Raw genomic sequence first — 57,500 nt, forward strand, 5'->3', positions numbered from 1 at the left:
TTCTTCTTCTTCTTCTTCTTCTTCTTCTTCTTCTTCTTCTTCTTCTTCTTCTTCTCTCTCTCTCTCTCTCCCCCTCTCTCTTTCTCTTTCATCCTCTCATCTACCCTTGAACTATTTCCCTCACAAGATTGTTGTGAAAAAAACACTGTAAATCTTAAAGCATTATATGAATTCCAGTTATTTTTCATTCTCTGCTCTTGAGAAGCACTTGTAAGAAAAGTTAAATTAAAAAGGAAATCAGGACTGAGGTGGTTATTTAGGTTGAGAGAAGAGATTGAGGAAATGAAAGTGTTTGATATTTAAAACAGAATATAGAAAGATGATGAAATTTTATATGACTTTGTATTATACAAAATACTGTGTGTGATTAGTATGTTTCTGTGAATTTAACACTTTAAGTAGGCTGAGGTGCCTTGTATTGATAATATCCACTTTCAGTATGATAAGATTAAGTTTTGAGTTGTTTTAAAAAAAAGTTTGGCCTGTTTCCAGGCACTTCATGCATGTTCGAAGTGGAAAAATATCGAATGCAGTTCTCCACATCGGGTATATATGACACATGTTTGAGATTAATCAAATTGTAGTCACTTCTAATTAACAGCAGAGAATAATTTCCAAATGGGGCAGAGCCAGATGACAAAGCATAGTTGTGTGTACTTAAGACACACTTTCTGAACCAAAACACATGCCAAATGTAACATTTCTAACTTTTTCAAAAAAGGATAAAGCTGTCCTTGCTTTTTGAAGGAGCAACATTTTAAAGAAGTGCAGGCAAATGCTGTATTTAAACAACAAGCACCATAAAAAGTCATTGTTCCAATTGGGTTATTACACACATCCCTTGTGATAGAGTTTTGAAAGCCACAAGCAGATATTTTGTATATAAACTGTTGGTTTTGTAGAGAGGCCTCGTATTTCATACGGAGAATTAACAACATATCAACAAGGTAACCCAATCCCAGTGCAAAATAATTTTTATAGCTTTATGGTTATAAATAATACCCAGAAAATGATATATTTCTGACTTCTAAAAAGCAGTCCATGTATATGTAAATTATTTTGACTTTACCTGGCTTTACTGAGCTTTATCTAAAAATGTTAAGTCATCTATTTATAGCTCCTTATTTTTCTCTCCCAGTGTTGACCCCTGAATATGAGGAATTCTTGCCTTGCTGTCTACTCAGCCTTTCATTCATGGAGCTCTTACGCAGAAAATGGAATCGTAGCAATGAACAACACATCTTTACTTTAAGAACCAGTAAGGAAAATGTCCTGCCTCAGCATACTTCACATTTTAGTGAAAGGAGAATCTGAGGCAATCTCAATTTCTGCTTTGGTTTAGAGAACAATGCCATCTCTCCATCTGGCAAGGATATAATTGACCAAGAATAGACTGCGTAACCTCCTTTACTGAAAAGCAATGATCAGAAAGCAGTTTAGAAGGAGATTGTGAAAAGCAAAGTATTTCTTGAACAAACATTGATTGATTTGTGATCTATCTATAGAAGATAAACTATGCAATGAGAGAAATTTAAAATATACAAGATTCTTCTTAAGGATCTTATTAATAGATCTAGAAGTGCAAGGGAGACTAGAGGCCACTTATTCTAACACATCCCTTCTCAGTTTTACAGAGGAGTCCAAGATATGCCCACATTCACAGGTGAGTGAAAATCCTGTTATTAGATCAAGTTCGAATTCAAAATGATTTATAAATTTGTATTGGAAGTCAATAAGGATGGTAACAAGATTTAGCATTAACACAAAAATTACAAGCCAACTGTAAAGACCCTGAGAAAGGCACAAAGAATATCTTTAAATGAACTTTTTGTCCAATTTTTTTCAATATGTTGATATTTTGCTTAGTTTTGTTATAGGTATAATAAATGTTATATATTCTATATTTCACCTTTTGCCTCATTTTTATAAAGCATCAAAGGACATTTGTACTATTACTGGGAGCTATTAAATGAGTATGGGCCTCTAGAATTGGAAATAATCTATCTATAGACATTTCTTGTCCTTTCACTCTTTTGCATTCTTCTGTACTACTTTCTGGTCATTGCTTTCCAGTAAAGGAGGTTACTCAGATTATTCTTGGTCAGTTTACATCCTTACTAGACAGAGAGAGAAGGCATTGTTCTCTAAACCAAAGCAGAAACTGAGATCCCCTCAGATTGTTCTTTCACTATTTTCTCTAATTTATTCAAATACTGAGAACTGCAAGAGGTCAAACATTTCACATACATACCTGGGAAGATACTAAGAAAAATATATGGAAAATTTAGGTTAACAAAAGAGACCAACATAATTTTGTTCTAAATTAATCTTCATCTAAGGATGAAACGGTCAGCTCTGTATATTCTATGCCTAGTTTAACCACAAATAATAATGATCAATATTTCTATATTGCTTCAAGGTTTATAAAGGATCTTCCTCACAACAACCCTGTGAGTAAGTAGTGGAAGTATCTTTACTCTAATTTTACAGATAATGAAATAGAGAAAACAAGGTAAAATATTACTAAATTTATTGGGCAAAACAAAGTGGCATTTTGTTTTGAGAGGGTTGAGGAAAAGTAGATCACATGGAGCCAGAAAGGATTATAGTGGATTTCATGGAGAAATGGGATATGAATTGTGCTATGAAGGAAGAGAAGGAGATTAATAGATAGGGATCTTGGGCTGTCCATCATCAGACTAGGAAATGATGTGAGCTGATCAATGGGAGAGGTAGAAGTCTGGAAAAATTAGTAATAAAGAGCTGAATTGTACAATACACGAAGATATGTAACGAGAAGCTAGAAAGACAAATTGAAATGAGGTTGTGGGTCCTATCCAATGGCTAGGTAAGAACTATTTTTTTTTCATCGTGCAGACAATTTTGAGAGCCACTGAAGTCTTTAGAAAAAGAATATGATATTGTCATACCAATAAATGTCCTAACCATGTAGCACTTGGGTTATTGGGTTCAGTTTTTGGAGGAACATTTTAAGAAGAGTATTGACTCCTCATGAAGGGCAGTGTTACGTAATAGATAGGGAGACAGTTTCCAAGCCAGGAAGTGCTGAATTCAAATCTTGCCTCTGATACATTCTCAGGGTCAAGTAACTTAATCTCTCAGTGCTGTTGGTCACACTACTACTACTACTACTACTACTACTACTACTACTTCTTGCTACCATTCATATAGCACCTACTATGTGCCAAACACTGTGGTAAGCATTTTTTTCAAATATTATCTCATTTTATCCTCACAACAACCCTGAAAGGTAGGTGCTATTGCTTTCCCCATTTTATAGTTGAGAAAACTGAGGCACAGACAGATTAGGTGACTTACCCTAGGTCAGACAGGTTGGATTTGAAAGCAGGCACTCTTAACTCTAGACCCAGTGATCTATGCACTGAACCAGCTAGCTCCCTGGCAGTAAATTATGAAGAATATGCATGCCTTTGGTGGTAGAAGGAGCTTCCTTATCTGGAAGTTTATCATAACCAATGGAATAATAAGTCTATCTTCAGTGATGGATTTGAAAGCATCTACAAGGAGGTAACCAGTATAGTGAAGGGTATAGCCTTAGAAATGTTCTTTTAAACTTTTCCCTGCCACAAGTATTGCTGTACTTTAGCCTTTAGGTCTGGTGGCATGTTTTAAAAAGATCACAGATAAACTTGAATGGAGTGAAAAAAAGGGAAGATACTAGGATCTGAGACAACTGGAGAATATTGCACAGTAGATAGATTTAAGAAATTGGAGCAATTTCACTTGAAAAAGAGGATATTGTAGTGAGCAGGACATAGTAGCTTTCTTCAAGCAATTGAAGGGTGGTCAAGTGATTAGACTTGTTCTTTTGGCAGAAATAATGACAGAATTAGGATTAATGGGAAGAAATTACATAAAAGAAAATTTAGGCTTGATACAAGGAAAAAAAAACTGATGATTAATATCCCCAAATTGCATGAGCTGCCTTGGGAAGGACCAAATTCTCCATTATTAGAGGTCAGGTATCCAGAGGAGAAGATTCTTTTTCAGATGTAGTTCAAATATATCACCTCTGAAGTCCCTTCTAACTCCCAAAATTCTGTGCATTAGGAAAATCTCTTTGACAGCAGGGTAAAAGATGGATTGGGCAGGTAAGGAAGACTTTACAATAGTCTAGGCAAGAGGTGATGATGACCTGAATTCAGAGTACTGGGAATGAGAGTCGAACAGGGGAGGCACATAGTAGATACTTAATAAGTGTTAATTTACTGACTAATAGATGTGATAGGTATGTCAGATGTAGAATAAATAGGATTTACTTGGTTACTAACTGAATAATGGAAGAGGAGTGAGAGAGGGAACAAGTAAGAAAATATCTCCACAATTTCAAGACTGAGTGGTTGGTAACATGAGCAAGAGAAGAAGTAGAGGAGGTAGAGGAAAGAACAGAGCTTGGATGATAAATTGATATCAGATGATCAATTTATATCAGACATTTTGAGTTTGGCACACTACACAGTCAGCCAGGCGGAGGTGTTTAGCAAGTAGTTGGAAATGTATGACTGGGGCTCAGGGGAGAGGTCTAGCTGGCAAGATAGCTAAAGTATAACCAGCAGAAAATCCTTAATGGCCAAGGACAAACCCAGAAGTGGAAACCATAAGAACTTTAAAGTTTCTCAGTGTGTTAAGTAACCTAGGATTATATAGATTAACTTACATTCTTTATCAAGCTATGCCAAACTCTAGGAAATATAGACATATTTATTGCCTAATTGAGGCAAAGCAAGTTGTTGGATAAGACTGAGAGAACTTTGTATCAAAGGAGACTGACTATCATGAAAATAATCAAACATAGATTATGAAGAAAACAGTGTATCATAGGCATAAAAGATTTGGGCACTCCATGAAGAATTTCAGTAGGTAAAATTAATATCTATGGGTGTGTCAGCAGGTAAATATGTTACTAAAGTCATTCTAGTCATTACTTCTCAAGCATGATTTAATTCAAGAATTATCGCAATACTATAGATACAAACTAAATCATAATTAACTGCTTAGAGTTGTGCTAGGACAAAACTCTGATGTAAGACTCACAAATTCTGACCAATAGATTGGCTAGTCTACTTTTTGAAGAAGCATAAATGCAATTGACTTTATTTTGTAGAGATGTTTCACTTACTAAGAAATACTGTTTTAAAATGTGCAACACAGAAAATTAGTAAAATAACTGAAAAAGAAACTCAAGCACTTTTGGAAACTGAATAGTGTAGAGATAATGGCAATGACTTCAGTCACTGAAATAGTTTTACATGAACTTGTTCATTGCTCTCACTTCAGTGATGCCCATCCTTGGATTTGACACCCTCCAGGGTTTAAAAAAAAACTTAAAGAAGTATATTCATATGTCTAATAGTGTTTTTTTAGTATGTGCAAGGGACATATGAGATAATTGGGGAGGACTAGCACCTCTGGTGTGAGGACTCCCAAGCCTTTTCCAGGACTGCTCATCTACCTCTGGTGTCTACCTGGCACTCAACTCTTACCTGTGGCTCCAAGAAACTGTAGCATGCACAGTGGCCACACTGTGGTAAAATTGTCTTGGCAGACAGGCTAAACCAGGTTGAGGGCAACTGACAGGCCTCAGATCCATTAGTGAGTTAGGGGGATGTCCACCCCAAGCATACGCAGACTTCCCCAATGGAATGGGCAGATGAGAGCAAGTAGTCCCAATGGCCATTGAAGGTAGCTGAAGTAGGCATCATGGAATGCTTAGAGCTTGGTCACACAATGAAGATGCCAAGGTCATCCACTGCATCAATGTCCATCACCAATCATCCTGACTTTTTGTCTTGTCACTGGACTTTGATGACTCTGGAAGAGAGAGAAAGTGAGACTGAAGACTTTGTGCAACTATGCCTCACTTAAATCCAATTCACACACAAGTCAAACATCACCCCTCGATATTATAGGTTCTCTTCATAAATGAAGGATGAATAAAAACAAACACAGCCACATGTATAAATATATATGTATAAAGTTTAATACATACATATATATGTATTTTTGAATGGATCTGTGATTTCCTGGTTACAGGGAGCTTGCAATGAAGAAACCCCTCTATTAATGCAGACCAGTACCTACTCTGCAACTTAGGGGCCCTAATAGTTTCTGTAACATGACCAAGGTCACATAGTTAGCATGTATCAGAGGCAGAACACATGCTCAGGTCTTCCTGGCTAAGATGCCAGTTTCTTACCGACGACAATATAGTGCCTATTCCGGCCTCCTCTATCCCCTTATCTGTTCCCTCTTCTCTACTTACTTGACCCCTCTCTTTTCCTCACTTCTCTTCAACTCCCCTCTCCTCCTTTCCCTTTTCCTCTCATCTCTTCTCATTCCTCTGTGTCTCTCCACTTCTTGCTATTTGTTATACCACCAGGAATTTTCTATTCCAACAATAGATTATTGTAATATACTTGGCCAAGAGTTGCATTGTTGCAATGAAATTGCACCATATTCATCTGTTAGAAAAATGAAATGGGGGCAGCTAGGTGGCACAGTGGATGGAGCGCCGGCCCTGGAGTCAGGAGGACCTGAGTTCAAATTCGGCTTCAGACACTTAACACTTACTAGCTGTGTGGCAAGTCACTTAACCCCGTTGCTAGCCAAAAAAAAAAAAAAATTTAAAAAAAGAAAAAGAAAATGATAATTCTGATAATAACCAGTCCCAGGAGAATTATTTAACCCTGAGTGTATCACAAGATGATGTTACAATGTTGAATCTATATGTTCTCCATTTTGTGTAGCAACGATTTATGTGCAGGAAAACTTGCACAAAACTCAAATATAGACACAGCTTCAGGCAGTAGAGAGCTAAGACTTGGGCAGGGAGAGAATGTTCATGATGGGTGACAAACATTCTTTTTGGTTCTCACTATACCTTATGCTCAGAAGGATGCAACTCCATTTAAATAGTCTGAAACCATGTAAAGAGAATTTGAGCAATGAATGGCTTGCCTATGGTGTACCTCAACATTGTACAAAATGGAATGGGAAGGGGGTGGTATGAGATGAATTTCATGCTGTCACATTGCCCAAAGTTGCCACCTAACAACACTACTGTTTTTATCAAGGAAGGGGAAAGAAGACTGCTTCTGGGGGTAATAATGAATAATAAGGAATTTAGGATTTTCTGGAAAAATAGTATAAGAACCCATCTATTTCCCCACATTTGGTTAAAATGAGAGCTGGGAGGTAATCTTTTTTTTATCTTCAAATTGAGGGCACATATTGTTGCCCCTTTTTTTTGAACTTAAGAAATATGTATAGGTTCTTTTTCTTTTTTTTTTAAACCTAGTGAAATAAAGAAAAAAAAAACCTTTGATATTCAGCAAACAGTGTTAAGTAATCTTTTTAGTTCTGTGAGATTATTGTTGCCATCTTTTAAAATCCCAGAAGAGTGTATTTAATCATTACTATAATCAAGTACTTTGGGAAATAAGAAATACAGGAAATGGGGTATAGAAATCTATCCTGCCCTATAGAAAAAATAGAAGGGGAAGGAGATGAGAGAAGAGGGGGAGAGATAGAAGGGAGGGCAGATTAGGGGAAGGGGTATTCAGAATGCATGCCATCTTGGGGTGGGGGAGGTATGAGATGGGGAGAAAATTTGGAACTCAAAATCTTGTGGAAATGAATGTTGAAAACTAAAAAATAAATTTTTAAAAATAAAATAAAATAGAGCAAAAAAAAATCAAGTACTTCTCTGTCTCTTTCACTTTCCTTCTCTCCCTCCCCTACCCCTCTTATGTATTATCAGACACAATATCAGAGGTAAAAGAGATCTTAGAGGTAATTCACTTCACAAATGGTACAGATAGTATAAATGCACAAAGGTACAGAAAAGTTAAGTGATTTACCCGAAGTCACATAGACAGTAAGTATCACAAAAAGGATTAAATCTAGGTTTCTTAGCTACTTATTAGTGCTATTTACAATATGGCAGCTCAAAAATGCATATTAAGCAATTTAAAGAGATTATATTGATGACTTTTGTTTTAACACTACATTCATTTTTTTAAAAAAATTAATAATGCACAATCAATAAAATTATTCTTTAAGTTTTTAAATGAATTTTCTTGCTTTTGAAATCTTTGGAGATTTTATCTTTTTTCCTCCTTATTTTCCACTGTCACTCACCCATAAAAGGGTGAGGGCAACTCTTCACCCTTTGATGAAATATATTCCCTCTGAGTAAATTAACTTTTCATTTGCCTTATCCCCTTCCCCAAGGATCTTCTGGTGGTATAGGATGGACCCCAGATGGACTCCTGTCTCCTCTTCTTAACGCTCAATGCAGCCATGCAGACTGGCCCCCTGCTCCTGTTTCATCTGTTCTTTAGTTATTTGGATGGACTGAACCTGTGTGCACCATGTTTTTTTCAGGAGATGAGTGAGGTGGATGTTAAAATTTTTGCAATCTTGGGATTCCCTATCATAGGCTTCTTTCAACAAAGTTTTCCCATCTTTTATCACATCCCCCCACACATACCTCTTCATGTGTCTGGACAGATAGATACTTTCTTGTTTGTTCCAATAGGATTATGATGGAAGTGTACCCCAGCAGAATATCTGAAGCAGCAGGAAAATGCCTGAATCTGTTGGTTGATTTGCATGCTTTATGGTGCAAGGAGGCTAGTGGGAAAGCATACCAAATGAGTTCCCTTAAGATTGATTTCTATACTGTTAATTCATTTCATAAAGTTCTTATCTTCTTGAGTTTCTTGAATTCTTATCTTGTAGAAAAATATCTCTGTAGATAATGCAGACAAATATAGAAATGTCTTTACCTCTTGATAATAATTCCTTTTTTGAGAATTTTAAAATTATTGGGAATAGAAAATTAGCAGGTCTCCATCAATTGGAAGCATAAATAATTGTATATAAATGTAAAGGGATGTTCTTACATGTAAGAAATGATAAAATAGATGATTTCAAAGAAATCTCAGAAGATTGTGAAATGATGCAGAGGGAACATAGCAGATGCAAGACAAGAATTTATACAATAAAATATTGTGAAAACAACTTTGAAAGATGAGGACTCTGATAAATGCAATAATGAATCATAATTCTAGGGGAAACATGATTCATGCTATCTATGACTTGACAGGCAGAGAATTGATTCAAAACATAGAAGGAGACATATCTTTGGACATGAAAAATGTGGGCTTTTGTTTGGCTTGACTATGCACAATTATTATAAGAGTTGTATTTTTCTTTTCCATTTTTAATTGTGGGAGAAATAAAAATAAATGTTAACTGAAGACATAAAAATAAAATTTAGAAAGGAGAGTAAGGACTATAGAAAACATCTAGTCCCCCAAATTATTGGTCTTATGATCTGGAAATCATAATGAACATTTTTTTTTACTTAAAAGATCACATTTACATTTTTAATACTTATCTTCCTTTATTATCTCTCTCTCTCTATATATATAATATGTATTTACAGATGAATAGAATAGTCTTTATATATAATAGAAACCTATGAAATTTATGTGGCCTACTCTAGATCACATAATTGGTTCATGGTAGAATTGACATTAGATCCAACATTTCATTATTTTCTCAGTGTTCTAAAATTTAGACAATCTAGAAAGTGAAAATAAAAAAATAAAGTATTTATGAAGACTTCCATACCTTAGTATTATTGCTAAATTCATTTATTTTAGCAGCAAGAAAGTAAAATCATGAAAGTACCTACTCTAAAATGAATTTTTAGCTAGCATAGAAATCAAGAATCTCAGTATGTTGGTACTACCAATATCCTCTTGTTCAACTCACACCTGAGCAGGAATCTCCCCCACATCTTAATCTTGAGGTTGAAATATTTTTTGTTCAATTCAGCAAATGTTCATCTAGTAAGCTATTGCTTTTCATTTTCATTTATAATATTTCAACACAATGTTTATTGAGTTCATAATAAGGGAATTTGATAAATCCAAAATTTTAAATCATATGATAAAGTTATAAAAGTGGTGAACATATTTATCTGGAGAAATAAATATGCTTCTGAGATGAACACTTGGGCTGAATTGTGTACCATATAGTAATCTTTTTTCCTCTCATTTTAAGCTCAAAGGCCATGAAAAGTATCCAACAAATCTCAAAATAGAAATTGGTTCAGCTTAGATGCATTAGCACCTTACTCAAGACTAGCTTTTACATGACAAGGCTTGACATTCTTCAGTTAAATTTGGCTACAGCAGAAAAAGAAGGGAAAAAAGGATTGAAAAGTAAGGGTAACATGGAGTGATAAAATGAACTAGGACAATATGTTTATTAGTAACATTGAAACTATTATCAAAGTATTTTCCTCTGGAGTAAGAGAGATGCTTTATGAATAATATTTAAGTACAATGAATCTAGGGTCTCATAAGTGTAGGGAAAACTTTCATACCTTTTTGACCTGTGAGTCTGTATTCCATGGACTCCCATCTATGCTCTAAAATATTATGTACCACATGCTGGGGGAAAACCCACTGATGTAGCCTTCAGGCTATTCTTCTAATAGTTCTTGTTCTTGAGACATGAATGCTTCATCTCTGTTCCAATAAAGTATCCTTTTAATAATATCTTTTCACTACTTTCTGTGTCCAGTTCTTATTCCAGCACCTATTCCCAGTGTGAGTCTCTCCATTGCCTTTTTGCTAAATCAAAATTTAAAATTTTTGGAGACTGTGGCATTGTAATATTCAAATTTTAACAAAATTCGGCTTAGTAAAACAACTACAAGTGTTTATAGTGAATAAATGACTTTTTTCATCAAAACAATGGTGTGTTAGTCTGATTAAATGGTCATTAGTCAATCACAGGATCAAAGAGGTGGAGCTAAAAGGGACTACAGGTGCTGCTATTTTGTCCAACAGATGAAAAAAATTGAGTGATTTATACATTGTCACACAGAGAGCAATTATCAGAAATGAAATTTGAATACAGATCCTCTGACTTCCGAGCCAGTGTTTGTTCCACTGTACTATACTGACACAAAAATAATTTTTAACCACCTTCTATTTGCCAGCCACCATTCTAGGGTCTTAGGATATAAAGACAAATATGAAACAACTCTTGTTCTCAAGAAATTTGCCTTATGTAATAGAAAACAGCATGTGCACATATAAATTCAGGTAGTTGCAAAAATCTTATAATAGTTTTAATCTATTTAACGTATTTACAACTTAAAACAGCACTGACTTTTACATCATCCTGTATACATAGAAAATAAAGCTATTTTTTTTTTCAAGAACAGGAACTAGAAGCTGAGGGAGGAAAGATCAGGAAGGCTCTCATAAAGGAGGGGGTATTTGAGCTGTCTTGGGGGAAATCAGGCATTCTAACATGTAGAAAGAAGATGGAAATGCATTACAGGCATGAGGGATAGTTCATGCACAGAATGGAGACAGAAGATTGAATACCATGTGTGAGAATTAACAAGAAGGCCATGCTAGTTGGACCAAAGAGTGAGTGTGAAAGGGAGTAATGTATAATATGCCTTGAAAGGTAACTTAGAGACAGTTTGTCAAGCAAAGGAGTTTGTATTTTGTCCTCGAGGTGATAGGGAATCATTGGAATTTGGTGAGAGGGGTAATGGTTTGGTCAGGCCTGTGCTTAAGGAATATCATTGTGGAAGCAGTGTGAAGGATGGATTATAAAGTAGAAGTATAGACCTGAAGGGGTAGACCAAGTGGAAAGTTATTGCCATAATATAGGCTGAGCAATTTGTGTAATATGAATATAATGTAATATAGTGATATAAAAAATGAAGAAAAAGGACAATTTCAGAGACATGGAAAAACTTATATGAATGGATGCATAGAGAAGTGAGCAGAACCAAAAGAAAAATTTATATTATAACTTCATTACTATAAAAATGAACAATCAACTTAATGATCAACTATGGTTCAAGAGGTCTGATAAAGAACATGCCTACCTGATGACAGAGTGACCAATATGCAGAATAATAAATACATTTTTGATTTATCAATGTGGGAATGTTTTGCTTGATTGTGCTTATGTGATAAAAGGGTTCTGTATAACTTAGTAATAATATTTTAATAGATAACATTTATATAGTTCTTACTATGAACCAGATACTGTATTAAGTACTTTTCAATTATCTCATTTAATCTTCACAACACCTGGGAGGTAGGTGTTCTTATTAGTCCCATTTTAGAGATGAGGAAACTGGGGCAAAAAGAGTAAGTGACTTACTCAGAGTCATACAGCTGGTAAGAGTCTGTGGCTGGGTTTTGAACTCAGATCTTCCTGACTCCAGGACCTGTGCTCTATCCACTGTACCATCTATCTATACCTAAATAACTGGATATGTGAGGAGAGGAAAAGTGAGGAGTTGATGGCACTGAGTTTATTCCAAGAATGATGTTACCTTTGATATAAATGGGGAAAATTAGAAGAGGAATGAAATTAGGGATAAATATAATAAATTTTGAGCATGTTGAATTTGAGATGTCTTTGGACATCTAGTACAATATCCATGTGTTGGTAATTGGAGAAATGTATCACATTTGAACACCAACAGTTGTTAAAGTTTATAGATGGTCCAAGCCCTGTGTGAATCATAACAACTCCTGCCTTTTCCTTCTCCTTACCTCACATCTACCATTCTGCTTGCATCATAGCTGAAACAAAGAGGTTCTATAGGACTGAGAGTGATTTTATAACTTTCATTTTTAATGGGTTGTTATGACCAAATTGATTTCTGATCTCAGAATGCAGGCATGGCCATTTACCAGGACAATACTTAAAATTGTTCTAGCCTGATAGAACTTCCCTAAGTGTGAATTCTACTGGCATTGTGTTCAAGAACCCAGGATTACCTTTATAGTACAATAGGGAACTGGATTATAAATTTGAGGGACAAAATAATATTTAGGTGAATGAAAATATGCAGAACTAAATTTTATGTCCTCAACTTTGTTAGTCTGCATTTTATTATCTCTAAATATAACAGAAATAATAATTAAAATGTGTTAATATTGTTAATTACATGCCATCTTTACAGTTTTCCTTATTTTAAGCTACATACCCTATAGATTTTTAGTTCTTCATATTTATGCTTTTGGAATCTGGTCTGCAAGTAAGACTGTGTACTTTTTGGTTTTGCTCAGAAGGCTTATTGGAAATATGGTTCTACTTACCCTCTCATCACCTTGTAGTCCATTGATTCATTGATTTCTATTAGTTATAAAGCTGCTCTCTAAATCACTGACCTAAGGGTGTGCAAGAAAGTACATTGAAATTGTTGCTAAAATATGTAGTTATTATTTTACTTGATATTTAAATGTTATGTCATGCTTTAAGAAAATCAAACATTTTTGTAAAATATAATTTGCACTGGGAAACGATTTTTTCAGATAGGTAAGAATTATTATTTCTGTGAATTGTGCCATGAATGAATGATTTAAAAGGAATTTATTAAGTACTTACTATGCGCAAAGTCCTTGGCTAAGCATTAGCTATATACATTTATATGTATGTATGCATATATATGGTAGTCCTAGATGTGGTTGAGTTCATATTCAAATAGGAAGAGACAACTTAAATAGAGAGCTGCTATCACTGAAGACCAATAGAATTGTATTGGCCAATATTTCTTACTATTCTTTTATTCTCAGTACCCTTTTGTATATAAAAATTATTGAAGAGTGTCCCCCAAAGAGCTTTCATTCCTATGAGTAATCTCTACTGACATTTACCACATTAGAAATTAAAATATCTTAGTATTATTATAATAATAGTTTTGACATCATTGTCCTCATGAAAGAATTTCAGAACAGCCCAGAGGAGCCTAGAACACAATTAACCACCATTCTAAACATAGCATTTTAAGTTTGGATTACTCCCTTAAAGATTGACACTAGGTAATGTGTTTTATATATTTTTCCCCAGGAAATGTAGATAAGACAGGATGAACCATAAAACAATTTCTTTTTACAAAAATAAATAAAATCAAAAATAAAAAAAAAAGCCTACCCCATGTCAAATAGAAATTTGGTCTGGGTTGAGTTGGTCCTGCATGGGAAATGATAGTTCAAAATATAGATGAATTTGAAAGACTAGTACAGTATTGGCTGGGTAACACTATAGAAATGACTCACAGAAGGGCTGAATCACCTCTCAGTCTATGGGCTAGATTTGCAAAAAATTCCTGCCAATACTCCTCTTTATAGGGAAATCTACTATAGCAATTACAATTCATTGGAAAACCAACAAATGGAAGGAGTAGTTCATCAGAGAGCAAGCACATAGCAGAGCAGTAGAGAAAAAAGCTTAGTCAATTACCTCAGCATTTCAATACTAAGTGGACAAAACAGACAAGCAGATGACAGCAGATTTTGAGAGAAGAATCAAGTAGCAGTTCAGGAGGCAAAAAATAATTTAACACTAAAGTAGTGAATTGTCTAGGCTACTTGTAACCCCCTTGCCACAAGTTGTATGATAATATATGGGATACTGTTCTCCCTTTGTGTGTTTGCATGCATGCCTGTTTATAAGGGAATATGACTTCATAGTTACTTTGCTATTCTGTTTACTTAAATGACTATCTTGAGTTAATGTGTTCTCTGATTTGGTCCAGTAAGAGAGATACATTAGTAATGGGGCTGATGAGGTGTGATTTTGAATTGGCACTTAACAAAAGTGTTACTTTAACCTGGTTACAGTTTTCATGTTTAGGAGAAAGAGAGATGGAGGCCATGGGTCTAGTGTACATGCTTCAATTGTTCAAATGCATTTTAAGAAGCTTTAGGTATCACAAATATGCCATTCACAGTCACACACCTTAAGCTCTAGATCCCTTTATTTTCCCTTAGTTCAGATTTCCTTTACTTTTTTTTAAACAGAAGAGCTCAGAAAGTCCCCTGTTCAGATATGTACTGAGACCAAATATAATTATCTCTCTCTCTCATCACTGTACTTCTGTTAATATATATGATATGTATAAACATGTGTAAGTATCTGTAGGATACTAGGACCTAGACCTCTTTACATAGTCTTGATTGGATCAAGGTTCAATGTAAAGTTTGACCTTGCATTCAGCATCTCACCCAATCAGCCATTCCAACTAATTTACACTCTGAATCTACTGTCTCCCTATCCATTATTCCCTTGATTACTGGCTCAAAATGTATAATGAAACTCTGAGTTATGTTGAATTCACTTAATTAAACTATGGCTCTTTTCTTTGTACCCTGGCTAGGCCACTCTGAATACAAACACTCTCTGTCAAATCATTGCTTCCCTCTTCACCACAATTAACTGACTCTTAAAAACCAGTGACATCCCTGAAGCTAATTCTAATCATCTAAATGCTCTTTGGATATAACTGAAAGTGAGGTGACCCTGAAGCTTTGGGCATTCCTGCTACTTTTTTTTTTTTAGCATTATCAACCTGTGATATTAAGGGCATCTCAACCCTAGTGATATATAACCTTTTCTCTTCCCCTTTGGTAAGGTTTTTATGTTCCAAAATGTGCTTGACTTTTGTAAAAAGTTGTATGTACAGCTGCCAAGCATATAAATTCCTTTCTATTCCCATTCAGTAGACAAAAGAAATTTAAAAACTAATTTTAGAATTCCTATCCTTATTCTTATTTTTTGTTTGTATTTATCTAGTCTAATAGGGGACTAGTGAGTTCCTCCACTACTAGAGTTTTATTATCCATTTCAGCCTTTAATTGGATTAACAATACATTTATTTTTTAAATTTCTCTTATTTTATCTTATATTTTCTCAATTACACATTAAAATTTAAAAATTAATTATTTAAAAATTTTGAATTCTGAATTTCTTCCCTTATCCTTTTCTTCTACCCTCATTGAGAAGGCAGGCAATTTGATATAGATTATACATGATTATATATGTGAAATATTGCAAATATACATTTGATTATTAGCCATGTTGCAAAAGAAAAAAAGACAAAAAAAACAAGAAAAATTTAAAAAGTGAAAAAAAAGTATCAATCTGCATTCAGATTCCATTAGTTCTTATCAGGGACGTGGGTAGCATTTTCATCATAAATCATTCAGAATTGTCTTCAATCATTGAATTGTTTAGAATAGCAGTCATTCACAGTTGATCATCATCCAATATTGCTATTACTATATACAATATTCTCCTGGTTCTGCTCACTGCATTATGTATAATTTCATGTAAGTCTTCCCAGGTTTTTCCTAAATCATCCTGCTCATCCTTTCTTATGGGACCATAGCATTCCATCACAATCATATAACACAACTTGTTCATCCATTCCTTGATTGATGGGTAACCCCTAATTGTTCCAATTCTTTAACAAAAAAGAACTGTTATAAATATTTTTGTTAGTTTATATAGCATTTACTATGTGCTGAGTATTGTGCTAAGTGCTTTACAATTATTACCTCATTTGATCTTACCAACAATCCTGGGAGATAAATGCTATTTTTTCTTCAGTTTCACACATTAAGAAAGTAAGGGAAAGTCAGATTAAGTTATTTACTCAGGGTCATGCAATAATTACCTGAGTCTGGATTTTAACACAGGTATTCCTGACTCTAAGCCCGGTCCTCTATTCACAGCACCACCTAGCCAAAGCTCCCCAGCCCCCCCCCCCCCAAAAAGAGCTAAAATATGTTTTAAAATCAAAATGAGAACTAGAGGGGAAAATGTGGAAAGTAATGGAAGCTATAGAAGGAGAAAATAGAAAGAGAATTAATAACTTGGAATAAGAAGTGCAAAATCTTAACCAAGGTGTGTACGGAGAATTCTCCAAAAAAATTTATAATGGAACAAAAGAAAGCTATTGACTTCACAAGAAAACAAGAAATAATAAAACAAACTCAAATAACTGGAAAAACTAGAAGAGTAAATGATGGGGAGTAAGTGTGAAAAAAAAACTAGAAAAGTAAGAATGAACTAGGTTATGAAGGGCTTTGAATATTAAACAGAGAATTTTGAGAGAAATAATATGGAGATGAGTATCATCACTCTTAGGCTGTGAGTTTGAAGGACTGGGATGATGGGGTTGACCTCTACAGTAACAGGGAAGATAAAAGGAGTAGAGTAATTAGAGGGAAAGAACAAATCACTAAAAAACAACAACAACAACAACAACAAAAATCTCATTAAAGATAATGGCATCAATGAGATGATATAAATAAAACTAAAAACAAAAATTAAGTGATGCAAAAAAACAGTAATTAGGAGAAAATTTAAATTTCCAAACAATTTCATCAACAAAATAAAGACTAGATCAATATGTTACATATGCAGCCAAAAAATCTGGAAAACAAACAATTTTAAAATCCCTAATTAAACAACAAAATTAATTAAAATCTTGAAAATAAAAGTAGAAATTAATTTTTTTTTGGCTAGGCAATGGGGTCAAGTGACTTGCCCAGAGTCACGCAGCTAGTAAGTGTCAAGTGTCTGAGGCCAGATTTGAACTCAGGTCCTCCTGATTCCAGGACCAATGATCTATCCACTGTGCCACCTAGCTGCCCCTTAGAAATTAAATTTTTGAAAGCAAAAGAAATGAAATAAAATTGTCAAGCTTCTTTTACAAGAAAACAATAAAATATATGAACAATTACTTAAGTTCCTTTTTTTAAAAGAATAAAAGCTGATGACTATTATAAAAATAAAAGTAGATTCACAACAAATGAAAAATCTATTACATGAATTATTAGGAAATATTTTGCCTCATATGCCAAGAAAATTGACAATTTAGATGAAATGGATAATATTTTAAAATATATGAAGTACTTTGACTAACATAATAGAAAATAGATGACTTAAATAACCTAATCTTAGAGAAGGAAATTGAGGAAATCAGAAATGAACTCTTAAAGGGATAAAAAGGACCATATAAATTTTAAAATAGATTATATAAAACATGTAAGGAACAATATATTCAAATATATTAACTGTTTCAAAATAGGAAAAGAAGGAATCCTAATAAATTCCTTTCATCATACACAGATAGTATTAATACCTAAATCGGGGAAAGTCAAAACAGAGAATTACAGAATATTGATGCAAAAAATTAAATAAAATATAAGCATGGAGATCATAGCAACATGATATGAAGATTATACACCAGTGGTGTAAAACTCAAATAGAAATGGAGGACTCTAAAATGTACTTCATGATCACTGTGGGTCACATATTGACTTAGAAAACTACACACTAATAGTATCTAAGTTCTATTTATTTTAATTTATTTTGTTAAATACTTTCCAAATATACTTTATTCTTATTCAAGATACATTTGGGATTGTTGGGAACAAAATACAGCCTGTGAGCCCTGTATTTTATTCTTCTGATATATGCTGTGTCCAGGCAAGATCTATACCAGGAATACAGAACTGATTTAATATTAGAAAATTAAAAACTTGATCTTCCACATCAATAGAAAGAAAAACAAAAAATCATGTTATCATATTAGTGGATGTAGAAAAAACTCTTAAATTAATGCAACTCCCCTTCCTGTTTAATTAAAAAAAATGGAAAGCTTAGAAATTAATAGAACTTTTCTTAAAATGATAGTTTCTAAAGCCAAGAGGAGGCATTATTTGTGATGCCAATAAATTAAAGGTTTTACCAATAAGATGAGGGATAAAGCAAGGCTGTCCTTAGTAACTATTATTATTTAATATATTTCTAAAAATTCTAGCTACAACAATAAGACAAGAAAAAGAAAGAGGTAATAAGCATAGTCAAAGAAGAAACAATTACCACTTTATGCAGATAATATGATAGTTTACTTAGAGAACCCCAGAGAGACAACTAAAAAACTAATTGAAACAATAAATAACTTTGGTAAAGTTGCAGCATATATAATAAAACCCATTAATTTTAAATCCAGAAAGAAGAAAAAAAAGAAATTCAATTTAAAATTACTGCAAAAAGTATAAAATACTTGGAAATCTACCTGCTAATATGCACATACACACAGGAACTATATGAACACCATCAGAAAACAGTCTTACACAAATAAAGACAGATTTAAATCATTGAAGAAATAATAATTGTTCATGGGTAAGCTGAGCAAATATAATAAAAATTATAATATTTTAAAATATTCTTTGCCTTGCTTGTCAAACTATTGAAAGATCATTTTTATGCAGCTAGAAAAAGTATTAATAAAATTCATTTAGATGGAAAAAAAGATCAATTATCAAGAGAAATTCTCAAAAAAAAGTGGGAATATGGGTACCATATAAACTACATTACAAAATAGTAATCACAAAGCAATTTGGTGCTGGTTAAGAAATAAGGAGGGATAAAGCTACTATGTTTAACTGAACATAGTAGATACATAAGATACAGAAGTAAATTTACATGGGTGTTTAGTGTTTGATAAACCCAAAGATTTGCTAAGGGAAGAACCCATTATTTGAAAATAAAAATGACAACAGCAAAAAAAAAATCTATTGAGAAAGCTGAGAAGCAATCTGGCACAAACTAGACATAGACCAACATCTCATATTAAATATCAAGCTAAGCACCAAATTGGCATGAAACTTAGATATAAATGGTATTATCATAAACAAATTACAGGAAAAAAGGAGGAATTATTTATCCAATTTAAAAATAGAGGAAGAGTCCATAATGAGGGGGAGAAAGAGAGAGAGAGAGAATGACTAAAGACAGTCTCTACCCTCAAGGAGCTCACAATCTATTTTAGAGGAGCTGAGAGACATAATCAAAAATATGATCTCTCTGTCTCTGTCTCTCTGTCTGTCTCTCATATGTACATATATAGACATATACATATAATTTCCTATGAATCATTCATATATATTATATATTATTCATATGTATTACATATAAATACATATATATCTCACACACAAATATACATATGCATATAATTTCTTATGAATCATTCTTATATAGTATTCTTATATATTCATATTATTCATATGTATTATATATGAATGATTTATAGGAAATAATTAACAGAGAGAAAGCATTACAATCAAGAGGGGTTGGAAAAGACTTCCTGTAGAAGATGGGATTTTAATTGAGACTTAAAGGAAGCCAGAGAATTCAGTGGTCAGAGATGTCTAAGAGCATTCCAGGCAAGAACTGCCAGAGAAATTCATGGAGCTGAGAGAGTGTCTTGTTCATGGAACATAAAGGAGGCCAGTGTTACTGGATTGAAGAGTATGTGTTGGGGAGTAATATGTAAGAAAACCGGAAGCATTAGAGGAGTTAGGTGTTGAAGGACTTTGAATGCCAAGCAGAGGGTTTTGTATTTGATTCTGGAAGCAATAGGAAGTCACTGAAGTTTACTGAATAGGAAAGTGAAATTGTCAGAGCTGTACTTTAGGAAAATCACTTTGATTGCTGAATGAAGGACGGATTGGAGTGAGGCGACATTGAGACCCAACAGCAGGCTATTGCAATTGTCCAGAAATAAGGTAATGAGGGTATGAACTAAACTATTGACAATGTCAGAGATAAAAAGGGGATGTATTAGAGAAATGTGGCAAAGGTAAAGTCGATAGGCCTTGGCATCAGAATTGATATGGTGGGGGGATAATGAGCGAGAGTGAAGGGTTGAGGATGACTCCTAGGTTGTGAGCCTGAGGAACTAAGAGGATTATGTTGTTTTGGAAATATTGAGTTTAAAATATCTAGTAGACCTCCAGTTTAAGACTGTGAAAGGCAGTGAGAGATGTGAGATTAGAGGTCAGGTGAGAGGCTGAGGCAGGATAGGAACATTTGACATTCATCAACATAGAAAGAATAATTAAATCCATGGGAGCTGATGAGAATACCAAGAGATATAGTATAGAGAGAGAAGAGAAGATGACCCAGGATTGAATCTATGGTTACATTGTGTGATCAGAAGGAGAATTTACTAAGTGACAGTCAAATAGGAAATAGGAGAACCAGGTCAAAGTGATATCCCAAAAACCTAGAGAGAAGAAAGTATCAAGAATGAGAGAATGATCATCAATGTCAAAGGCTGCGGATAGATGGAGGGGAATTAGGACTGAGAAAAGGTCATTGGATTTGGTCTTTAGGAGATCATGGTAGTGTTGAAGAGAGCAGTGTTGGTAGAATGAGAAAGTCAGAAGTCAGATTGTAAGCAGTTAAGAAGAGAGTGAAAAGAGAGAAAGGATTGTCCACCTGCATTCAGCAGCACAGTGTGTAGGAGTGAACATGATGGCAAATGGTGGGAATGATCCAAGGCTGAGGCTTGGCAGGGTGAAATCTACAAAATATTAAGGGACCTAGGGATTCAACAGAGGAGGAGAGTGTAGAGGTGAGTTTGTTTACCAAAGAATCAAAATAGGGATAAAAGAAAAAAGTGGCTAGTGCCAGGGAGATGGCCTTAGGAAAAAAAAAATGAGGAATCAAGAGATTGGAAGTCACAGAGCAGATAAAGAGTTGTTTTTTTTTTCTTTTTTTAAGAGGCAACACAGCTAGTAAATGTCATGGAGCTTTATCCACTGTGCCACCTAGCTGCCCCAAGAGTTGGGTTTTTAAAGAAAAAAACAGGAGAGATGAAAAGCCAATAAATGATAATGGGAAAGGGGGATTTCAAAATTCTTGAACCCAGAGGTGTTATATTTGTAAGTGATGGCAAGACTGAGGATATGACCATCTTTTTTGTGTGGCTGAGGTGGGGTTGAAATGTAGATCATTGGAAGTGAGTAGATTGAGTAGTTGAGTGGTTAGGGTACAAATTTTTATATATATATATATATATATATATATTGAAATCCCCTAGTATGAGGGCAGGAGTTGAGGTGGAGAGAAAATCTGTCAACTATGTGCTAAATTAATTCAAGAAGGAAGAGGAGTGAATGTGGTACACAACATGTACCAGGATTTTGATCAGGTGGTAGATATGAATAGCAAGAACCTCAAAGGAGGAGAAGTTATATCTTGAGTGATGGAGGTAGGGGCAGAACCTTAAAGTGGCAATGGGTATTAAGAAGCATTTTAACTCTTCTATTTTAACCAATGAGTAGAGGAGAATGAGTAAAAGTGCAGCCAGAATTGAAAAGCACTTTCTAGGGAGACTGTATCATCTTGTGGGGGCTAGGTTTCAGTAATAACTAGTAAGTTGAAGGAGTGGAAGGGTAAAAGAGTAGGATGAAAGGAAATTTGTTGCCAATGGAACAGGCATTTTAGAGGGTACACTGGAAGGGTTAGGTGGTATTTGGTTGAAACTTGGGGTGGGAGGTTGGAGGGGAGTAGGAATAACAAATTAGGAGATGGGGTGTTGACAATGGGCTTTGAATGATGGCCTATAAAGTTTCAGAATTACTGATGCATTCAATCCACTTCCTAAAAGAGTCAGGAGATTGTGAGTTAGAGGTAAGAGCAGTATGAAATAATGGGTGTACGGGCCAGATGACCAGATGAGAGGTCTCTTTTCTACCCAAAGGGTGGACATTAGGTGAGAAAGAGTACAGCAGGAAATGGAGGGCAAGCCTATACACCAATAAAAAGAAGTCTTATTCCCTACCAACTTCCCTCTTCTTTCTTCAAAGGATAGGTATAGTAGTAGTAGATGGAAGGCCTGAAATAAAATGTAAGGTTGCTCCTTGTAGCACTGGATGGAAGACAGCCTCTTGGTGCTTTTGTTATTTTCTGTCAAAGAACATAATGTTCCCAGTGGGAGATAGCAGGTATAAGGGGAGTGCAAGGGAATGATTGATTCTTCTTATCACCTGAAGATGCTGGAAATTAGGCAGCAGCAGGAAATAGTAGATTCCCTGCACAGGGAGAAGATGCATTAGGGTAGATGGAAAACATCTCACTTGACACTTGTGTCAAACATCTCACTTTGACACAAGTGTCAAACTCTACAATTGAATGGTATTGGTAGGTACTCATGTCCTGAGTACTTGAGGAGAATGCTGATCTCTACCTGAATGCTCAATTTTTTTTTCAAAGGATTTTGGGACCTTTAACTATTGTAGATTTCACCCAAGGTCTTTCCATCTTATTGGGGATTCAGGGCTTGTTCCTCCACTGAGCTTCCATCACAGAATTCAGGGGATACTTGAGTTGGATTTTTGCCTATGGCTCTTCTTCCACCCTTTGACCCGGACTACATATGCCCTTCTATATTCTTTTTTAAAAAAATATTATTATTTAATATTATCTAAATACTATTATATTTAAAAATTATCATTTTATTATAATTATTATAGTTTATGATAATTATTTTAAAAATAATATTTTATTTTATCTTCCTCAGTTACATGTCAAGAAAAAAATTTAGCATTCTTTTTTATAAGATTTTGAGTTCCAAATTTTTCTCCCTTCTTCCCTCCCCTCCCCTCTTCTGAAATTGGTAGATAGTTTGATATAGTTTATACATGTGTTATCATGTAAAATATTTCCATGTTAGTCACAGTTATGAAAGAAGAAAAAGATCAGAACAGATCAATAAAGTAAAAAAAAAAAAAGCTTCAATCTGCATTCAGAGTCCATCAGTTCTTTGTCTGGTTATGGATAACATTTTCCTTCATGAGTCCTTTGTCCTTGTCTTGGATTATTATGTTGCTGAGAAGAGCTGAGTTATTCATAGTTGATCATCACACAATATTGCTGATCTTGTGTACAACATTTTCCTGGTTCTGCTCCTTTCATTTTGTATCAGTTTGTACAAATTTTTCCAGGTTTTTCTGAAATCTGCCTGCTTATAGCAGGCTATATTTCTTATAGCACAATAGTACTCCATTGCATTCATATACCACAGCTTATTCAGCCATTCCCCAACTGATGGGTATCCCCTCAATTTCCAATTTTTCGCCACCACAAAAAGGGCTGCTACAAATATTTTTGCATATGTAGGTCCTTTTTCTTTTCTTTTTTTGTGATCTCTTTGGGATACAGACCTAGTAGTGGTATTGCTGGATCAAACGATATGCACAGTTCTATAGTCCTTTGGGCATAGTTAGAAATTGCTCCTCAGAATGGTTGGATCAATTCACAATTCCACCAACAGTACATTAGTGCCCTGATCTTCCCCATGTTCTCCAGCATTTATCATTTTCCTTTTCTGTCGTATTAGCTGATCAGATAGGTGTGAGATGGTGCTTCAAAGTTGTTTTAATTTGCATTTCTCTAATCAAAGGTGATTTAGGGCACTTCTTCATATGCCCATAGATAGCTTTGATTTTTTCATCTGAAAACTGCCTGTTCATATCCTTTGACCGATTATTAATTAGGAAATAGTTTGTATACTTGTAAATTTGAGTTAGTTTTCTATATATTTGAAAAATAAGGCCTTTATTAGAGACACTTGCTATAAAGATTGTTTCCCAGCTTTCTGCTTTATTTCTAATCTTGGTTGCATTGGTTTTGTTTGTATAAAAGCTTTTTAATTTAATATAAACAAAATTATCTATTTTGCATTTTATAATGCTCTCTATCTCTTGTTTAATTATGAATTCTTTCCCTCCCCATAGATCTGACAGGAAGGCTATTCCTTGCTTTTCTAATTTGTTTATGGTATCACCCTTTATGTCTAAATCATGCCACAAGTTTGTCATATCTAACTTTTCTCATATTCTATTTACCTCCTTAGTTTCTTTCTTTTTTTTTTTTTTGGTTGGATTTATTGAGTTCTGATAGGGAACTGTTGAGGTCCCCCACTAGTATAGTTTTGCTTTCTATTTCTTCCTGCAACTTACTTAATTTCTCCTTTAAAAGTTTGGAAGCTATACCACTTGGTGCATATATATTTAGTATTGATATTGCTTCATTGCCCATGGTACCTTTTAGCAAGATGTAGTTTCTTTCCTTATCTCTTTTAATTAGGTCTATTTTTGGTTTTAATTTGTCTGAGATCAGGATTGCTACCCTTCCTTTTTTTTTTTTTTAGTTCAGCTGAAGCATAATAGATTCTGCTATATCCCCTTACCTTTACTCTGTGTGTGTCTCTCTGCTTCAAGTGTGTTCCTTGTAAACAACATTGTAGGATTCTGGTTTTTGATTTACTCTGAGATCCACTTCCATTTTATGGGAAAATTCATCTGATTGACATTCCACTAATGATTACTGCCTAAGTATTTCCCCCCATCCTATTCTTCCTCTTGTCTGTCCTCTCCTTTTACCCTTTCCCTCTTCACCAGTGTTTTGTTTCTTTCTACCACCTCCCTTGATCTGCTCTCCCTTCTGTCAACCCCCTCCTCTCTCCCGCTTTACTTGATCTCCTTCCTTCCTACTTCATTGTTGGTTAAGAAAGATTTTCATATTCAACTGATTGTGTATGTGATTCCCTTTTTGAGTCAAATACTGACAAGAGTAAGGTTCAAGAGATGCTCATTGCCTACCCTCTCATCTTCCCTTCCACTGTAATAGGTCTTTGGTGCCTCTTCATCTGAAATTATTTAGCCCTTTCTACCTCTCCCTTCCTTCTGCACCCATTGTACTCTTCTTTCTCATCCCTTAATTTTTTTATGTCATTCTGTCAAATTCACCTTATGCCCATACCCTCTGTCTATGTACTATTGTACATAGTACTATGTACTATTGTACATAGTACTATGTACTGTCTAGCTGTACTATTAATGATACAATTCTTTCTAAAGAATTACTAGTCTCATTTTCCCATGTAGAAATGTAAATAGTTTAGCTCTATTGAATCCTTTCTGTTTTCTTTTCTCTTTTTATATGTTTATGCTTCTCTTGGGTCTTGATCTTGAGGTCAAATGTTTGGTTTAGGTCTGGTCTTTTCCGTATGAAAGTATGAAGTAATTTTATTTCATTGAATGACCATTTTTCCCCTTGATGTATTATACTTAAATTTGCTGGGTAAGTGATTCTTAGTTGTATTCCTAGCTCCTTTGTCTTTTGGAATATCATGTTCTATGACCTCTGATCCTTTAATGCTGAAACTGCCAAGTCCTGTGTAATCCTGACTGTAACTCCCCCATATTTGAATTGTTTCTTTCTGACCACTTGTAGTATTTTTTTTCCTTGACCTGATAGTTCTGAACTTTGGTTATAATGTTCCTTGGAGTTTTTATTTTAGTATCTCCTTCTTGAGGTGATCAGTGGATTCTTTCAATGCCTATTTTGCCCTCTCATTCCAGGACATCATGTCAGTTTTCATGAAAGATTCTGTCCAGGTCGTGCTTTTGATTATGGCTTTCAGGTGATTCAATGATTCTGCTGTTGTCTCCCTTGGATCTATTTTCCAGGTTGGTTGTTTATCCCATGAGGAATTTTACATTTTCTTTCATTTTTTCATTCTTTTGAATTTGATTGATTATTGATGTCTCATAGAGTCATGAGCTTCCATTTGCCCAGTTCTAAATTTTAAACTGCTGTTTTCCTTAATTAGCCTCTGTGCTTTCTTTTCCATTCCATCAATTGTACTCTTTAAGGGGTTGTTTTGTTCAGTGGATTTTTGTATCTCCTTTTCCATTTGGCCAATTCTACAAGCAGTTTTCCAAGCTGTTGACTATTTTTTTCATAATTCTCTTGGATTACTCTCATTTCTTTTACCATTTTTTCTTCTACCTCTCTTATATGATTTTTAAGCCCCTTTTTGAGCTCTTCCATGAGTTCTTTCCGGGCTTGAGACCATTTCACATTTTTCTTTGGGGTTTTTCCTGTAGGTGTTTTGACATTGTTGTCCTCTTCTGAGTTTGTCTTGGTCTTCCCTGTCACCATAATAACTTTGTAGAGTCAGATTATTTTTTTTGGTTATTATTTGCTCCTCTTTTTTGGAGGGGGGTTTTCCTTTTTTTTTAAATTTGAGCTCTGTGCCAGGGGTGGAAGAGGCACTGTCTCAGGCTCCTTGTGCTAGTGGCTACCAACCCTGGCTGTTTAATTGGTGCTGCATTGATGTTGCCCTGAGGCCCTTGAAGGACCCTCATTTCTGGTGATGTGCTGAGGGAGTAGAATGGGGGTTGCCTGGAGCTTCTGGAGACTGTAGGGATCTGGTTCTTTACCTGGTGTTGAGATGCAGTCCTAGTGGTAGTATCTGGTGTGTGCTGAGGGTGTTTATGCATTTCCCTGGGGCTACACTGAAATACATGAAAGTCTAGCTGCTGGACCATCCTGTTTGCCAGGGGCTATGCTGAAGCATGTGGAGGTCTGATCTCTGGGGGAGATTCCTTTAGGATTGCTAGACCCAGTTGGGCCTGAGCACTTCAGAGATCAGGCAGGAAGCCACCCCACAAAAGTTCCAGGGGCAGCTGCCTTAAAAATCTCTCTTGCTATAGAAAACTTAAGTGTTTTCAAGTCAACACTCATAATCACATATTTACCATGCTCTAGGTCCCTAATATTTCCTTACCCCCTGACTCCCTTTCCCAAATGGAAGAGCTAAGAAAGTGCCTTATTCATATGAGAGTAAATCGAAATGACTGAACAAGAATAATGAAACACTGTAAATAGTGATAATTCAGAAATTTCCCCTCCAAAGATAAGGCAAATCAAGATAGAGAATCCCTTGGGAGGCTTATAAAGTAAGCCCTGGAAATGGATACTTGCTTAGGATAACCTTAACTAACTAGGACCACCCATCCCTTTTCCTTATTTAATTCCCCAGCACCTTCATTAAGATAAATTCCATCAATAGTTTACATGTTGTGTGTATGTGTGCATATGTGTATTTTTCTATGAATTTAATTTTGGAATATCTAACACTGTTAAAGTCTAATAATGAACTGGTTCCATTTTATTCCGGGAATCACTGGAAATAGATTCTTAATTTGTTTTATATGTTTTGATTGTCTCTGGAAATAATAAAATAGGTGTCTTTCTTCATTAGTCTTTGCCATTCTTTGCAGGTACTGAAACTCATAAATAATGTAAAGAAATGATTCTTTAAACCACATACATTCTCACAGCCCAGGCTAGTTTCCCCTCACAAGGTATCTATTATGTCCAATTCTCAGGACAAAGTGGATGGAAGAAGAAGAGGTCATTGGTTCTACCTCCAGGCTTTCTGATTCTCTTTCATTTTTAGGAGTCAGACTTTTGAAGTCTACACTAGGAAATGCGTTAGCAAGTGGCCTTCCCAAAGGAAACATTGATAGCAACTGAATTTTTGCTGTAAGCAATGACTTCCTTTATTTTTCTTTTTTCTTTTAGCTCAAAGGTTGAATTTATGAAAAATATTAATAAAATTGCAGGAGGACAGAGCTAAATTAAGAATGGGGTGCATTGGATACCTTAACTCTATAGAAAATATAATTCATAAGTCAAAATCAGAAAAAAAAGATTTAGTGGAAGAAAATTTCATAGAGACAGTAGATAAGGTAAGCATCTCCATTTCAAAATACTTTCAATATATTTTATAATGGGTGAAACTCTCTATCTCATATATCACTAAGAATGATTTCATTTTCTGGAATTTATTTGTCCCTGTCTATACATTAGAGATTTTGTATTTTTATGATATCTATGTTACATTTTTATTATATCTAATATATTAGAGATGTTATATTTATATTATAATATAATGCATTTAGAAGATAAGTCACTTAACCTCTCAATGCCATGGGTAATTTCTCAGGATTTAACTATTTAGTCAAAGACATGTTGCATCTATAGTTGTAGAGGGATGCCTCACATAGATAATTCCATAGAGGGGCAGATTATTTTACATATACAGCTGTCAGCTATATACTACTCTAATATTTAACTTCTGAAAGAATGAGCTCCTTTCTCACACTGGCCCTGAATATGCAAGTGAAAGTAAACTCCACATTAAAGATCACTGAAATATTATTTCAGAGCTTCTCTTGTGCAGCTGTTTTCAGCGATACTTCTAGGGACCCGAAAATTTTCAGTTCTTCCAAGGTGCTATGATAAGGGGTGAGGTGTTTTCTCTCCACCACCACAAGAATCTTCACCACACCAGCATTTCTCCTTGCCCCATGACCGCCCCTCAGAACTGTGACCCAGATCCAAGCACCGGTAAAGCAAGAGATTCCTGCCTCAGTGCTGGCAAAGAGATCCCTGCAATCCCCCTCTGATCAGCCACTTGATTTCTCCTCAGTCTGTGGACCAGAAGCTCAGGAAACAGCCACTGCCCCGGGCCGCGCTTGAGAATTGTGGCTGAGACCTAGCTCCTTCTCTCACCGCAGTCACAGACTTTTCCCACTGACCTTCCAAGTTGTCTTTGGTGTTCAGGGGTTAAGAAGTCTGGAAACCACCACAGCTGCCCACAATTCAGTCCTCTGAGGCCTGCTACAGCATCGCTGCGGCCTGTGTGCCCCTGCCAAACTGCGCTTCTCTCCTAGCTTGGCGCAATATACCTTTCTGATCAACCATCCAGGCTGTCTTGGGCTGGAAATTTGTTTCACTCTGTCTTTTTGTGGGTTCTGCTGCTTTAGAATTTGTTTAGAGCCATTTTTCTAGGTATTTGGAGTGGTTTGGGGGGGAGAGCTTAAACAAGTCACTGCTTTCCCTCCACCATCTTGGCTTCTCCCAAAACTTCTCTTGTGCCAAGCTACTCACACTCCTCGCTCTTTGGAGCTGCTGAACTCAATAGTTCCCTATATTGGCCTGACAAGCTGAAACTATTCAAGATACCTGAAAAAGTATAGCACACAGAGGAGGAAATGGATACCTTTGCCCTACAATCAAAGATTGCCCAAAGATTGCCTTGATTATCAATATTTTTCGTTCAAAAAAGGAAATCTTCCTTCAAGTGATAATTTCCAATGCCTCTTATTCTCTGGATAAGATCCACTATGAAAGTTTGACAGATCTCTCAAACTGGGATGTGATGAGGATTTGAATATTTACATCATCCTGAACCCTCAGTAGTATACCCTGACTTTAATAGACACTGACATTAGAATAATAAAGACTAACCATTGCCAAGTCTGACACCAAGACTTCCATGAAGACTTTGCAGACTGGAATTATCATCTCCATGATTGGTCAATTTGGTGTAGCTTTCTATTCTGCTTACCTAGGTGCATTGAAAATGCCAAGGTCATTCACTGTATCACAGGCAATCATCAGTCATCCTGACTTTTGTCTTGCCACTGGACTTCAATGCCTCTTGAAGAGAAAGTGAGGCAGAGGACTCTTTGCAACTCTACCTCACTGAAATTCAATTCCCATGAAAGTCAAGACATCAGGATCCTCTTTGAAAATGAAGGATGAACAACAAAACAACAGTAACAACCTAGTGGAAGAGGAGGTAGTTGTCATCACTAAGATTAATTATGATGAAGAGCATGCCTGAGAATCTTTTATTGGTAGCTCCTTCACAGTCTGAGTTGACCATGGTAAGTCTATTGATAGGGACACCAAGGTGGTCTTACATCTAAAATAAGACCAGGAAAAATAAAAGGATGTAGAGGGTATGTGGACCAAAGAAGTTGTAAAGAAGTTCATTGGCTACCCCCATCACACTTTATTTGAAGAAATAATGAGAAATAGAAATGAGTGATGATGAAACAGAGAAAGACAAAGAGAAAAGGGGAAATACAGTTAAAGATAAGAAAAACCCCAAGATTGAAGATGTAAGATCAGATGAGGTACATGAAGGAAAGGACAACAAGAAGAAAACCAAAAAGCTCAAGAAGCAATATGTTGATCAAGAAGTGCAGAATAAACCTAAGCCAATCTGGATACGTAAACCTGATGATATTAGCCAGGAGGGTTAGGGACTCTGCCAGTCATCTTGACTTTTGTCTTGCCATTGGACTCTTAAGACTCTGGAGGAGAGAATGAGGCTGATGACTTTGCACAGCTCTGCCTCACTTAAGTCCAACTCATGCCCAAGTCAAGACATCAGCCTGGTGATGTCATTGTTTCTGTTTGAGAATGAAGGACAAACAACAACAACAACAGCCAGGTGGGGTATAGCATGTTTTAAAAGAACCTTATTAATGATCAGGAAGATCATTTGGCAGTAAAGCACTTCTTATAGGAGGGTCATCTGGGATTCAGAGCTCAGTTCCCCTTGACCTCATTGAAAACAAAAAGAAAAAGACCATTAAGCTGTATAATGGAGCATGAGTCCCTTATGGACAGTTGTGATGAGCTTTCTCCTGATAATTATAATTTTATCTGTAGTGTGCTGGACTCTGAGGACTTACTTCAATATTTGAAGACAGATGCTGTGGCAGAGTAAGACCCTAAAGGTTCACCATAAGAATATTGTCAAAAAGTGTCTAGAGCTTTTATTTGAAATGGCAGGAAACAAAAATAATGCAAAAAATACTGAGGTCTTAAAAAACAACCAAACCCCCAAACTTAAAATCCAAGAGAACTCAACCAACAGTCATTGTTTATTTGGGCTATTATTCATCACACACCTCCATCAAATGATGAGATGACTTCCTTGTCTGAATATCTATCAGGAATGATGGAAAACTGAAAGTTTATCTACATGTCACTGGTGAGATCAAAGAGTCATTGTCTACTTTTTGTAGTAGCAAAGAATTGAAACAATGCCTATCTCCTGGGGAATAGCTGAACAAAATGTGTTACATGAATACAATGAAACAATAATAATGAATATAGGGAAACATGAGTAGAAATGGAAAGTGAAATTTGCAGTACCAAGAAAACAAAACACACAATGATTATTACAATTTGATTAGGAAATAATAGCAAAACAATTGGTACTCAAAGCTACTCAAATTTAATGACCAAACTCAAAAATCTCAAAAGATATTAAAAGATCCTTCCACATACACCCTCACTGTTGTTTTTTGTTTGTTTGGTTTGGTTTGGTTTTTGCAAAAGTTGGGAGGAGGAAATAGGTGTGAGATACTGCATATAAAACCAAACTTTGTCAATATGTTGGTTAGTTTTACTCAGAAGTGTGCTGGTAAACATTTAACAATTGGATCTCTGGAAAAAAAATAAATTAGGCAAGACACAATTTATGTTTAATATACGATGTTGATATTTTCTCCTTTACTTTCTTAAATCTGAACAATAAAAATAATAATTCAAGACCTTAATTGTAGCATTTGTTGATTTCCTAGGTGTTAATGCTCACTATAAAATTGTTTAATGGTCCTCAGAAATTGATAAGAGTTTTACTGAAGTTTTCTTTTTAAACTCTGTTATGAGAGATGGCTGTCTATGAAGGGCAAAGAAGTCTATAATGAGAAATATAGGTGACATAAATGCAAAATATATCAATAATATGTATTTTTAAAAAGTATATGAGGTGGAAGCAATGATTACAAGAGCAATGTCCTAAAAGATAGGAAGCTAGAACATTTGTAGTAAACATTTGAGGGTTGGGAGCTTAAGAAAATAATGTTTCTCTGGGGGATTATACAGTAAATAAAAGTAGGCTAGGTGGCAGAGTGAATAAAGTGCTGAGCCTGGAGTCAGGAAGACTCATCTTTCTGAGTTAAAATCTGGCCTCAGACACTTACAAACTGCGAGACCCTGGACAAGTCATTTAATCCTGTTTACCTTTGTTTCCTCATCTGTAAAATGAGCTGGTATTTTTGCCAAGAAAACCCCAAATGGGGTCACAAAGAGTCATACACAACTCAAAAAAATTGAGCAACAAATAAAAGTAGAATGTAATGATGACTAAGAAATAGTGAGGGCCAGCTAAGATCGTGTACCTAAAATTCTAGTAGGTTAATCAGCTTAATTTCATAACAGTTTGGTATGTTTGGTAGTTCAGTGGTATGATAAAGCAGAGAAATCAGATGGTGGGTCTTATACTCCTTAAAAAGGGTAAAAAAGATTCACTTCGGGGTTAGGCTCAAATAGTTAAGAAATTAATGCACGGATACTGAATAACTTATTTTTAATCATCATTTGATTGTGGAAAATTAGTGCCTGAATTTCTGTATGATTTTGGCCTATTAGGTAATAATATCAACCATTATAATATTTGTACAGATATTAAATATTTGTTTTTCCATAATTATGTAATATTTCCACATATAATACATATTAATTTTGAGGGGAGGGTACTGTACAGATCTGTGATTTTGTTAGTGTAGATTACTTCTCGTATGGAATCTCCCTTTACTGTTGCAGATCATCTACTTGTCTTCTACTACTGTCAGGGCATTGCCTGAAGCTCAGATAGGGACCTACCCATGGTGACAAAACCATTAAGTATCAGAACTGGAACTTGAGCAGTTGAACCCAGATCTTGACTCCTGTTTTCTTTTTCTCTTTCTCTGTGTGTCCCCATGTCTCTTTTTCTCTCTCTGTCTCTCTCTCCATATATGTACACACACACACACACACACACACACATTTGTATGTCTATACACAGACATATTTCTATATAAATATTCACATATATAGATACATGATAGATAAAAGGTAAAATAGCAAAGTTATATTATTGATTTCAATAGATTTCTTCTTCCTAATCTCTCTTTCCTTTCCTCCTTCTATTTCATTCCCCCCCCCCAGAAACACACATACATAGACAGACATGCAGCCATCACACACAATACAGTATCTTATGAAGCATTAGATAATTGTATCCAGAGTTAGGAGGATCTGGATTGAGGTCCCAATTCTGGTACATACTAGGAGTAGAACCCTGAACAAGCAATCTCTCACTACCTCAGGGAGCATTATAAGTCTCTAAATTGTAAACAAGTTAGTAATCCATATTGAGAGAGGGAATTTCCATACATAGAATTCCCTATATTACTTTAGGCCAGGAACAAATAAATGCAAATACAAACTTAACACTTGTGTGTAGAAAGACACATACAGGCATAGTTAGATGATTCAGAGAAGAAAGACCTATCTTTCTTTTTCCACCCTTGGCATATAACCCAATCTCATCTTTATCTTCTATTCCTTGCTTTGATTGAAGCAGCCAGAAAGGCTGAGTGTGCTTAAAAATATTCTAGCCTGGTACTTTCTTAATCTGCCTATCAGGCTTCAACCATATTTCTTTTATCTCTTCTGTAATAAGTACTAAGGAATACTTATTAAAGAATCATCAGTGGCCTGAATAACTTCAGACTTCATACTCCCCACTAAGTAGCTATATCATGAAACATCACTTACTGATGATATAATGGTATGAATTGTTAACTCTATACCCTGACCTCAATTTTTAATATGTTGTAAAGGGTAACATAGCTATATTCATTCACCTTTTCATGGACAACTTTCCTCCTTTCTATTAAAGTATGAAACTCTTAAGAGTAGGATAGAAAAACTAGGCAAAAATGTTCTACTTAATTTATAAAGAAGAATCCAATATATATATAAATAATATATATTTACAAAGTACAGTGCAAGTATGAAAATTTTCTACTACTTCTACACCACATACAGACAAAGTGATTAACTAATTATGAGGAAGATACAGAATCATTGTAGCATTTGCTTTTTTTTTTTAAGTGGCAAGGAACTTCACGTCACCTTTCATTAGCTGAACTGTTTTCAAAAAGCACATCCTAATTTAAAAAAAATACCAAAATTCAGACTTTTAAGATAGATAAAGGGATAATTGTTTTATTAAACTGTATTTTCTCTTCATAGAAGGCAGTACCTCAAGATTTCCTTAAGAATTCTTTCTCCACTGCATTTGAAATGATTTAATTTATAAAAATTTAATGTAAATACTTTACAAAAATATATTTGTTAGTAAGCAAATTATCTATAAGTCTTCATGGATATTTATTTCAAACAGATTGAGTTTTTCTATATTTTTCTAACAAACTTTAAAATAAAATTAAAAAAAATTAACATTTGGGGTTGCTTTTAAGACATATTTTATTATTCCTGATAGGAAAAAAAAGTTATACTATTTGTTTAAAGGAAATTGGAGAATTTTTTTTCTTTTGAGGTGAAAAGGGATATATTAACATCATGGGCCACTGGATGAAGAATAACATTCCTCTAACTGATGGAAGAGAATTATGATGAATGGGGAAGTCATATCTTGTTGTTGTTGTTGTTTGTGTGTTTGTTTTGTTTGGTGGAGGAGGGGTATAGACAGACATCCTGGAGGCATGAAAACCCAGTATTTGAATCCCATCTCTGACTCTTAGTGATGTGTTATTTAGAAAACCATTTAATCTCTCTGAGTGCATATATTACCAACCTCAGTTGACATATTGGTTGCTTTTCCTGGGATTGCTTTTCTCTATTTCTTTCTCTGTATTACAGGATCTATATTTTTTTTTGGTGGGGGGGTATTTATATACAGAAATTAAATTTGTGTAAAAACAAATTCTATCAATAAAACTTTAACATTTTGTGATAATCAATATAAAGTACTTTAAGTTTATTCCAGCTAAATTTCATTCTATTATATTTCACTAATTTTTTCAAGCTGCAGAGGACTTTAAAGATCTTAGTGTATTAGTAATTATTCCCAGATTTGTGTCATCTTCAGATTTGATAAGCACAACATTCTTATCTTTGTCTAAACTTTTAAAATAGCAAATAGAACACAACCTGGGACTGAGTAGTGCAACACATCACTAGAGACCTCTTTCCTCTTTGCCACCACTCAATTATTACTCTTATGAAAATAATATTTTATTATTAGATCTGCATTCTCTCCTTTCTTTCATCCCCCATGATACCTCTGAAAAAGCAAAAAAAAAAAACCAAAAACAAATAAAGAAACAAACAACAACAGCAACGAAAACCTTTTACAAACATGTATAGTCAAGGAGAAGAAATTCCTGCTTTGGTCAGGTCCAAAAAAAAATAAGCCTCAGTCCATACTCTGAGTCTATCACCTCTCTATTATGCGGTGAATAACATGTTTCATTATGAGTCCTTGCGGTAGGACATTGTGTTGACCAGATTTGTTAAGTCTTTCAATGTTATTTGTATCTATAATAATATTATTCTGGCATAAATTGTTTTCCTGATTTAGTTCTTTTTACTTTGCATCAGTTCATAAAGATCTCAGGTTTCTCTGGAGTGATCACTCATCATTATTTTATTTTATGTTTTTGCTCCACAGTAGTACTCCATGACATTCATATTTTATAACTTATTTAGCCATTCCTCAACTGATGGTTACCATCTCATTTTCCATTTCTTTGCCACCAAAAAAAGAGCCACTATAGAATAATGATTTTTTTTAGTAATTCCATGCTGGCTTACTATTAATTCCATTAGTTCCTTCTATAAATGTGAAGTAATAAAATCAAGCTCAATAACATGCAATTTAGAGGAACCATTTCCTTACGTGCTTGGAAAATGAAGATATGCCCCTTTTATCAAATCCAGAAGGAGGGGCAAGTGCATTACTGATCAGGAGATGCGGTCTCACCCCCTCACGGTTCAGGCTATGATTCCAGCAGTTTAGCCTAGGTTGGCAAGGTGGTCTATACTAATCATCTGTCAGTAAAGAGACAAGAAATAAAAAAGAAAGTAGTTTGAAACAATATAACACTTTAATATGTGGTAATCAGTAAGGAGAAGCCAGTATCAAGGATACTATTGAAGATCCTGAAAATCAGAATAGTGATGCAATGGTCTTGGAATACAGGTGGTGAAATATGAAACTGTTGTTTAAGGTCAGGTCAGGCTGCTAAAAAAGCATCAGAACAAGTCCAAATAATAATGTTTTAAATTTGACTTATTCAAAATGGTGACCAATAGACGATAAGCTTTTTGAAGGCAAGGGCTACATCATTTTTCATTTTAAATTTCATTGCCTAGAACTGCCTGACATAAAATACAAGTTAAATAAATGTTTGTTCAATGAATGAATGATACCACCATTCCTTTGAAACCAAACATTTAGAGTTGCTTTGCTCCCTCATTTTTTGGTTTTGAGCAAGTTTCACAAATGTTAATTTGCTTGCTCACAGCTTTTTCCACACAGGAAACAAATATTACTGTAGATATCTCTTCTAGCATGGACTATTCTTGTCCACATATTTGCTATGAAAATCTTCCTGGGTCAACAATCAGTTTTTCACAGTAGATTTTATTTGTGGAAGTTAGCATGTTTAGTCCAGAAGAGAGTAGATTGAGAATTAATCCTGAAACAATCTTTAAATATTTGAAAAAGCAGTGGTTTTGTGAGGCTCAAATGAGATAACGGATGTAAAATATTTCATGAACTTTAAACTTTAAATACCAACTGTTGCTGTTTGTTGTGGTTGTTATGATAATGATGGTTTTATTGTTATAATTATAATCATAATAATTAGTAGTAGCAGTAATTGCAGGATTCTATTGTCACCAAACTTAAAGTCTAATGATGGTTTCATTTTCTGAACCTTCTATTGTACTCCAGCTAAATTCAAGCAATGTTTGTAGAGAAATAAGGGATGTGTTTATAAATGTTTAACAACTTGTAGAGGGAAGAGAAGGGGAAGAAATGTATATGCATGCTTTTACTTTTATTCTGTATTATTAACACTTTTTCAAACCTAGACAATCAATGAAACACCAAATCAAATTCTAATATGTAGTAATTGAAAATTTCTGAAGTGTAAATGCTCACACCAAAAATTTAACAGTGGACTCTCACAAATAGGTTAGAGTTGGTTCCAGCACACCCCTAGAGCCATTGGTGCTTTGCCATTCTGAGAACTTTTCCAAAGGCAATCAATGGTGTGTGAGTATCAGATGTAAACTAAACTCACCAAAGGAAGCTAGGAGCTCTTAACTGTTGTGTTCTCTTTCCCATACTAAATAATTTTTTTTTTCTACTTGAAAGTAAACGTAGCAGTCAAGAAGTTCTGCCCTCTTTCTAGTCATCTAAATTGTGTCTTTATAATTTATTTGTTCTATCTCATGCATTGACATAGCTACAAATATCATGAGTAGAAAATATCTTTAAGACAATCTAATCTAACCTAAATCTGATTAAAAAAAGACAACTCTCACCTCCCCGCCCCCAACTCCCCTTCTATAGCATCCATGACAAATGGCCAGTCAGCTTTTGTTTAATTTTCAAGATTAGAGCTGTACTGCTTGCTATCAGTGGGAAGAAGACATAGTAATGGGTACAAGTTTCAGAGATGCAAATTTCTACCTGATAGAACACACACACACACACACACACACACACACACACACACACACACTTTAACAATCAGAACCAAACCACGAAAGAATGTTCTGTCTCAGGAAGAAGTGAATTCCCTTTCACCTAACATCTTTACTGGGCAAGTTATACCTACAACATTCCTGTGATCAATTAATCCAGTCAAATTGTCAAATAAAAAAATGACATAAATCGGGCAAGACCTATTCTTGATGAAACTATATTTCCTTTTTGTGCTCTTTCCCCCCCATTCTACTCAATAACTACACATTTAATAACAAATTACAGAATTTTTCGAGGTATTGAAGTAATAACCTATTATTTGCTGACACATTTTCTTCCCTTTTTTTGAAAATGTAGAGATATATTCTTTTACCATGATGTAGCATGTCTCCCTTTTATAAGATTCAAAGATTACACTATCAAAATGTTTCTATGTCTTTTAGTACCCTGAGATTGATCTTGTTTGGACCAGATGACATGAATTTTTCAACCACAACAAAGTATTTTTAATTAATTCTCTACTTATCTTGGAGTTTAACCTTCTATTAGCCATTTTGTTTAGTTCAAATATTTTTGGTGGATAAAACAACAGCAAAATACAGTGTAGTTCTATCATTTGTTATCCCATCCACTCTAGTCATTGGTCTTATTCCTTCTTTGGTCAATGCTTGAAGGCAGTATGGTACAGTGACTAGAATGCTAGATTTGGAGTCAGAAAGGTTTTTGTTCAAATTGCCCCTCAGATAGTTGGCTGCTGCTTAACTCTTGACATGACAAACTCTCCAAGGCTTCAGTTTCCAAGCAAGTTGGATCTGATAACTGTTAAATTTCTAACTCTAAATATATGATCTTATGATGTTTTTATCCATTATAACTTCAAAGTCTTTTTTATTAACCTTAGTACTGTATGCCAGCCTCAGCTAATTCTGATACTTCATATGTATTTCCAATATTATTCTTACAGAATAGAACCATGCCCAGGTATTCATTCTCCAGTACCAGGCTTCCATTTTTTGTCAATAATAACAACAACAATATTTTTTACAGGGTACCTCAAGTCTTAGTGGATTTTTATTCTTTAATAAGCTTAAAATTTCACAATAACTTTTAGGATACTCATAGTACTTTAAACTTTGCAAAGCATTTGCATATATTATATCATTTGAGTCTCAAAACAATTTCAAGAAGTGGATTATACAGGTATAATTGTCCCTATTTTAGAGCTAATAAATAATCTCAAAAAAGTTGTGACCTCGTTTAAAATATCTAAGTTGGTTAATGACTTTATTGTGCAGCCACATTCTTTTATTTAAGATTATGTTGAGAGAAAAAGTCACATTTTACCTAGAAAACAACAAATGACAAAGACTTAGGTTAAAGGTAATAGTCTTCTAAGCCAAGCAATGCTAATTTCAAAATAGTGGGTCCATTCTGTACAGTAGCTGTGTTAAACTCTAATTGAAATAGAGGCCACTAGCCCATATATAGAAAATCACATATTAATATTATCTATATTTTATTGTAATTTTATTTTTGTTAAATATTTCCCACTTATATTTTAATCTGATTCTGCCTGCTCTGGGGAGTGTTGTGGTCACACAGAGCCCATGGTGATATGTTGGACACCTCTGCTATTGATGATAGCATGCCAAATCAGAAGGAGCAAGTGAAGAGTACTACACCAGATGCAAAAGGACCTGATTATAAGGCAAAAGATGAAGATAAGACTATATCTTAAGTTATCATAACCAGAAAGTAATGGAATTGATTAAGACAGAAAACAAATGTATTTGGGAGATAGAAAGCATATCAATTTGTTTGTAATCAGTGCTTTCTTACTTTGAAACCTTGCTCTCAATTATAATTCTGACTTTGCGCATCTTCTAGAAACTATTTCTATGTTAGTTACGTTTTATTTAATTACTGTTTTCTAGATAAATGAATTGATTTTTACTAAATTTTTATTATATCTACTCTTAGAGAAAGCCATACACCTTAGTTATGCAAAGAAACAGCATGATTTGGTATTTGAAATGCTAAGTAGTGAACAGAATGATCCATATGACAGAATAAATAATGCTTCTTTCCATAAGACTTTCATACATTGTTCAATGCTGAATTTTTTAAATATACCTACTTGTACATAATATTATGCTGGGTGCTGAGGAAGCAATAGTATTTAAATTAAATATGGTCCTTGCCATCATGGACCTTAGCAAGTGTATGTGTATATGTATTATTTCGTGAATGATATATCTAAAAATTATAATGCAAAATAATATATGATAATTGCACAAGAGGCAAAAATATGTTATAGATAAGGTCTGGTGGTAGAAGTAGATATTACATTTACACTAGAGGCTGACAGGAAGGGTTTTTTGAAGGAGACAATATTTGAAGATGGGCATGAATTCAAGAGAGGGCAAGGGGGCAAGGTGTTGTCACCCTAGGGAAGAGAGTGAGCTAAGGCATAAAAGTAGTAAATGCTGATTGGTTCAGTTTTGATGGCGCAGAAAACTCAGAAGGGAAGAAGTTGGGAAAGTTAGTTTGGACCAGATAGTAATTCGCCTTGAGTACCCAAAGAAGTTTGGTCTTCACTTGATAGGCAATGTGGAACAATGAAAGCTTTCAAGCAGGGAATTGATATGTGACATACATTGATGTGACAGACCTATGGGTAAGCTAAATTAATCTAGCAATCATTTGAATAATCGATTGCATATTGGAGACAGGGGTGGGGAGGGGAGGCAGAAAGAACTATCTGGTGAATGTTGTTGTTTGTAAAATTCTTATTTACCTACAAGTTTTAATGCTTGTAATTGGCTGTCATCTGCTTGAGGGCAAAGAAAAACTTTTATTTATTTCTGTATCTCCCTAAACATCTAGTGCTTAACTTTGCCCAAAAGTAACAATTTAATTCATCCTAGATAAATATATGGTTGAATTGAAAAGGACTGTCTAAAAATTCAACTTTATAACAGCAACACATATTTATGTGTTTGGTAAACACTTTGCATGTATTATCCCTGATCTATAGTGACTCAAACATCAGAGACCTTCTAACTTGTTAACTTTATTCATACTAACCTGAAGCAATTGTAAAACATAATAATAATATTTTAATATAGTAAAGCATAGTTCAAGTTAAATAGGCAAAAATCTTACCTATCAGATGGAATGAGTATTTTGTGGAGCAAAACTATCTGAGGTAATTTTCTTCAGATGGTTGAGGAAGGTTTTTGCCTTGAAAGGGCATTAATTTACCCTGACTCATCATAGTAGCAATCCCATCAAGGGTTTATCTAGTTCAATTGATTTTCATATAATGACTATTCGGCCACAATGATACATTTGGTCTGTGCCATTCAAATGTGATGAGTAATTTTATTTTGATTACATTGTCTGGGTGGCATAGCTGAGAATTTGTTCTTTCTTCAGATCATTGGAAGAAACGCAAGATAATATTAATATTGGACATGCATAATTTATAGCATTTTATATATTTGTTACTACTAAGTAAAGTGGAAATCCCATGTACATTTTTGTCTATTCTTGCTAAATAGAAATCCATAGATTCCTTTGATAATTAGATCTATCGTATATGATGTCATGAGGAATTTGCCTCATTTCACCCCAGTCAGTGTTCTCCTTTCATGGAAACAGTTGTTGTACAAACTTGTGGAAGTACTATGAAAATTACAGTTAGGCTTAATTTTCTAACAATATAAAACCATCCTGCAGAGGTAAGGATTAAATTATGGGTTCTTTAAGTTTGGTTTCATGGGAATTTTTTTGCTTTGTTTTCAATATTTAGTATGAAATTGGCAATAGAGAATGAGTTATTATGTACTTATACCCTCCTTTTTATGTGCTAGTTTTCTGCTGATGTTAAGAGAAATTTAGTCTGATAAATTGAAAGTAAAGAACCATGTCTACAGTTAAAATGTTGGAGAGTTACACTTTATATTCCTCTATAACTGAGAAATAGAGACTCTACATTCTGAAAAATTGCCACGCACCCACACAGCACCTACTGTTGTTTCTTCATATTAAGAAAACTTGAAATTCAATATGTGTGAATTCCATAGCCTCAACATCTATCTCCATAGTGAGGAAGGAGCTGAATCACCTTGGAATGATATGCCCTACTTTGAGCAAACATGTAACATTATGTGTATCCTACTTTACTTTATTTAAACTAATGGTGTTCTAGAATTGAACCTGCTGTAAGATGAGTCCCAACCAATTTCCAGTCAGTGAAAAAGACTTGCCAGCAATAGTCATAACTGTTTTTACACATGCCTCGCAGTGGAGCCTTATTTACTGATGATTCCTCATAAGGAGTTTCTTCTCTTTTCTAACAGGGGTACATATCAATCTTCATTCACCTTCACTTTTTGTACCACTTGATTTTATGCATAACCACTCCTTCTTGATACTCTGCTTTCTATTGCTAGTCTCTCACTGCTTTTTCTTAATCTCTTTACCGATTTCTATTCCTAGTTCTTAACCATGAGTGCCCTCCAAGGGTCTATCCTTTGAACTTTCTTTTTCGTTCTTTATCTTTTCTACTCTGGTGAAAGAATTATACAGCAAATCTGTTGATTTGACTGGAAGGGAGGCAAGAATGGATAGATCTCTAGCATCTCCTTTTCTACTTTTCTCCAAGGGAGATTTTAATTCCTGCCAGGAGAGAAAGCAGGAGGTTTGAGGTCAGAAGCTGGCCCTATGCTCTCCCTAAAGAGAGGGAGTTCTGTGCTAAAATTATATCTATCTGATCCCTTAAATGTTATTAGTTTAGGAGATGTTATTTTAAGGTTTAAGCCAAATTCCTGATTGCAATTTCTTAATGAGAAAAGGGACCCCTAAGCTTATATCCAAAGTTTGACTCCTTTCTCACTAAATACCAGTTTTATAGTGAACACATATAGCAAATAGTAAAGAAACCTATTTATCCAAGTCAATAGCAAAATGGAAATCAAGAGAAAGAATAATATGAGAATATATAGAAGGCAATACAGATTGAAGGAGTTCTTCCATTGGGATCATGACAACTCAGCTCAACAGAGAGAGTGAGAGAAAGACACACACACAGAGACAGAGAGACACAGAGAGAGAGAGAAAGTCCTAGATCTCATGCAAAGGGGAACATTCTTTGGCATATAGCATAGCAAGTTGAGAACAAGGGCGTGATCCAAAGTCTACATGTCAGCTTTTTCTCCGAGTTTCCTCCCTTCATGGTTCTGAAGAGAGTTTGGAATGCCATGAGTCTTCTCTTTCAACTCTGGAGGCTAGAAGAACACTGAGAGGACTAAAGAGATCTCTGCTTTCTCTGGCTCTGCCTCTCCTATGGGACAAGGATCTCCATCAAGGAAGAGAGAGTCCCATACCAATGGGACCCATAAGTGATGTTACCTTGGGTAACATTCATAAGACTTCAATTATTACTATTATGCAAATAACTCCCAAATCTATATGCCCAATACCCAACAGCCCCCAAGCACTGATCCAACATTTTGGACTGCCTGTTGGATATCTCAATTTGAATGCACTGCTGGCATCTGAAATTCAATATGTTCATAATTAAACTCATCATCTTTCCCTTAAAACCTGCACTATCATTGAATTTCTCTATTACTGTTAAAGGCACCACCGTTCAGTCACTCATCAAGCTTAAAACCCTAAATTAATTATTTACTTTTTTCTCTTCCTCATTTTGAGCTATAACTAGCAAGTTTGGCATCCATGGTAATTATCATCAGCTGTCCTCAATCTTGCAAAAATAATATAAGAAGTTCTTGATACAAATTAATTTTAATGGGAAGGGAGGTCCTGAGTAGGGGTCCTCAGAATACTAGTGACCTATTTGGGAATATTCTAACACTGCACCCATTGGGGACACTCTGAGAGACTGCCCAGTGGGGGAGACTTGAACCACTAATCAACCTCTGTTAGGAAATAGATTGTAGAGCTCTGCTAGCCTGCTGCCAGAGAGGCCCCTCTAGGGCGGGAGCTCATTTGGTGTGTGGTTGGTGGAAAGAGGCATGCCTTGTTGTAACTTCCTCCCTTAATTAATTATTCTTGCTGAGTGCTAATCTTAGGTTATTCCATGCTGTTGAAGAAATGGAATGTAAATATAACACATTTTAAATGTCCAATTTAAAAGTCATTGCCTAAGCTTTTTGCACTCTTTAAATTTCAGGCTTAGGGAAAAGGCAAAGTTGCCCTGCCCTAGTACTCATGATTCCATCTTCACCTTCATATCCAATTAATTTTCAAATTCTATTCTACATATGTCCCCCATTTCTTTCTCATATGGTCACCACACTTGTTTAGGCCTTCATTACTTCTTATTTGGACTATTATAGTAACCTCCACACTACTCTCTTTCCTGTAGGGAGAGAAAATTGCTTATACTTGACCATTGTTTGGATATGAATGATAAGGGAGTGGAAGGAGGATATTATATCAATTAGGTTAGGAATCTTAAATAACTGGAAGAACAACATTGTCCTTATTATAAACAGGAAGGTCCTTATTCTGCTGCACTTCTCTATCTTTGCACACAACTGATGTGTCTTGTTTACTAGAATTACACCGCCCAAGTTCTTTTTTTTCTTCTAGTCAGGGTAAAACAGTACTTTTATGGAGTTTGAAGTGTGGTTCAAGGTTCCAAAGAGTGGTTCAAGGAAAGACCAAGCACAATGAGTTGACAGGGAGAAAGTAGAGGAAGCCAACTTTATTGGGGAGAAAGGTTCACAATAAGAAGAGGCAATCAGGGAGGATGAATGACACATAATTGTCATTAAATCAGGCTTTCTAGGTTACTGGGCAAAATTAGGTGACCAAATTGGTAAAGTACAGTAGATTTTTAAAAATAGGATTCTTATTTAGGTTAGAGATGGATTGGTGAGCCTGGATCTTGTATGCAGACCTCTGCTGTTTCATGCTGAAGGGAAAATCCTCAGGAATTAGTGGTGAGTTGATATTCTAACTCCCTGCTGGTGGAAAAAGGGCTTTAGGCATTTTGTTTTGTTATTATTGAGTCCTTTCAGTTATGCCTGACTCTTTGTAGTCCTATTTGGGGTTTTCTTGGCAAAGAACTGGAGTGGTTTGCTATTTTTCTCCAGTTCAGTTTATAGGTAAGGAATTGAGACAAACAGAATTAAGTGACTTGCGCATGGTCACACAGCTAGTAAGTTAGGCTAGCTGCCCCATGCTTTGGCCATTACTGCATGCCTTATTTTGACTCAGTATTTGATAATATTATGACTCAGAGTATTTGATCCTCCTGCATGACATCTTTCTTTATTGGAGGAGTGAAAATATTGATGTCCTTACAAACTATCCCTCAAACTATGAATAACTAGCTTATTATGAAAATTTAGTACAATCAGAAAAAAAGGCTTGCCTTTCCACCTTTTGAAGAACCAGGTTTGGCTGAGGAACTAAGCCTTCTCCCATTATATCGACTCTGGGAATATATCTATTACTTGACTCAGGGGTAAACTCTATTTGGTGAATATGATTTGAACAGCCCTGAGCTTAAGGCAAGCCATCTTCTCACATAATCCTTTGCCTCAGTATTTATTTAAGCCAAATCCTCATATGAGGAAATAGGACTCTCAACTCTAAAATCAATCTTAATCTATGCAGATGAAGTTCCACAACAACAGCCATTGCATCCCTTGGTTTAAGAATTGATTTTTTTTTTTTTAGTGAAGTGGACTACATGAACATAGCTATGACTATTTAGGGTCATCTAGAAACCCCGTCTCTTTCTCTGTCTTGGTCTCTGTCCGTCTCTTTCTCTTCCTCTTACCCCAATGTAACCTTCATTGATGTCCATGCCAACAAATGATCTGTAAGTTTTTTCTATGGTGTCAGGCAAAAGAATCATGAACCAATACACTGCCTAACCATCTTAGCAAGTATATTGCCATAATTTCCTAGTTCAAGTTTCTTGTTTGTATGAAAAATATTTTGCAAATTATTGTTTAGTGAAGCTTGCAAATCTTAATTTTGTTTAGCTTCTTTACAATGGTGTATTTCTCTTCTCAACCTTTTAGAGGTACTTAAAATATAAAAAAGCAAAGGTATTTTTAATAGCAGTTTCCTATAGTTTAAAAAGTACTAGACTTGGGTCAGATTTGAATCAACTAACATCTGGGTAAATCCCTTCACTCCTCATTGCTCCTTTTTCATCATCTCCAAAATAAAGGGACTAGATTAGATGAATTCTAAGGTTCCTTCCAGGTGTATCATTCAATGAATCTATGCGATTGTTCTTCATATTTCAGGTCTATGTATGCATATATATTGATATATGATATACATATTCACATATTGCTATAAATACAGGTACAGGGTGAAAATAAGGAGAATGGGGAAGAGAAATGTGATAAAGCATTAAAAATGTACAAGTATGCCCAGCAACAGGGTACAATTTGGAATAATCCAAAACTATGGAAAGTAATTCAATAGAAAAGACTTTTTTTTCCAGGTACTGGATTGAAAGGCCACCTTGTTTAATCCTGAAATTCTTCATTCTGCAATACACTTAGGCAGGTAGGGAAAGCATGGCATGGTTGAACTTAGAATCAAAATGACCTGAGTTCTAGTAAGTCAATTAACTCTTTAGTGCTTCACTTTCCTCATATATAAACTGAAAATAACAATAGCAGCTACTTCATATGGTTTTTCTAAGGATCAAATGAGATAACATGTAAAGCTTTCTGTAAACCTTAAAGAATGATATAAATGTTAGGTATTATTATTGTGAATGAATCAAAGAATGATGCTAAGATTATGAGGGTATGACATGGCATAATGGAGAGAATATTGTTCCTGGAGACAGGAAAATCTGGGTTCAAATTCTGCCTCAGACACTTATTAGCAGTGTTACCCTGGACAAGTCAATGAACATTTCTTTGTCTCTGTTCCTTCGTGTATGTAATGACATATTTGGTGCTTCTAATGTCCCTTCCCATTATAAATCTATGATCCTATGGCCATATCTTATGTGTGAATGTGTGGTGGGAAGGGCAAAAGGGCTAGCAACCAAGTTTGGTCAGCATAGAGATTGTATGAATGAAAATAGTGTTAATTAATTTGGTCATAGGGTGGAGCTAGATTGTCAGTGGACTTATACCAAGATAAGACACTTGTATCTAACTCTGTAGGGAATATGGATCCATGGAAGGTTTTTTGAGCAGTTGTTAAGATGTATGGTATGCTGGTTTTTGAGTCTGGAAGAGCAGGATTCAAATTCCATCTCTGGTCCTTATTGCCTTTGTGACTCTAGGCAAGTCATTTTATCTCTTCGAGCCTCAGTTTCTTTATTTATAAAATTAGAATCATAATACCTATTGCTCTGTATCTCCAGTATCCATGAAAATTGTGAGGCTCAAATAAGATGATTTATCTAAGTAAAGAATTATATAGGTCACAGTAAAAAAAAAATATGGTTAAATCTGTGAATTAGGGAAATCAATTTAGCAGTGTTTTAGAGGATTGGGTGGGAAAAATGGGAAGAAGGTTATAAAAGTCTTGGCGAAAAATAATCTAGGCCTTACTGGGATAGTGTCTGTATAAATAGAGGGTAGAAGGACCACTTATTCATGTGATCATTTGATCATAGATTTAGAGCTGGAATCCCCTTTTTAACGATGGGGAAACTGAGGTAAGGAGAGATTAAGTAATATTTCTAAGGTTACAGGCTATTAAATGGCTGAAGAATTTGACCTCAAGTCTTACTTCAACTTACCTTTCAGTTGAGGTAATTGATTTATGTTTTTTCTCTATTACAATTCCAGGTCATCAAAGAAAATACCCACATTTTGAACATGGGAAACTGGAAAAATTGTGCTGTGACTTGAAGAAATAATTAAGTAAGAATGCACAACAAGTTTTGGAGTACAGACAGTGAGTAAATTTGTATATGTTGGTTTTAGTTGCCGATGGGTCATCTTGGTGGGGATAACCTTGACACAGAGCAACTTCGGTAAAATCTTGGAGTTAGCTATATTGTTAGGCTATGACTGCTATATATCCCTAATTTTATGTATGACTTGGTTACATCATATATTTATATCTAATTTTTATTAGTCATTTTAATGATCTTTTCTCATTTTTAGCATATAATACTTGTTCATTTTAGTGCTATCTGCATAACTACTTAGGGTGAGAACAATATCAGGTCAGAACACAAGGCAATGCTGTCCTGAGCCAGCAAAACTGAAATTAATGGGTTTTGATCCATCAGGTTTTAGAATACATTTTAATTTAATTAATTTAATTTTAAATTGACTTCATTTCTCAGCAAAATTCTAAGGAGTACAGTTAATTAACTAAGGCCCAAATTCGTGAGCTGATGATAATTGGAGGAGGGATTTCTTCTCTGCTCTAAATTGCTATTTTTGCCTTTTAAAAATCACAATTCCAAAGCCCAAGAAAAACCTGCTAGCCAACTAAAAATATGATTTGCAGAGACAACACATATTAATAAGTAATATTATAAGAACTATATTCATTGTCCTGATGAAAATGAAAATCAGTGGAAGTAGAACTGTAATTACAGTGGCTTCACATCCACAAAAAAATTTAGTAAAGTTATTGTTTGCAAAAAATGTGAAAAAAATTTTGTTTAATAATAATGTTTAAAAAGTGTGGGAATAGGTTCATTGAACTTCTTATTTTAATGAATGCTTGCTTACTTTCTTCCTTTTTTTCTTCCTTCCTTCTCTTTCTCCCTTTCTTTTTTCTTCCTTCCTTTTTTCTTCCTTCCTTTCTTTTTCTAAAATGTACCTGCTCAAGAAAGTCTTTTGTTTATATAAACAGATCTTATTACAACATCTATAATAAGTGTTCTAGTCTATTTCAAACGTACATTCTTGAATACTGAAAATCCTGGGTTATTTTTCTTTAGTTATATTAACTGTTCCAATGTATTACACAAATAATCATATTTGTAATAGGAAACCTCAGAAACTGTTCCTCTGTTGAGTACTATGTGTCCTTTAACATTTACTTTCAAAATCCTTTAAATTGGATTAGGTGTTAAATTTGATAAGAGAAGAGAAGTGGTGTGTGTGTGTGTGTGTGTGTGTGTGTATGGACAGGATTACATGCATCTTCAGAAATTTCTCAAGAAACTAGATCTGAAAAAAACACTTACATACACAGTTAAGGTAATACTTCATATTCACCAAATGATTTGGTAATTGTAAGAACAAATATGCAAGGTCTTTAAGTTATTAAAATTGTGAAAATATAGCATTGAAGCTCATTGAGATTTAATGAGTTATGTCAAGATAAGGATATAGCCAATTTCTGTTTACATTTCATTTCCATAGGCTGTTCTTCCATATTTTGATGTTTTCAAGCTACTTTTAAAAGATATATGGATAGATACTCTCTCATGGTGGAAAATACTATCCGTATCCAGAGAAAGAGCTATGGAGTCTAAATGCAGATCAAAGCATACTGTTTTCTCTTTTTTTTTCTTTCTTTCTTGTGACTTTTCCCTTTTCTTCTGCTTCTTCTTTCACAGCACGACTGATGTGGAAATATGTTTAATATGATTATACGTGTATAGCCTATATCAGATTGCATGCCGTCTTGGGGAAGGGGGAAGGAAGAGGGGAAATTTAGAACTCAAAATCTCTTAAAAGTGAATGTTAAAAACTAAAAATTAATTAATTAATAAAAAGACAAAAATATAGACACTCTATTATAAGTGTTCAGAGATATTCATAGTTTTTAAACTTGGATTTAATTACAAAATCTGTGATAATAATTTGATGCAGTTTACTCTCAGTTGTCTGAACTAATACAAGAGGAAAAATGGATGATACTACTTTGAATCCCTAGTGTGAAGTTTAGTGCTTTGTTAATAACAGGTGGACAAATTTTGTTTGATGATGTGGATGATAACAAAACAATTAGCAAAACAAAATTAATATGTTTATTCCAGAAATATATTCAAAAAAATCAGTAATGAGACCTATAGTCACACACACACACACACACACGCACACAGACATATATATTTATGTTTTGACAACTTTAGATATTCAGTATTCTACCTTAGTAAAGACCACATCCATGCTTTGTCATTATTCATTATCACTGTTATTCTTGGATTTATTCACCATTGTACCATTCTTTTTTATTTATGTATAATTTCCTTTCTTCACTTACATCTCCAGATAATAATGGAAAAGAATAGCAGAACTGTTCAACTTTTACTTTGTGTCTTTTTTTCTCTGCCAAAGGGAATGATCCCTGGACTGGGAAGGATAGAATAATAGAGAGAAGTTGGTAGAAAATAATGTAGCTCCCCCTGAAGAACCTGAATCTGAAGGTTTAAATGAGCTAAATTCCAGTTTTCATAAAGACCTAAGAAAAGGGATTATTGAGTGATATTTTGAAAGAGCATAAGAAACAAAACTTCTTCAGGACTAGAAATTAAGAAGGAAAAAGAGGAGAAAGAGGAGAAAAAGAAGAGGAAGAAGAAGAAGAAGAAGAAGAAGAAGAAGAAGATATATGAAAAAGTTCAATATATAAAATGAGATGATAATATAATTTGTGGGATTATTAACTGGTTGAATGACTTAACTGAAACTCTAAGGAAGTTTCTGAGATCTCTTTGAAATTGCCTCTTTATTCAGCTCTGTTCAACATTTTTATAAGTGATTTTGATCTAGATACAAGTAGAGCATATCAGTTTTACAGATGACGTGAAGGAAGGAAGGGCAAAAAAAATTAAAGGCGGGAAGTATCCAAAAATATCTCAACAGGTTAAAACAGGGGGGCTAAATTTCTTAAAATGAAATTGAATGGGGATAAGTATAAAGTCTTGCTCTTGCATTCAGAAAAGCAAATATAGCACACTAGCAGAACTTGGAGAGAAGTAACTACAAAACAGTTCAAATGAAAAATGATGTAGATATGAAAAGATAGCTATCTACAATGTCATAGAACAGCCCTCTAAAATATAATTAAATTGTTTTTATTTCTTTTTTTTGTCTTAACATGGTTTTAGCAGGTAGGTGGCACAGTTAATAAGTGTTGCAGTAAGCATCAGGAAGATCTGAGTTCAACTCCAGCCTCAGATAATTACTAGTCATATGGGCAAGTCACTTAACTATTGTCTGCCTCAGTTTTATCCTCTGTAAAATAGGGATAATAATAGCACCTACCTATTAGGGTTTTGTAAGATAATAGTTGTAAAGCACTTTGCAAAACCTAAAGTGTGACATAAAAGTAATCATTATCATCATAATCATGATTATCATTATCTTTATTATTACTATTATTATTTCCTCCCTTCTTTAGATTAATCTCGGTGAGGAGGCTTTTTTTTTACTACTGCTGACCAGCAACTCTACTCCAACTCACAGTCTTAAAGTGTATTCTGGTGTTCTGAAAGGCTATAAGCTTTGTCAAGGGTCACATAGCCAGTATGTTAGGTCAAGTCCAGACAAGTCAACAAGCATTTAGCTGTGTCACTGACACTATGCTTAAGGACTAGGGATACAAAGAAAGGTAAAAATGTGACCCTTGCCTTTGAGAAACTCACATTACAATGAAGAAGACAGCATGCAAACAGCTATATATCTGTATCTATTTATAGATACAGATACAGATAGAGATTGGATAAGCTTGGATATAATCTCAAGTGGAAGGCTTTAGCTTTAGCACTGGGGAAAGTTCAAGAAAATTCTTGCAAAATGTGGGTTTGAGCCAAGTTTTGAAAAAAAAGGTAGTAGGTAGAGATGAAGAGGGAGAACATTCTAGGAATGGGGGAGAGATAGTGAAAAGATAAAAAGTTGGGAGCTGTCATATGAACGTCATGACAGTGTCATGTGCAAGAATCTACAAGAAGGCCAATATAGCTGTATGATAGATCATTTGGAGGAGAATAAAGTATAAGACAACTGAAAAAGTAGCAAAAGAGAGGTTGTGAAGGATTTTAAATGATAAACAAAATAATTTAAATTTGATTCTGTGTATCATAGAGAGCCAGTGGACTTTAATTAGTATGGACATGACATGGTCAGACCTTTTTTAAGAAAAATTCATCTTACCAGCTGAGTGAAATACAGATTAGAATGAGGAGAGATTAGGTAGGAAAACGAATTAGGAGGCTTTTATTATAAGTTAATCAAGAGATGATGATGGTCTGAATTAATGTGGCAGCTGTTTTAATGGGGAGATGGGGATATGTGTGGGAAATGTTTTGATGGTAGAAATGACGAGGCTTGTGAAAACGTTAGTGTAAGAGGAATTGAGCCTGGGTGAATGGGAAACTGGTGGAGTCCCCATGGTAATAGGTAAGTTGGGAAAACGCAAAGGTTTGAGCTAAAAATAAAGAGTTCTAGACATGCTGAGTTTGAGATACTTGCCTGAGTGATCCAATTCAAGATCTCCAAAAAGCAGTTTGAGGTGTGGTACTAGAGGTCAAGAGATGGGATAGGCTAGATAAATAGATCTGAGAATCATCTGCATAAACATGTGATCGATCCATGGGAACTGATGAGATCCCCAAATGATTGAGTGTAGAAAGAGGAAAGAAGGTCAAGGACAGAGCATTGGGACCACCCACAGTTAGTGAGCATAACGTAGATAAATATCCAACAAGAGACACTGAGAAGGAAAAGACTTACAGTTATGAGGAGAACCAGGAAAGAATAAATTCACAAATCAATATCAATATCAATAGAAGAGGGTGATCAATAATAGCAAAGACTGCAGAGTAGTTAAGGATAAAGCTTAAAAATCGTCATTGGATTTGGAAATTAAGAGATCACTGGTAATTTCGGGACAGAATGGTTTGGTTAAATGATAGGTTGATATCAGAATGTACAGAGTTAAAATATAAAAATTTAAAAAAAAATTAAAAAGTGCACAATTTTGCTGTGAGAGAGATTAAAGTTTAGTGGGAGGGAGGATCAAAGAGGTGGCAATACACTGTAGAAGATGGGAAAGAAAAGGATCAAGGGTGCCCCTGGAGGTGTTTGCTTTGGAAGGAGAAGGGCCACCTCTTCATGTGTGTCAGGGGTGAAGGTGGAAATCATGGGGAAAGATTCAAGGTGTGAATCATGTGAAAAAAAAAGATCATGTAAATTATGTGAAATGAGAATAAGGGGAGCAGAGAGAATTCAAAGACAATGGCCTTGCTATTTTTCATTAAGTGGGAAGCAAGTATATGTCACAGGCAAGACTAGAATTTAGGTCTTCTTGACTTTTTTTTCAAGTTATGTATGGAGTGTTGCATTCAATTCTTGGCAAGATATTTTTAGGGAGGAACTAGTAACCCAGAGTGAGTTCAGAGGAAGACAACCATGAGGTTAAGTAGATTGGGATGAGTCATTTGAAATAACTGGAGATAAATAGCATGGAAAAAGATAGTGGGAGTTTTGACAGAGCTTCTCATATTTGATGGCCTATTATTTGGAAAGCAGTTTAAACTAGGTCTATTTAATCAGGAAGAATGAAGCAGGACCAGCACAAAGCAGTTTGTTTGTTTTTTTAAAGACTGGATTTGATCAGATGACATTAGCTTAATTTCTATTTCTGCTTCTCAGTATCTGTGTTACTCTGGGGGAAATTCATTTTGTCACTTTGAATCTCAGTTTCCTCATCTATAAAATAAAGGACTTGAACTAGATTATCTTTGAAGACCTTTCCAGCTGCAAATCCTATGATTCAAAGTTTCAGAGAAACCAATTTCAGGATATAGAAGAGTAGAGTGGTAAGGAAGTTTCCTAACAATCTTGCTACATCTTAATCCAAGTCATGCCTACAGACAGACTGTGGGTGTCCTCAAGATTCTATCGTGGGCCGTTTTCACTTCTCAACAATCTCACTTGGTAATGTCATAAACATCTCTATATAGATGATTATCAGATCTATTTATTCAGTCTTAATTAATCCCTCTCCTGAGTTCCAATCTCTCATTATCAACTGTCTTTTGGAGATTCTGAAATGGATGTCTGGAAGGGTTCTCAAATTCCACCTCTCTGAAGCAGAACTAATTATCTCCCTCACCCCCAAACCCTTACCTTTCCCACAACTTTCCTATTACTCAAGAGTTTACCACCATTCTCCCAGTCAGACAGGCTTAAAATAGTATTGTCATCCTCAATTATGTCATTATTCTACCCCCATTCAATAAACTCTGGTGTCTCAGTATTACCTCCAGGATCAAATATAAAATCCTCTGTTTGGCATTCAAAAGCCCTCATAATTGTGCACCCCTCCTACTTTTCCAGTCTGCTTACGCCCTAGTCCCCCCCCCCCCACTCTACAATCCAGTGACCTTGATCTCCTTGCTATTCTTCACATGCAACACTTTATCTCCATACTCACGCATTTTCACTGGCTATTCCTCATGTCTGGAATTCTCCCTTTTCTCACTTCTGCTTCCTGGCTTCACTGGTTCCTTCAAGTCCCACTTCAAATTCCACTTTCTGGAAGAAACTTTTTCTGATCTCCAACCTCTCCACCCCCCACCCCTTACTGGTAGTACCTTCCTTCTATTATTTTTCAATTATTGTTTATATCTTGTTTGTATATTTATTATTTTCTTGTTTTTACCCACATTATACTGTGAGCTCCTTGAGGGCAGGCATTACGTTTTTCCTTTATTTGTATTCTCAGTAGTTAGCACACTGCCTAGTACATGGTAGACTGTTAATAAATGCTTATTGACTGAGTGACCCCACTCCTCTCTCACACTCATCTCACATATCCAATCTGTTGCCAAGACTTGTAATTTCTGGCTTCACAATATTTTCCATATATGTACTCTTCTCTCCACTCATACCATTGTCACCCTTACTCAGACCTTCTTTATTAGATAACTGTACTGGTCTTCTACTTGATCTTCCCACCTCAAGTCTCTCACCACTCTAGTACATCCTCCACACAGGATGTGCCTAAAAGTACAGGTCAGATATGTCACCCCCTGCCACTCAACAAATTTCAATAGCTCTCTATTAATAAAATCTCTTCCAATAAACCCCTTGGATTCTTCAGGATCAAATGTACAATCTTTTGTTATCATTTCAAATAATGTTTTCAAAGCTCTGGGCCAGGGGAGAATAAGGAAATCTGCTCTGAGGTTGTAGAGGGTTAAGTAAAATGGACAACAGTTTCATCCCAGTTTAGATTTGCATCACTGTCATACACTATGCCATGTTGTCACTCTTTCAATATTTGTCTCTTATATTTAATAATAATTACTTTATTAAGACCAAAGTTTTCCCCCCTTTCTATTTCTTCATCCAGAAATCAACCAGTATGGGAAATCTCTCTTAAAGATTTACCCAGGCCAAGATCTTATCACACAGTAGAAGAAATTCTATGTTTTGGCTAATGGGTATATTCCTGCTCATTGTGTTTGCTCAGAAAGGTCCTGGAAAAATGGTGATTCTCCCTATTATCAAGACAGGTGACATGAAAATTAATGTCTCTTTGACCAAGATTTGAGTGACCTAAATCACATACCCCAAGATAGCCCATGTAGTAATTGATTAGCTAATCAGAGGTGAGTAGGCATCCCTCAGGAACACCTCTTCTTTGAAGAGCATATAAAACTTGACCGCACTGCCATTATGAGTCTTCTGTCTAAGAGAACAAGTCAAATGACCATCCTTTTATTAATAACTTGCTTGCCTTATCAATAAAATGATTAGATTACCAAGAAACTACATCTCTCAAACCTTTGTAATAGTCACACTTTCCATGCATTTTATACTTTACTCCCCTCCACATATTCTATGAACAGCTGCATTGGCCTTCATGCTGATTCTTGCATACCTCTCTCCTTGTCCTGACTTTTCATTGGTTGCCCACTATGTTATTCCTTATGACACTGCTTTGCAGGTTCCCCTGGCATCCTTCACGACTCAGTACAAATTCCATCTTCGTCTGCAGGAGGCTTTCTTGGTTCCCTTACAGTACTGGTTCCTTCCCTCTAAGATTAACCTCCATATATACTGTAATTGTTTTGCACATACTTATTTTCAAGTTGTCTCCACTATTAGAATATGAGTTCCTTTGTGGCATGGTCATTTTTGTTTTTCTTTGCACCCTCATTTAGTATAGTTTGTGGTACATAGTAAGCTCTTAATAAATGCTCACTGACTAGAATGACTGACAAAACTGTCCAAAAGTTGAAAAGGCTGTCTCAGGGTATTGTGAGTTCCCGTTATGGAGTTCTTCAAGTGAAGATTATATCACTGCTTATAGGGGAGTTCCAGATTCATAGGAAACACTTCTACCAATTCAGGTTGGTAATTTCTCTATAACTTAGGAGCTAGAGAGTACCCCAGAACACTGTTGTAATGATTTGCTGAGGGTCACTTAGTGTATTTAAGATGTAGTATCTGAATCTACACCTTCCAGTCCCCAAAGTCAGCTTTCTATACACTATGCCATGTTGTCACTCTTTCAATCTATGACCAGGAAAAAAGGAGATATTTTTTTGTTTGTCAGAACAATAAAAATGTTTATATATACATATATGTAAATACACACATACATATGGGTGTATGTATATACGTACGTATAGTATGTATATATGTATATTGAAAATTGAGACTAAGGATTCTAACTTTATCTGAAAACCCTTGAACTGTGTAATTAAAATAATAATAACACAAATTAAGATAGAAAACGGGATGAATTTTAGTTACCACTTGCTCAATCTTAGTACTTTGATTCCAGTGCAAAGAATATTTAAAACATCATCAATGGTTGGAATGAGGAGCAGTGGGATCCCTAAGTATTCCTTCAGTTGCATAATAAGACCTTAAGCTATTTCATTTCCTCCTTATACTGGGAACAAAGACTACATTTGGCCCAAATGACTTTATCTCTCTGAACCTGACCAAAGAGGTTAGCTTTAAATGTAAGACTTCTTCCATAGAATCTAAGCTCTGTATAATGTTTTCAAAGCTCTGGGCCAGGAGAGAATAAGGAAATCTGCTCTAAGGATGTAGAGAGTTAAGTAAAATAGAAAACAGTTTCATCCCAGTTTAGATCTGCATCACTGCCACAGGTACAGGTAGGTGCTCCAGAATTACCAGAACTTACCCTAGGTCTATGGTTTAAGGTAGAAATACCCTTGAAATAGATCAAATACCAGGGAAATTGTACTTTGGTATTGTTGCATTTTGGCTTTGCAAATAGGTTTTTATTTTTGAGATAGAAATGTTGGAATATAATTATTTTTACTAACAAGAATAGGGTAGATTTTTTCTGAGTATACATGATAAAAGATGGTTTTTAAAAGATTATAGTAGGATTTTTATAAGAAGGGAAAACTCTAAAACTAATGAATTTTGACACCTAAATAAGCATGTGGATATGTGTATGTGCATATATATATAATGTATGTGTGTATGTGTATGTGTGTTTGTGTAATGTGTGTGTATATATACACGTGTGTATATATGTGTGTATAAATATATATACTTAGACTCCTTAACTAGAATATTTTATTATTTAAATT

General features: G+C 34.9%; 1 pseudogene; it reads left to right on the top strand.

Moving 5' to 3' along the window:
- Positions 1 to 26,117: 26,117 nt before the first annotated feature.
- On the top strand, positions 26,118 to 31,372 carry LOC114053860 (annotated as a pseudogene).
- The last annotated feature ends 26,128 nt before the right edge of the window (positions 31,373 to 57,500 follow it).

Source organism: Vombatus ursinus, unplaced genomic scaffold (genome assembly GCF_900497805.2).
Source record: "Vombatus ursinus unplaced genomic scaffold, bare-nosed wombat genome assembly UNPS02014812.1, whole genome shotgun sequence".
Lineage (NCBI taxonomy): Eukaryota > Metazoa > Chordata > Mammalia > Diprotodontia > Vombatidae > Vombatus > Vombatus ursinus.